General features: G+C 34.4%; 1 protein-coding gene across 1 annotated transcript; it reads right to left on the reverse strand.

Annotated features, from left to right (window-relative positions):
- Window positions 1-20774: 20774 nt before the first annotated feature.
- On the reverse strand, window positions 20775-53862 carry Fut9 (fucosyltransferase 9). Its single transcript, XM_076859912.1, has 2 exons — window positions 53708-53862; window positions 20775-21862 (listed from the first exon to the last, which is right to left on the reverse strand). The coding sequence occupies exon 2, from the start codon at window positions 21852-21854 to the stop codon at window positions 20775-20777; it is 1080 nt and encodes a 359-aa protein (XP_076716027.1). The 5' UTR covers window positions 21855-21862; window positions 53708-53862.
- Between the last annotated feature and the right edge of the window lie 18227 nt (window positions 53863-72089).

Raw genomic sequence — 72089 nt, forward strand, 5'->3', positions numbered from 1 at the left:
TAATTGAAATTAAACTGGTGCCTTAGATGGTTATTCTCTTGCTATTACTGAATACTTGAGATGAGGTAATTTAGAATAAAGGTTTTATTATCTCACAGGAGGCTAGAAAGCTCAAGCGCATGGTTCTGACATCCTGTCCACATCTTATGAAACCTTTTTGCTGTGGCATAGCATGGTAAAAGATATCATATGGCAAGCAAAGTAAGTATGGGTCAAATTAGATTTTCATTCCTCCTCTTTACAGCCAGAGTTGCTGCATAAAGACTCAACTATGATGGATTGATTTAATCCCAGTTGCCTGGCTCATGGCCTACCTACAAATACCAAAAACTTATAAATTTGGAGATTTATCTATAAATTTAAAGTATCACTACAAATTTCAGAAGGAATGTTCAAGTCATTGTAAACAGAAAATAAATATAACGTAATTTTTCTTTAGTTTCCTTATGACTCAATTGTTTCTTAACATTATTTTATTAACCCAGAATGAAAATCAAATAAGAGCAATATTTTCCAAATATATGTCCTATTACTGACTTTAGGTAGTCTACAAAAAAAAAATGATTTTATAAGTTTTAGAAACTTATATATAATGCTCTGGGAAATTTATAATTCATAATCACATATAAAAGGCAGTAAGAAATCCTATAGTAAAATCAATTAATCCATCACTGGTCCAACCTAATTTAACTCATTGTTCTCCAAACTAGAATTTAGTGGTTGAACATTGAGGTCCTCCAGCTAGAAATTTCAGCCCTGTCATTTTTTTTTTTTTTTTTTAACTGTTGGGTGACTTTCCCAATTTTTTGATTGGGAAAATGGAGATAATGGTAGAAAATTAGTGTTGTGAGGATTAAATGAAAGAATACATGTGAATAACTTAGGATACTGTGTATCTCATTGAAAATCCTGAGCATTATTTACTATTGTAATCATTTTCATTTGACTATAAAATTTATTTTGGGTCAGAACTATTGGAATCATTGTAGGATGCAAACTTTGAGAGTATTCTAACAGAGGTTTTGATGTAGTCATTAGGGGAAAGTCTGTCCAGATCAATACTTCTTACCTTTGAGTACTCACCCACTGAAAGGATAGCCGGCCTAAGTAGAAAATACATAGTTGGACCCAAGTTGTACACCCTGAATGAAGGCGCTGTCATCTCCCTCCACGTACATTGAGAAACACAATAATTCTACATATCCAGAGGAAAGAATGAAGCATGAAGTTGAGAAAAGTATCCCCCCCCCCCCTTAAAACCACAGCTTTGGACCCGTACAGAGGAACACACAAAAACGTAGGCTCAAATATTAGGAAACATGTGAAGATACTGACAGTTGTGTACTTTATATCTGTACCCTGACACTGCCCAAGAGTCCCAGCAACTTGAGTTCTCTAAGCCATGACAAATTATCTTTTCAACTTATTTTAACTCATGTTCATTTTATCTTATTATTTATTATTTTTTCCAGAAATACTTCAATCATAAATTTCATTAAACCAAATATTTTGGTAAATCCTCAAGTTTTCAAATTTCAAAAGTAGAGATCAATAAATGTATTGCCTTGGGATTTATTTTAACTCAATTGGACAAATGGTTATTAGCTTAAAAAACAAGCAAACAAACAAAACTTTTTCCTTGATCCAGATGTAGTAGCATGTATCTGTAGTCCCTTCTTCTGGGAAGGCTGAGGTAGGAACCCAGGAGTTTTAAATTAGCTTAGTGAGAATTAGCTTAGCGAGACTGTGTCTCAAAACAAACAAACAAACAAAACAAACAAACAAAAAACCCTCTTATCTCTTAGTTAGAGCCTTGGAAACATGCATCTTTAAAAGTGGAAAATATGTCTGCCGAACATGGTGGCACAGGCCTGCAATCTCAGTTAGTCAGGAAGCTGATGGAGGAGGGTCACAAATTCAAGGTCAGAATCTAGCAAGACTTTCTCAAAATCAAAAAGTACTGAGGATATAGTGTAGTGATAAATTGTCCTTGAGTTCAGCTGGAACGTGCACGCAAGTGCGCCCCCCCCCCCCCACACACACACACATGCATGTATCTTAGTTAGATCCTTAGAAGCATGACATACTTATGCTTTATATTTAAAAGCTGGAAACCAGAAAATAGATTTTTTTTTTCACCATGAATTGAATCCAGGGGCACATAAACACCCAGTCACACCCCCTGTCCCTTTTTTAATTTTTTTTTTTTTTTTTTTTTTTTTTTTTGATAGAGGGCCTTGTTAAATTGCTTAGGGACTTCCTAGTTTGCTATGGCTGGCTGGCTCTGAACTTGCATTTCTCTTGTCTCAGTCTCCTGAGCTGCTGGGGATTACAGGCATGCACCTCTGGGTTTGGAAAGATAATAGATTTAATAACAAAACTAATGTTACAGAGATTATTAATGTGCTTAATCTCTTTTAATAAAATGGTGCATTTTTATTTTATTTGAAAATTTAATTAATAAACAAGTTAATGATAAGGCTTATAAGATTTTGATTAGAAAAGTTTTGCTGATTGAAATGAATTAAATATTAGAATTTTTAGGTAAATTTTATGAGTTAAGAAAATTACATAAATTGAGGCCAAATTAGAAATAACTGTACCATCAAATTAAGTGACTATAGAGTATAATTTATGAAATTATCTAGTATTTAGAAATCCATAGATGATTAGTTACAAAAAACTGTACAGTGTTCTCTGCATAATGTGGCTGAAATATATATTGTAACATAAAGTCAGTTTCTGCTCTAACTGCTCTTACTTCTCAGATGGAATAAATATTTTAATCTGAAGGGTTTATTAAATAACTATTGATCTAGAATGACAAAATTGGAGAATTTCATATTTCAAACTTATTGAAAATCATTAGTTTGGCTTCATCCACTAGAAAATTTAAACCATAATTCTGAATTTAGTGTTTAGACTAGACATCCTTATCTGATTGAAGATATAGTTTGTTTGCTGATTGGCCATTTTAGAAAATAGACTTGAATGGCCACCTTACAAACTGTAGAAATTCTCATAACTTAAATATGGAAATGCAATTCACAAGGGCTTGATTGAGAAATTGGAACTATACTGTATTATTCCAGTTTCTAAACTGATTTATACACACATACACATAAACACAGAACAGACATAATTTGGAGTGATTTTATGTTAAAATGATAATTAAAGTTGTCTGTTTTCCTGATTTGGGTGTGTGGAAAGCTCTTATCTTCTTATTTCATTGGTCTTGTTTGGTTGGAAGTGAAAATTATTTCCAAAATATATATCCTAAAGCTTGTTTAGTACAGAGGATGAAAATCCCTGTTCAATTGTTAAATTTTGAATAAAGATACTTTGGTGAATATTGCATATTATTTTGCTTTGGATAAATACTTTTCTATATATCTATTATATGGCCACTTCTGTGAAAATATACTTCTAGCAGAGCAAATTCCTCTCCTCTAGAAAGCAGTTAAGAACATTTTATTTCTCCAGGAAAGTTTTCATCTGAAGTGAGATGATGACAATGCAGTTTTCAAAAACACTCCAACATTTGTCTATAGCTTTACTGGAATAAATTTTTGTCTTGGAAGCATCTTTACAACCAGGAAATGTAAATTACTATACTTGGCCAGATTGCCAAGCTAAGGGATGTTAGAAAATTCAGAGTTTCTGGCCTTCTTTTACTATCTAGGAATTTCTAGAGTATCATCTACAAGTTTAGAGACTTGTCAAAATATAAGCCAAGTCTATTAAGAAACTCTGCCATGCTTTGAGATGATCTCACCTTTGAACTGCATTCTAATTATTGAGCTTCTGAGTTTTTTTTTTATTCAGTCTCTCCCAGAGTCCCTGACATCTTGTAGGTCTTGGTCTTTATAGAATCCATGATGAGCTTTTCTTGGATAAATGGGATAGAAGCCACCTGACCCTCCTTCATTCTAGTTTTCCTAACATCTTCTGTTTTCTATGCCATGTTCTGCATTCCTGTTTGATACACCATTGCAAATATCTAGATGCTTTTGCTTTATTTTTTTCTGCTTTAGTCTTACCACTTCTCTTTCCCTGGAAAATTATTTCTTTGTCTGTTGCCTACCCTGTAGAATATCATAAATCTTTACTTTCTAGAATAAAGTTTCTTGTAGCTCTCTAAAACTTCAGTCTACTTTTCTAGCTGCTTCTCTGCTTCTTGGTGGCAACAATTCTAATTCTCAAATTCTTCCATTTTTTCCTTCTTTCACTACAGTGAACAAGACCATATCTGAAGGATATTTGAGGCAGGAGATTATTATGGTCAAGGAGAAAGAAACAAGATCAAAAAATTAGTTCAATAGATTCATTGTTGTTGTACACTGTTATTTTTTGCTGAACTCAGGATGAGTGTATTTTTCAACATTCACATATCCCTGACATAAAATGGACTTTTAATTTTCTTGATCATCTCATGTAATGTACTAGAGAAAGAGTTCTATTTTGTAGTCTAATAAGGAATTTGAATGGGTTCAGGTGTTTTGGCAAACAACTAATGTAATTATTACTATCATTTTGACTTCCTCTTAAATTAGTGGTTTAGACTAGACATCCTGAAGTAGATAGGATGCCCCGACTAGATAGCTTGCAGATGTTTCCTCCTGAGAGGACTGCTGATTTCCAGAAGAGGCATAGAATATGAATTTGAAATCACTCTGACTTCTTGGGTCCAGACCAGACTAGGATGCCTCACAATTCCATAGAATATGCAATTACTAAGAAGGGACAGTCAGACTCAAATATCTTATGATATCAAACCTGGGTGACTTTAGAACAAAAACACGTAGTTTTAGAGCAGAAGTTTTAATGACTTTACTTTGTACAACCAGAGGTAAGAAAAATTGTGCTTTATATGTGTAATATGAATTGTAATTCATTCTGCTGTCATACATAACAAATTAGAATAAAAAATTTTAAAAAAGAGTGTTACTTAGAATACTACTTTTCTGTAAATTGCCATTACAGAAAAATAGAATTTATGTGATAAAATATATTTAAGACATATTTAGTTATATAAAGATGAACTCTTTTATTGAAGGATATCTTGAGGACTTTAACTTATGAAAGCACATTGTGAATTTCTGAAAAAGGAATATTTGCAAAACATTTTTAAAATGTTTTTAACCACTGACCTGCTTTTTAATTTAATGAATAACACAAAGAATGAGTGTTTGGCACTAGATTAATTTGGAACATAGATTTAAAGGACACCATTTGATGCAGTGTTCAGTCTGAATGATCATTTGAAAACATGGCCATTTAGTAAAATAAATAACATATGTTGACCAGTTAAATAGATGGCCAAATGGTCATACAAATGTTTTCTTATGTTTTTAAACTCATAGACTATAAAACAGTTTTCAACTTGAATTACTTATTATTTGAGTAACTAGCATTCTGAGTTTTAGATATTCCTTTAATTTTGGGTCTTAATGTTTTACATTATGGTATAATTTAGCAATCCCAGAGGGACACTGAACCTTGAACAATAATTTATTTGTTCTATTTTACCAGATTTTGTGTTGTGGGGATTTATGTCTTCCTGGTTTCTGGAACTTGGGCTTATTTTCCTGGTAAGTTTTGGCAATATACCTATTGTTAAAGGTATTTCATTTTTAAAGTCCTTTTTACAATGTAAGATAGAGAGGATATACATACAAGGAGGGCAAAGCTCTATCTCTTATCTGGAAATGAGATTTCAGTTTTTACTAAGGCAAGTCTATTTACAGAGAACATTGTCAGACTCTTGGCAATAAGATGAATCCTGAGTTGCCACTATTACTTTAGATATGGTAATCCCAAAGCAGGGTCTGTTCTATGTGCATTTTTTTTTTCGAGTACCTGACCATAATGTAAGTTATCAAAACTTTAGTATTCTTTCATAGTGGGCTATGTCCCACTGTGTTCATGGGCTAGGTGATGAAAACCTCCTTAGCTGCCTGCCCAATAACAAAGTAGTTATTAGAGAACTAATTAGTTTTGGAATTGAAGAAAAGATGCACTGGGGAAATGTTTGCATGGCGTTTTAAATAATAGCTTAAATATTGAGTACTGTGTCTGGTACTGTTGTAAATTTTTTATGTGTAGTGATTCACCTGATTTTTTCTTCTTCCAGTTCTACTGATGAAAGTTAAGGCTTCACACATGCTACGCACGTGCTCTTCCACTGAGCTGTCTTGTCCTGTCACCAGTCCAACTCACTTAGTTTTTATAACAATACTATAACAAAGATATTGATATTATTCTTGCTTCCTATATAAAGAAATTATAAGAAGGAAAAAAAAATGTTTCCTTAGGCTGCAAAGTTGAAACTGGGAGTGTATGCCAGCTGTCCAACCTGGCTCGTAGACACTGAGCCAAACATCATACTGCTTCTCTTCAGCAAAAGGAATATACATTAATTAAAACACATTGGAACTGGCCATGAGGGTGGATAAGACATTATGATGCTAGTGTTTTAGTCAGCTTTTTCACTTCTGTAACTAAAGGACCAACCAGTTCAATTTTAGGAGGAAAAGTTCATTTAAGGGCTCACAGTTTCAGAGGTCTTAGTTCATAGAAGGTCAGCTCCATTCCTTGGAGCAGCAGGGAAGGCTGAAAATCATGGCAGAAGAGTTTGGCAGAGGGAAGCAGCTCACATGGTGAAAAAGAAGCAGAGAGAGAGAGAGAGAGAGAGAGAGAGAGAGAGAGAGAGAGAGAGAGAGAGACTTCACTCTTAAGATACAGAATACATACCGCATAGCCACATCCCAATTCTCACCTCCTTCAGTCATACCCTGCCACTTCAGTTACCACTCAGTTAATCATTATCAGGGGATTAAATCATTCTTACAACCCTATCATTTCTTCTCTGAACCTTCTATCATTTTTTAATGATTTAAATTTTTTAATGATTTGGAGTATTAAAAGGTTGTGTTTTGAGACTTTGTACCCATTACATTTTTGCTCATAAATTTCAATGACTTTACATCATACTGTAATGTAAATCAAATCAAACTGTTACAGGTTAGATAGGTGGTGTTCCCCAAAAACTCATGTGTGAAACAATGCAAGAAAGTTTAGCAGTAAAATGATTCAGTTATGATAGCCTTAACCTAAACAGTGGGTTAATCCTCTGATAGGGTTTTACTGGGTGGTAACTATAGGCAGGTAGGGTGTGCCTGGAGGAGGTGTGTCACCTAGGTGTGCCTTTGAGGTACATATTTTGCTCCTGGTGAGCAGAACTCTTTCTGCTTCCTTGTTACTGTGTTCTGAGCTGTGTTCCTCTGCCATGCTCTTCCTCCTTGATGTTCTGCCTCATGTTGGATCCTGAGGAATGAACTTGGCCATCTATGGACTGAGATCTCTGAAACTGAGCCCACAATAAACTTTTCCTCCTCTAAAATTTTTCCTCCCAGGTCTTTCAGTCACAGCAGTGAAAAAGCTGACTAAAACACAAACTAATTCAATTCAAATCAACCAAATTATTCTGCACATATCAGTTTGAACATCAACCTCCCCATATTCTGACCCTTTTCTTTTTAAACACCCTAATGCTTTATCTTTCATCAAGATCATCAAAATCAACCAAGTTTACTCGGTGTATATATCTTCATTGAAAATTTAACTAAATTCTTCCTTTAAGGACTATTTCACAAATCACTTCTTCCATGAAAATGCTAATCACCTTACCTGCTTCCTAGGCTTTTGAATACTTCCAAAATACCTTTTATATCTGGAGTATATTTTATATCATACTGGATGAGACCCTTGAGTGTAATGTTAAGGATGTTAGGACTTAAGTAGGCAGGAAGGTTGCCTGGGCTGTGAATGATGTGGAAGACATCACAAAGGAGCAAATGCAATGAGAAAACACAAGGAAGGAACAAAGAAGAGCCAAGCAAACTTGGTAGAAGTTAAATATTAAAGGACAGTCATACTCTACTGCCAAATGAGGCATTTATCTAAAAGCTATGAGAAACCAATGGAAGATTCTGATACATATGTGGCTTTTTGAATCAACACTGTATTTAAATTCTCTTTACCTTTCACCTTTACTCTGTTTTACTGGTGGTAGTGTTGGGTATAGGTATTTGAAACTTTAAGAAGTTATTGCTTTTTTTCTTTTTTCAAGTAAAAAGTGTTAAGCGCTCTGCTAACTTATTGGGACAATGAAAGTGGACTAGAAGAAATGAGACATGATTAAAAGATATTTATGGTCAATTTGATGTGAGGAAAAGGAAGAGGAAGATTCAAGAATATTCTCTAAGGTTTCATTCTTAGGCAACATAATTCATAATAGTGCTTCTAATTGAATGAAAGATGAGGGGGGAATTGGGTGATGAAATTTGCAGATTCATGGGTCTGATGTAGTTGGCAGTTGGAAGACAGAGATAGATAGATAGCTGAAGAGAGAAGTCCATCATGAGTGTATACATTTAGGATCTTCTCTTCCTGTTGATTTGTAGCCCTGAATAAGAGGAATCAGGATAATGTGCAGAATATCAGAGAATAGTGAAAACAAGATGAGACAACTTCAAAACCAGGATCAAAGCAAAATGAAGGGATTCTTCTATTCCATAAGCCCACTTACTAATGGGACTAACTGTAGCCCAGAATCCATTAAAATAATGTAAGAATATGGAAGCAAATTAGCGTAGAACAGTTAACTTGTGTACCTTTGACTGTTCTTTTTTTATTGTTTATTTTTGACTTAGCATCTATAATGAATGTATAATGTGAAAAAATGTATTTATTTACTTTTAAATTTTTAATTCATTATATCCAGGGAACCAGAGTTGCATGTGTGTGAAAATGAATCTTCTCAAGTGGATGATTTTGAATTTAAGCATTATAAATAACCAGAACTAACTATTATACATTTAAATTGAAGTCTTTTATTTTAAATATTCACATTACAGGAATTCATTAGGCCTGAATAAAACATTATTTACACATCCAAGGAATAATTCCGGTGCTAAATCAGTGAGGTACTTACAATGAATATAGGAAATACAACCGATGAAAAAGATTTTTTTTTTTTTACACACACAACAGGCTCAAATTCTTAAACAATTATTTCTGCCTTGGAATCAGCACAGATTGCAGTAGTCATTATTTAGTGCTAACCAAAATTTCACAAAATTATAGCAGTCACACCATATATTTATAAGCCCAGAAAGACATCATGAGCCAGAATATATACTGGGATGGCATTTGTAAGGGAAAGGACTTTTAAATGGCACCTCCAGTTTAATTGTGGAAAGTACCAGTTCTCCAAGTAGTAGAATATACAGATTTCCTATGGCATCTTGCCTTTCATGGCTTATTAAAACAAGTGCTTAGCTGCCATAAAGTGTTATGTTATTTACAGGATGAGTCAATGAAGGAAATGATGTGTATCAAACTAAGAGCCCAGATCAATGTTGCTGAATGTCACTCACAACAGCTTGGATCATGCAGTTGGCCTTTGCATTGCTAGGACTGACTGCTCATCTTTTGAATTAATGCTTTACTCCAAGGATACAGCAAGATTCAGTGATATCATTTTCACTTGGAATAGTAGCTACAATCAACTTTTCTTACCATTATATTAACTTCACTGAAGCTTTTAAAATTGAACTCAAAGGAACCAATCTTCTGTAAATAAATAAATAAATAAATAAATGCATAAATAGAATTCCCACTGTTTTAATAACCTAGCAATGAAATTACCTTCCAACAGTATAAATGCTTATCTTGGTATTTTAAATTACCAAAAGCTATGTTTTAGCCTTGATATATATGATCAATGACTAATTTCATCTGGGGAATGAACGTTTGGCCTACACATATTTCCTGTTTGAAATTAAGACCTTTCAAAACACAAGTATATTTTCTAAAAATAAACAGCCAAATTAACACACACACACACACACACACACACACACACAACTAAAACACCCTTCTCTTAATAGAATGATCTTTGTCATTTTCAAAGATTCCTATCAATTATCAGCATGTAAAGTCATGTATCTTAGCCAGAATTCATATTATTTATACATTTTAGAAATTTCTTAAGTCATTAAGAAAAAAAAGCTAAGTCCACCATTTTTATCCCCTGCCAATTATACTGATTGGCTCTCTGTATTGCATGATGCTTTATGTTATCGCCCTCTAGTATTGTGCAAACCAGACCTCAAGCATTTTTCCCTCTTGGCAGTAGTACTGATTTTGGCAGTATAAAATAAATAAATTTCAAAAAATACACCATTCTTGATTATAGACAAAGCTGCCAGAATATTTTGTTCATAGAATGAAACTGGTAAAGGTAAGGTTTTTTCACATGGTAAAGATAAGTTTTTTTCACATCTTCATGCTTTATAATATTTTTCTGTATTATAGATTGTATCATTTACCAATAAATGCTTTTATTTGTTGTATTTTATTGCTAACAAGTCCAGGAAGAAACTTTTTGGGAAAACTTGTACAATATGCTGCAAAGTTAAGGAAAAAAAAGTCAAAGCAGCATTATCTATTGGCTCATTAGCACTAAGAATAACATTTTCATTTTACAGAATGTTTCAAAAGGACTTGTAAGGATGTGAATCATGCACACAGATTGAAATGAAGCCTGTGTGTGAGTTGGCATTGTAAACCCTCCCCCCGAAAGATGCATGATTCACCAATTGCATGCATATTTTTTTTGCCTAATATAAACACAATCTTAATATTGTCATATAATATTTAACATCTTATTTAAAACATGCATTGGCTACTAAAATAAGATTTTAAAGAAAAGCTGATGTTTGATATAAAATAAACATGTTTTTTTTTCAAGTGTGAAAAAATACTCTACAAAAAAATAAGTACAAAAGTGATATCTGATCAATGTATGATTTTATCTATAAAAATTCAGATGACTAATTAATGTGCTTACAACAACCATATCACATCTGCATCACAATGATACACCCACAGAAAGTTAATGGCATTAAACAACTATTAGCATAATGCAATTAAATTCTTATCAGAAATAACATGAACCTATAAACTGTACATTTGGCATTAGGTTTTAGGGTATTTTTTAAGAGTTTTTAATATATATATGACAATACAATAGTGCAAAATTACGTTACATTAATGAAACATACGATTACAATCCAAATTGTTTATGGATTACTGACCCTTACAATTCACATATTGGATAGAATTGGCACATTTTGTTCCATCGTAGTCATTTTTGACCTTCATTACTTGAGTGTAAGTCCTTTAATTCAAAGTTACACTTGAACTACTGATAAACGATATCAGCATATGTTCATCTGTACGTGTGATCTTGAGGCTATGGACTCAAGAAGAAGCCTGCAAAGTCCCAATTCTTCATTTGCAAAGCTTCATTACAGCATTCTTCCTCAGCAACACTTTAATCAGAGATCTGTGAGTAATTATCTGTGAAATTCAGTCTACCCTTTCTCATCTCCTGCAGAACAGTGACATGGCCACACAGAAGGGAGCAGAGGGAAGGAAAAGTCTAGAAGAATATGTAGCAGCCCATATAACCAAACTGGAATTTCCAATTAACAAATCAAACTTTATGAAGAGTTCTCAGGTGATTCTATTGGACAATCCATTACCCTCAGTGTACTGCTGAAATATATGTTGCTCAGAAATTACACAATAGATTATGGAAATTAGAACTTGTCTCAGATCCTTAGTTTACTACACTTTTTGTTGTTTTTTTGTTGACACTTTTCTTCTTTCTGAAGCTTTGTGAACCTAATTCTAGATATAGACTTGCTGACTCAACTTTTTCTATTTTAAAACCTTTACTATATTCACATGTTGTTTCAGATTAAGAATAAATCACATTATTACAGTGAAAATGATTAATAATTTTATTCAACAATTTTGATCAGTTGCATTTCTGCAAGCAAATATTACTTTTTACCATTTAATTCCTAGGGCCTCTTTATAAATCTCGTTTTTTTATATCATCACAATTACTCCATTATTGCTAACTCCTACCAAATAACACTTAAAAGGAGAGAGAGAGAGAAGGCATATGAATGAACATATCTGTTTTGAAAGCTATCATCATGATAAAAGCTCTAAAGACTTAAATTTTTATTTAAGAATAAAAATTCATCAATATTTCCACTAGTGTTTTACTGTCTTTTTAAAAATTGCATTTAGTCTATCCTGTCTTCCACAGCACTCATTGATTTGACTGTAGATCATCTATAACCTGAAATATGGTTTCTTTCTTTCTAAGTAAACTCCTGGTCTAAAGTATAATAATTTTTGTTCTTTAATTATTTTTAAATAATGCATATTTTTTTCTAAATAATTTGTTTTCTAAAATGTAGACTGCTTCCAGTTTATACCCACAATCAGATATTCTTGATTTGCTCAGGGCTCTTGAAGAAGAAACTCTGAGTGAGTTGTAGTTTCTTTATAAGTCCCTGAAGTCCTGCATTCCACCACAGAGAAGCTCTCCTTTGGCAATCTCATGGTGGACAATGATGGCATCTTTAGTATTATCTCAACTGGGAGACTGAGGTGGCTAATGAGGCCAGTCGAAGATCGGGGATGTCCTGTTGTACGTCTGGCACATATTTCTTATATAATGAGTAGTCCTGAGTTGTTAATTGAGTCTTTGGGTACCATTTCTGCTAAGTCTGCTTTTCTATCTCTTTCACCCTCATTAATCAAAATGAAATAGAGCCATGAATAGAAAAGTTAACCAATTAATATACTTCTACAATTTCACACTGTAGATATTACTCTTAACATTTTTTCAGATAAAATTTACTCACATTTGTCTTTTCGCAATGAAATTCCAGAAAGCTCTAATTTAATATTCTTCACATTCACAATTAAGTCAAAATTATTCATTGCAGAAAATTTTTAAAAAATCAATTTTTGAACTTTTCCAATATTGTACTGAAATAATAAACATTTCTGTTGTTCTTTAAAGAAACACAAATTATTATTTTTTTCACTTATTAATTAAAATTTTTCTTAATTTAACCTTTTTGTTTTAGCCTAGTTAAACTTAAAAACTGTCCACATGTAAGGTTGAGATTTTTTACGTTGAAATTCTATTTATTATGAAGTTATCCATTAGAGTAGTCTTAATCACAATCTGGCTAAGAACTATTTTATTTCTGCCTCACTAAGCAAATACAATCCTGTTTATGGAATTTATGCCTTTAGAGTTTAAAACCTTTTGGCTCTTTTTCTCTTCTTTTTTATTTTGTACTGGGAATTGAACCCAGGTTTGTTTAAACACTGAGCCAAATCCCCAGCCCTTTTTAATATTTAATCTCGAGACAGGGTCTTACTGAGTTTCTTAGGGCCTTGCTAAATTGCTGAGGCTGGCCTTGAACTAATTATCCTCCTGCCTCTGTCTCTCCAGATGCTGGGATTGCAGGTATGCCCTAAACCCAGTGACTACTTTGTTTTTATTAGCTTTAGGAAAAGTGGATGGAGACTCAACTCACTTTTCTAACAATCATTATTTATTCTGTTTGTGGACAGCTGAAATGAAGTCAAGTTATTGGATATATCTAAGGCCTGTTTCTTTTTAAAAATATTTTATTATTTATTTTTAGTTATAAATGACAATAGGATTCATTTTGACACAATTATAAAAGTATGGGATGTAATTTGTTCTAATTCAGTCCCCAATGCTTCCCCTTTACTCTACAGATTTTTCTGCTATTTACTTATAGGTTTTTTTATTAGTGTTTTATGGATGTACTTGATGGTGAGATTCACTGTGGTATATTCATATAGGTACAAGTTAGATCAGATTAGGCCTATTTCTTTACCAGAAATGATTGCCAAGAATTTTCTTGCTATTCCATTCTGTGACTTGAGCTATACCAACAGATAATAAGCTAAATTGACTATTAATTTACTGGTTGCTAATAACAGTGAAGGGAAAAATCAGGCCTGCTTGAGTTCAATTATTTTAAGAAATGGTGTATGTGTTTTATAATGCAAATAATGCCTAGTCACCTCTGCTGCCAGTTTCACACTCTTCTATTAATTACAGAAGACGTGAATACATGCTTCCACACTCTTTTTCTTTTCTGAAGATATTCCTTTAGCTCAATTTTCAGTAATTCTTACCAGCTTCCCGCTTAACATCTTCAGGGTTTAGATCTGAAATTGAAGATAAGGTTCTGGGCTTCTCACATTATCTTTTATAAAAATAAAAGATAATATAGCTAGTGGTTTAGCTCAGTGGTAGAATGTTTGCCTAGTATGAACAAGGCGCTGAGTTCTATCCCAAGGATCAGTAATAATAATAATAATAATAATAATAATAATAATTGAACACTTATTAACTAATCATTTGAAAATAATTTTATCTGTTCTACAAAGAACATATCAAGAGTATTCTGCTTCCACTTTACAGATGCAAAATATGAGGCTAAGAGAATTTAAGTAACTTGCACATAGCTAGGGAATGGCAAAACACTGATACAATTCTAAATCTGTGCTCATCAAAAATCTTTATGCTTTAACTCGTTGTCATACCCTAATTGCAATTTATCTTTCTACCTGTCAATTGAGGACTTTGGAACCCAGGAAAGCGGTCTCTTAAATTTAAGCAATGGATAAGCAGATCACAGAATCATGAAGTTTAGTGCCTTCAAAGAATCATAGTTATTATCTAGTCCAGTCTTGTATGTTGCAAATTAAAAACATGATGTTAGAAACCTAAAAAGAGTATATATATATATACTCACACTTTTGTTTCCTTTCCTTTCTTAACAATTGCTCCAGGCTAAGGACTTCCCATGAGTAGAGTGGGGGCTCCCAGAGGTGACCTTACCATCAATATTACCTGTGGATTCATTCCTTACAACTCTTCCTGCTAGGTCCTTCCTCAAACTAATTGGATCTGATCTCTAGAGATAGTCCTTGAGCTCTAGCAATTTTAAAGACTCTCCAGATGATTTTGTTGTGCATCCAGATTTAAGAACTATTATTATCAGCCACTTGCAACTTGAAAGAATGTCTGGAGACTGTAAATAACCTGCCCCAGATCACAGAATTAGTTGATGAGTTCCGTGCTTGTGCATAAAATATTACACATAAGAATGTTCTGGATCTTGAAATGGAGAAATACTTCTCTAATGTATTTAAAAAGAATTCAGGTGAACTAAGTAAAGGCAACATCTCATCATTTAAGTATAAAATAATTTTCATTTAATAGGCAGAATGTAGTCCTTAAAAGTGCCAGCTCATCAGAACTGGAAATATTTTTAACATACACATACCATGTCCCATCTCCAATCCAGAGTATCAGAAAGTGTGTATTATAAATAATCTTTCAAATAATTCTTGTGCAGCTGATCCAGGAAGTTCTTAACACATATGTGTTTGAGGACAACTGGTTTATGATAGGTAAGATGGTTCAGCAACTATATAGAAGGCACAGGATAACTTAGGAAATGTATTTTTTTAATAATGTGGGTTTTTTTGTTTCCCTCCTACTTATTTGAAGAGAATCCAATTATGTAGACCTGTAGGGCCCAAGAATCAGTAAATCTGTATTGCTAGTAATCACCTCTGGTGACCTAGGTTAGGTGACCTAGGAGCCATGCTTTGAGTAATACTGACAGAAGGCAACAAACACTGGAGAAAGGTTCTTTTTAAATCAAAATATTTTCAAAGAAAATCAAAACATGAACATATTTTAATTGTGAGTTAGCAAAACTAAATCTAGCTTACTTAAATTATACCTAGGATGAATTTTGTGTATCAATAAATGTTTCAGATTATTAAAATAAGAATTTGAATAGTGCCATCAAATGCATATTTTAAAATAATTCCCAGTATATGTTTGATTTTCTTCAAAGAATTAAATTTTCAGTGAATAGCAAGTTACAAAAGACATGGGTAGGAAATTACAGGGAGGAAAAAGATAAAGAAGGACATTTAGTTAACTGAACACTTGCTATATTCCACACTCCAGTAAAGAACCAAGATTGTTGGTTTTTTCCACCCATTAATTTAAATAATCAGTTTCATGCTTTAACTGTTTATACAGAGAAACAATAAATAAATCTCTTAGGAATTTTTATGTCCAAAAATTATTTTGAGGTGGTCATCAAAATTTCATTTTCAAATTCATTCATGAATCAATTTAGATCTTAGATTAGAGTAGTAATGATGGACAGAAATACACAAACAAAAAGGTCCAGAGAGATTAAATGGCTTCCTCAAAATTGCAATTTGTTGAACTAATAACCCAGAGTAGCATTATTCATATTTATGATTTAGCAGACTATCTTTCATTTAAGTTCTGTTAAATGTTTTTATAAAGTTCTTATGAATATAGATGCATTTAATATGAATAACTGAGAAGGAGTACAATTTGGATAGTAGTGGAGTTTACCCACTCATAAAATGCTACAAAATCTTTGGATGTGAGAAATCTGGAGAAACATAATCATCTTAATTGATTGATATTTGTAATACAACAGAATGTAGTCAGGGAGTTAGGGAGGAAATAAACTGTATTTCTCTCCCTGTGTGGTTGAGTAATAAATATCTGCCCTTCACAGTGCTTGTACTTTATACTCTCCTTAAATACTCATTTCATTTTCCATTAGAAACAGTTGGTATGTTATTAATATTTGAGTAGAATGTTTCAAGTTCCAAATCCTATGTAATATTTCTTGCAATGTTACTTCTTTTGGAGTCTTAGAATGTGGTAAGAAAGAAAGAAATTATCATGTCTTTCATCATCATGTAGGCACAAGAATGACCAATAAAATAAATACAGAACAGAATCTCCAATCAGTACCAATAAGCTGGTACTATTACTAAATTTAAAAATTTTTATGACCATGAATGACATTTATTATTCATTCAACAAGTATTTGTTGAGATCCTCCTCTGCATTGTGCTAATCTTTTAGATTCTGTAATGTTTTATTAAACAGCTTAATTATAATTTGTCAAGAAGTTCTCCTAAATGAGATTGGAGTTAAAAGGAACTCAAGGATATGATCAAGTATGAGGTCATAATGGAAAGACCTAAAACTTGTTTGGGAAACATTAATTAATGCAAAATCACTTTCGAGGCCACTAAGAATCAAGGAATTTAGATTTAAAATAATCCAAAACAAGTTTCCTATTATTTTCCTATTTAGTTTCCAATTGGAGGGAAGAATTTAAAGGTTCAGCAAATATTTTCTAAGTATTCTATGACATTATACCTCGATAATATGAAATATTTTGAACTATCATTTCTGCACATTATAGGATTATCAGGACATTATAGTAAACATAACAATTTTAAGCTGATATTGGTTTACCACTAAGATAATTTTTCTCAGTTTCTACTTCATATTGTCAAATTTATGGCTGTTATAAAATATGTGACTACCATAGTTTTTCTTTTACAGAGTGTAGTACTGTTAGATATAAAGAATTCAGCATATATTCTTATTAGTAAAACCTATAATAAATAAATTTTATATATTTTTAATAATAAGATCTTTAATTAATAATTAAACATTCAGACCATTGATGTTATAGCTTTGTGATATTTTGAAATCAAACATTTTAAATGGTCTGTTCTGTTTTTATATCCATAATATAATAATATATCACTGGGCATAATTATTTGTTTTTATATCCAGCCACAGGCAAAATCAATACATATTTTACATGAAATATCCTTATGAAGAATTGTAATCTATAGGATTTAATAAAGGAGTGGTTGAGAATCAGGTACCTTTTGATGGATGCATTTCACTTAAATACTATGAGAGCCCATTTTAATCTACTAAACTTCAACTCCTAAAATATTTAAACCAGAAAGAAATGTTATCAAGTTTTACCCTTTATTTATTGCATACCTTCAAAGGCTGAAGTTCTTTCACAGAATGTACCATCATGTAGACACTAAGCAATGCCAATAGACATTCACATTTATAGGCACTGAGACATACTTTTATGGTAAGGTGGGAATGCAAAGAGAACAATTATGGGATTAAGAGAGAGAGGCCATTACATTTTAATCTTAACTACTCTTACTAGTTGTGTTCACATGCTCCCCCAGTGTGTGTGTGTGTGTGTGTGTGTGTGTGTGCATGCCTATCTTGAACAAATAATATCTCTGGATCACATTAGTTCACAAATAGAAAGAAGAGATAGGTTTATAAATATTGCTATAATTTGATCCTTCCCTAAATCTTACAGATCAATGGACCCAGAATGAAAGGTTCATTAACTTTGGCACTTCATATCAAGAAAACTTATTATTCTGGGACTTGGTAAGGGGTTTCAGTAAGAAGATGCACCAGTTAAACACTTATTGCCTTGGCTTAGTTCACATTATCAGCATATAATCATAGGCACAATACAAGAAAGAGCTCAAATTTGGAGTCAGCAATAGAGGAAACTTAACTCATGTGTTTCAGGTATTTGAAATAATCAACATCCACTTCAGCAATGGCAGGTTAAAGTGACCTTGAAAGCTTTTCAGCTTTCAGAGAAATCTTGGGCTTTCTAAATGTGTTAGCAATGCATTTTCTTTAGATCCTTCCTCTCTATAGATAGAAATGACAAATAAATGTAAATATATGAATCTGACTATTTATCAATAAAATAAATATAAATGGATGTATTGACTAATAAGCCATACATACAAACATGCTTTTTTTAATAAAGAGAATAAATATTACATGGGAAAAAAAAGGTAATATAAAGGGAACCAAATGCGTAGACAAAGTTTTCAGCTGAGAAACATGTCAAGTTACCAAACAACTGGGAAACTTTGCTAACGTGTCTTATTTTATTTTATTTTTCATTAAATCAATAGTGATCCACATAAACTCTGTTGAGAGTAGTATGTGTATAAACAGACTCAGGCTGGAATTGAAAGGAAGCTTTCCTTTATCTCTCTGCTTGTGAGTTCCTTTTAAGGCAATGATAGCACCCTTTTCATCTTTCTGTGCTGGCTGTGGGACTGCCTGATACCAAGTGCCTATTCACTGTGACTAAAGAAATGAACCTGGGGAAGAAACCATCCTCTGTTCAATGCAAGCAACTTCCTTTGCTCAAATCCTTTCAGTACTAGGGAGAGTTCATTCTCTCCATAAGGCAGTCTTGATTGTTGGGCATACGTCCTTCTTACTGAATGAAATTTATCTCTATTTTCTATGTGGTGTATAAAATTGTGGGGTTGAATGCTAATACCAACATGCAGAAAGATGATTAAAATAAGTCACAAATACACCAAAGTGGATACCATCAGAAGTATGTAATCCCTTTCAAAGATCTTTGGATAAAATGGAATAAAATCACTGGATATTCCTTTGCAGAATGCTTTCCTTGAAGAATCTTTAACATCTGGCTTTTCTTACCCACTATTTCTGCTTCTATCTAGCTCTTCCTTTCTCTAACACTATAGGGGAGAAATGCTGTAGGCAGATGAATGTTCAGCGATAAATTTCTCCGAAAGTTTAGTGTCATGATAGGTTTATGTTGGTTCTATAAAGCCCTGAGGACCCTAGTCATAAGTGCTAAGTATGAATAATTACTAAAATGGTATAGAAGACATCATCTCCATAAATTAGTACCACTAGGCTAGAACTGTCACTTCACTGAAACAAATATTTCCCCATGACTTTCAATGCCATTATCTCTTCATTTAACAAATATGTATCTAGATCCTACTCTGTATTGATAACAATGTGTTTCCTGTAGATCCTCATTTTATTATATTTATCCACTTATATTTCATACATTGATGATAGTTTATTTAGATTCTCTTAAGTGATGGGAGAGATCTTGCAAATGTTATGTTTATTTATTTGTCCATATAGTAAAATAAAACTATTTCAAATATTTGGGCTTCAGAAAAAAATATTTTAAATTGATAAGTAATTAAAAATTAAACATAAATAGTACCATTTATGAATATGATGTACCTATAGATATCTGTTTCATTCTTATTTGAGGAAATCATTTGCTATGTTTTAAAAGTGAGTGTTATTAGGATTGGGAAGAGCACTATCCTAGATCCTATTAAGTGTTATTAGGATTATTTTCTGGGCACTGAAAATCATAACAAATTGGATATTTAATAATTCTTGAAGATTTAAAATTAAGATCATGAGAATAGGTGGTTGCATTTGCATGTGAACTTAATGAAAATAAAACAGAGATTTAACAGCTCCCTGAATAGAATAGTTCTGCTTCTATCTTTCATATTCAATGCATAAATAATTTTCTTTGCAAATGCCCCAAACAGATAAACACTGATCAGATAGATAGATACACACTTTGTTTGACTCTGAAGTCTTAGAGGTTATAATTTGATTATAGTACATTCTTTCTTTGTTAACATTTTACCAACTTGGAACTAGAGATTATAATATTTAGCAAAATCTTTCATATTTTAAGATTGCATCTTAATTTCCCAAAATGATTAAAGAGATGATCAGTGTAAAAAGAACAATCAAATCATAAACATATTATAGAGTACTACAAAAATATGAAAAAGAATGTTTATAAATGATAGTGAAGAATAAATTATTTTTTCAGTGCACATAATTAGGTATATACAGGATAATTTAAAACCAAATGGAATGATAGCTAATGCTGAGGCTCTTAAAAATCTTCATCAAAATATACATGTTACCCAAGAGAAAGTGATAAAAATAAGTTGTGACATGAAAACACTGTTGTTTTTCTTTGTATCCTCAAAATTTGGATGATATCTCATCAAAGTATTTTACTAAATGTGCAGACGATGGAAAAACTTTAATTCCAAAACCATTTCTCTAAATTGCCAACGGACTTGTATTCTTGATGCCTTTTTACATGATCACAAGCCAAGCATGCATGTGATTCCCAAAACCGTGGAAGATTTACAGTGAAATCTTTCCTCCAGTTAAAGTAACTAAGGTATAACTTATTGTTTTTGTCGACTTCCTTCAGATACTTGGCTAGCTCACTGGGAGAGTTATAATCTTCCACATGAATGAACGAATCTGCTGGAATATAATTCTCATAGTTTTCCCTAGATGGTCCCAGAACAACAGGTACAGAGCCAGCCAAAAAAGCATTGTAGAGCTTTTCTGTGATGTAATCTTTGTGGATTGAGTTTTCAAAAGAGAGATAAAATTTACAAGTAGAGATGGTAGGAATCAAATTTTTATCATTCACATATTCTCCAAATGCTTGCCCATAGGTGTGGATTTCAATACTTTTGCTTAGCTCATTGTAATACTTGACCCTGGCATGTTCAGGGTTCCAGTTACTTACAACCCAACACACCAACTTCTCTTTGCTTGGCACTTCAAACACGAAGGGGTTTGTGCTCACCGTCAAGAAGCCATAAGGCACTTGGATATCTGAGTCACGGCGGTAGGTTAGAGTTAGGTTGAACAGATGCTCAATACCACTCTTCTGCGGAGTATGAGTTGGTGATTCCAAATTCATCCAAATCCATTTCTGGAAGGGCGGTCTGGCCTGCTGAGGTAAATTAGTCAGATCCCAACTGATGTCTCGGTGATGTATCAGGACTGCATGAGATTTGTTGTACAGTGAACGGTCTGTTGTGAGATGACATCCTTGGATATTGAACATTGCTTGGCAGGATGTAAGGTCAAAGGTTTGCCCAAAAGGCCACACCCACACCAGAATAGTAGTTTCATTAAAATAATCAGTTTTGGTGGAGAAGAAATTTTTCATTTTTAGCACTGAGCTGGCTGACTCCATTGGGCTGAAAATCCAGCTGTTGGTGGGCTTGATGTAAATAAGCAGACATGCCATGAAGCAGCCCAAGATAATGCAGACAATTAAAAATGGGCGGAGAATTCCTTTGGATGTTGATGTCATAATTTTTTCTGGGGAACAGAGAAAGGAAGGGTTAGTGTAAGGATAAAAGAGATACTTATAAAAGTGAGAAAAAAGAGAAAGAGATGGTACATTATAAAATAAACAATAACAAAATCATCTGCTTTTCCTTTTCAGTGTTATCAAACCATTCAGAAAAAAAAAAAAAAAGCTTTCACTTAAGCAAAGAAACTGATTTTAATCAAAAGTTTTCCAGAAACTCTTCTCTACAAATAATGAGTCAGAATTTGTTCTAAATTTATCTGGATATTTTCAAACCAAGTTACATTTTTCTTTAGTGTCATCCATACCAGTTCTATTTTTACTTCCTTGTAGAAAACTGGAACAATATAGACTGTCCTCACTAAAGCCCTGACAAGAATTTTTAATATGTTGATACTCCATCATATTTGTGAACATTTGTAATTTGATATAGTCACCTATTTGCTAGCATATTTAGACTATAACTTTTTAGTTCAGATGAAATTCAATAGAAAACTGAACTTTTAAAAAGAAAAAATATGATGATGATGATGGTGACTATTTTTGCCTATGCAAGTTTATCTTTGCTGTTTACAAATGTATTAGAACAGTAATGTGATTTTACCTGGCAACTCGTGACTTGACATCTTATTTTTTAACCTTGCAATACCTGCATTATTTTTATCTTAGAAAAGCTTCTTTTGTTTTTATTTATATAGTTTTCTTACAATATTATATGTATTAATAATCCTTTAGAGGATCCTGAATCTACCAGGTTGTAATAACTAAATGCTCTACTGGCTTTAGAATAGCAATTTCTTTTATGTAGTATCAAGGTATTTAAAAGGTTTTCTTTGTGTGGGAGATTCAAGATAGTGGATTAGAGGAGGGCTGCATTTCTAGTTGATCCGTGGCTTAGGATTTATACATGAAGAGTACTCCCACAGTCAGGTAGATGAAAGGGAATTCAGAAACTTTTAGAGACCCAGAAATTCAGATGCATTGAACAAAGGGCAAGAAAGTGTAAAGCTGGTGGAAGCAGTGGCAGCAGCACTGTTTCAGTGCAGAGGGGAGAGAGAAACACAATGCACAAATTTGACAGAAAAACAACTATAGAACAGAAAAGCAAACTGAACTTAACTGAACCAAATGTTGCACAATGAGCTAGTCTTGAACATCTGAAAAATGCTCTGTGTTTCTCAACTGGCCAATGAAGTGGAGGCTGGTAGCCATTTTGAATAGGCCACATTGTGGCTTTTGCTGATGCAGGAGCCCATGGCATCTTAGCAAATATTGTCATACTGTCCCAACAAATGCCCATTGGTGACCGAGGGTGTATATAGTGGATTAAAATAGACACAGAGAAAATTGTACCCCAGGAATTCAAATCAGAGATACAGAAGGGAGTGAAACTTGCTTTCCCTTTGAGTCTGGTGGCTCACACAATCAGTTGATGAGGGTCAGGAAGTCAACAGGTGAGTGTGATTACACGTAGGATTGAGCCTGGAAAGGGCCACACAGGTAGCAGGTGGAGTATGTGAGAACCCTGCAGGGTTGTCTCTCCTGCTCTACTAGTAACTTCCTGAGAGGCCCCTGAGAACCAGGTATTGAAATGCCCTATAAATGGGTATTTACTTGGCTTTAGGGATGTGGTAATCTAATCTCTTCAGAGCAGACACCACCCAATGAAACTCCTAAGGCCTGATTAGAGCTAAGCCCAGATACTAGACCTTCCCATTTAGAACTATATAGCAGTCAAATTCTGAAAGCACACAGATCTGTTCTGTCTGGACAAAATTTCAATTGACATTATTACCCATTTCCTCCTACCTTACTGTGGTTGCAGATCATTCCAACTGGCAGCTTGGTGGGCAACACAAAAAGAAGGATTCAACAACCCCTACCTTTTGCTCTCTCTAGAATATACAGCCCAAGAAGAAACAGAAAGGACAGTCTTATATAGGCAGTGAGCATCCATCCTTGTTGACAGCTTGGACCACCTCAGAAAACACAATTCTTTCATTTCTGATTAAGAATTTCTTTTCCTCCTCCTCCTCCATTTCCTGCTTCCTCTTCTTTGTATTCTTGCTGTGCTGTTGGTTCACAGCTATACATACATGAATATACTTGTTTCCTTTTTTCTTATTCATCATGTTTTAAATATGTATTGTTTTTCTTTGTTTTGTCTTTTGAAGGTTAGGTTTTTTTGTTTGTTTACTTGTTTCCCTTTCTTCCCCTTTTTTCCTCCAACAGCCAGATTCTATTGTTTGTTCTTTCTCTATTTTGTTTTTTTTTCTCACTCTATATAGCTATCACTGACTACATCTCTTCTGCTTTATTTCTGTTCACATTTTGAATATTCTAAATTTCTTTTTTCTTCTAGTCACATTTTTTTTAACAAACTGTGTTTTTTTGCCATCTTTTAAAACTATTTAATCAAACATAATTGCTGCCCCACTATTGATGTTATTGTAATTATTATTACAGTGGATGACAAAGTTGACACCTGTTATTTACTTCTATCCAGTTCATGACTATTTATTGTTGTTGCTGTTTGTAATTTTTGACCCCACCATTTTTGTTTTTGAGATAATTAGTCTTGTAGATGTTGTAGCAGGCACCAGGTGTTTACTTTAATGCTGAATGTTATTCATTACTCTTCTTGCTGTTGTTTGCTTTCCCTTTTTATGTGAAGTGCTGGGAATTAACTGAGACACTGCGAATCACCGGGTACAGATTCTGATGCTGAGTTACTCCAAAACCCAGAAAGGGACAGTCACCTTGCTCATACACAAACTAGTCATGTTCACACTTTAGTGACACTAATGATATTAAAGGGGCAGTAACCCCTAATCAATGTCCAGGCCCCAAGTAGAAATAGTTAGGGGACCCTCAAGTCCTACTCATGGGCATCCACTCCAACAACAAAAGCAGAGTTTAGAAAAGACCATGGTTACCACATCTACAAGGGACCTTAATCTAGAGTTCTCATATGACTCTTTAAAATATACTTAAGTGACAAAAAGCAATCATAAAAATTATACCAAACATACTCTGCTGTATACAACACAATTGCCAGATCAACAAGAAGTACTCCACTTTTGTGAGACCTACAGGGAAAGTTGGATCTCAATCTTTGACACAATACACACTGTCAAACTACACTGAGCATCAACAAAGAACAACGAAGGAACTATACTACAAAACTTTATAGGACACATTAAGAAAAGTACAGATCAATATCCCTGATGTACTCAGAAGCAAAAATCCTCAATAAAATATTAGAAAGTTATAAACAACAATATATTAAGAAAATTATACAATATAACCAAGTTGGTTTTTATTCCAGGGTAATAAGGATGGATAAGAAAATCAATAAATGTAATTCATCACATAAATATAATTAAGGACAAAAATAAATCACTCATCTCAATAGATATAGAGAAACCTTTTGACAAAATTCAGCACTCACTCATGATAAAAAAAAAACAAACTAAATAAAGTAGGGATACAAAGAATTTACCTAAATAATAAAGGCTTTATATAACAAACCCCAAACTAACATAATAGTGAATGAGGAAAACCTTAAAACACACATTTAAAACTCTGGAATTAGATTTGACTCAATATATAACTAGCAATTCTAGCCTGAACAATTAGGCAAGAAAAGAAATAAAAGGGACAAAAATAGGGAAGGAAGAACTAGAATCATTACTATTTGCAGATTATCTGATCCTATGCTTAGAAGATACAAAAAAGCTCCACCAGAATTTTGCTAGAGCTAATAAACAAATTCAGCAAAGTAACAGGTACAAATCAATAGCATACTTATATAATCATAATGAAGCTGCTGAGAATGAAATCAGGAAAACAATGCAATTTACACAAGCCTGTAAAAAAAATCTAGGAATAAATCTAAACACGGAGGAGAAAGACCTCTACAATGAAAGCTATAAAACACCAAAGAAAGAAACTGAATTAGACATAAGAAGATAGAAGGAACTCAATGTTCATGGAATAGGCATAATTAATATTATTAAAATGTTCACATTACCAAAAGCAGTGCAGTTCCCATGAAACTACCAATGACATTCTTCACAGAACTAGGGAAAAAAAAAGTTCTAAAATTCACTTGAAGGGGCATAAAAAATGATCCTCAGCCAAAAAGGCAATGAGGGAACCATTGTAATACCTGGCTTCACTTTTTCTATGGAGCTATAGTAATCAAATTCGCATGGTATTGGCATGCAGTCCAATGGAACAGAATAGAAGAAAACTATGTAGAAAAAAGAAAAAGCAAAACACAGAGGCAGAACCACTCAGATACAGTCATTTGATCCTTGACTGGCAAAAAGACAGCCCTTTTAACAAATGATGCTGGGAAAACTGGTTATTCACATGTAGATGAATAAGCCTAGATACTTATATCTTACACTACAAAAAATCAAGTCAAAATGGATTAACTACCAGAAAATAGACCATAAAGTTTATAGCTCCTGGAAGAAAATGTAGGGTCAATACTCCACCGTAAATAGGCAATGTCTTCCTTAATAGGACTCCCAAAGCTCAGGAAATAATGTTAAGAATTAATGAATAATATGGCATCAAATTAAAAACATTCTGAACAGCAAAGGGAATAATTGAGATTGTGAAGAGAGAAACTACAAATGGGAAAAAAATCTTTGGTATCTACTCTTATGACAGAATTAATATCTACAGTATATAAAGAACTCAAAAAACTTGCCACTAAATCCTAAATAACCCAATTAATAAATGGGCAAATGAATGAAACAAGCACTTCTCGAAAGAAAAAATCAAAATGGCCAACAAATATATGTTCAATAACTTTGGCAATTAAGAAAATGCAAATCAAAACTACATTAAGATTTCATCTCACTCCAGTTGAGAATGACAGCCATCAAGAGTGCAGACAATAATAAAATCTGGAAAGGATGTGGAGAAAAAGGAACAATTTTACATTCTTGATGCTACTGTAAATTAGTACAATTACTATAAAAATCTTTATGGTGATTCCTCAAAAGTCTAAGAATGGAACTACTGTATGATGTAGCTATGCCAGAAGTCACAACTTGATATTTATTACAAAGAAAGAAAGTCAGCATATTATAGCAGTAAATGCATGCCCATTTTTATAACAGCCCAATTCAGAATAACCAAAAGATAGAACCAGACTAGGTACCCATCAATAGAAAAATGGAGAGAGAAAATGTGGTACATATACATAATTGAGTCTTTTATTCAGCCATAAAGAAGAATGAAACTATGAAATTTTCAGGAAAATGGAAGAAACTTGAGAATATTATGTTAAGTGAAATAGCCAAACTCAAAAATTTCTGTCAAGGGTTGTGTGTTTTCTTTCATAGACAGAAGCTATGCAGAAAAATAAAAAGCAAGGTATGGGGGAATCTATGAAAATTAAAGGGAGATCAGTAAAGGATTTTAACGGATTTCTTATTGACCCTCTGAAAATCATATTATTCTCCTTAACAAAACAATATAGTCCGTCAATTTCAAATTCATTAAAGTACCTAAAAATATTGATCACAACTAGCATAGACATTTTGAAAATCATATATATATATATATATATATATTTGCCATGTCACTTTTCTTAAAGCTTTTGATATTCTCCAAGTAGTAAAACTTGGTTTTGTGAGTCCAAAGATTCTGGACATTACATTCTAGAGTACAGCTAGAACTGAAATATTGGAATGAAAAGACTAGCTTACTGTCAAAGTTAGCTTCAGTCCTGCAGTCAGTAAGAGAAAAGAAAAAAAAAAAAGATATGTTTTAAATATGTTCAGGAATTAGTACTTAACCCTTTAAATACAGAGAAAATCAGGAAAGACTTATCAAAGAAATCTTATTTAGATCAAAGTGGCATTGCAATTACTGCATGTTGAACTTCATGAAATATTGTTAAAACAGTATCTGTAATAAAATTTATAAGTTTATACAGTTTTGAGGAAATTAATTAATTGGTTAACTCAAAGAGCTAGACTAAAGAACAATGGTAAAAGCTAAAGAAATAAGAAGGAAACATTGAGATAAGGAAAGAAACCATTGAAGTTGAGGATAAAGATTTGAGGTAATTAGTGATGTCACAAACTTTGAAAATACCAATACAAACTTCAGGTACAGATAATAAAGAAAGAAAAAGGACATTCAATTTAAATATTAAAAGGCCAAATCACTAATTTAACAAACTAAAATAAGAAAAGACTATCTTGAATAATTTTATGTTAATAAGTTTGAAAGACCTGATTAAATAAATAGTTGTAATTTTGCATCAGTGGAAAAATACCAGCATTGCTACAAGAGAAAACCAAAAATTTCCATTAAAGAAATGATACCTAGGGCTGGGGATGTGGCTCAAGCGGTAGTGCGCTCCCCTGGCATGCGTGCGGCCCGGGTTCGATCCTCAGCACCACATACAGCATCACATACAAACAAAGATGTTGTGCCCGCTGATAACTAAAAAATAAATATTAAAATTCTCTCTCTCTCTCTACCTCTCTCTCTCTTAAAAAAAAAAAAAGAAATGATACCTAAAGATGTGGGATTTATAAATTACAGCAGAAAATTCTGCAGGATGACATCAATTCAATGACTTGGGAATATTACCCAACTTTTAAAACAAATGTTTTTAGAAGATAGAAAAGTAAAATAAGAAGATTAACTCATGAAGTCAATTATAATCCTGTAATCAAAATAAGATACAGAAGGCCAGTTGTGGTGGCACACACCTGTAATCATAGAGATTTAGGAGGCTGAGGTAGGAGGATCATGATTTCAAACAAAAGTGAGGTGCTAAGCAATTCAGTGAGACCCTGTATCTAAATAAAATACAAAATTGGACTTGGGATGTGGCTCAGTGGTCAAGAGTTCAATCCCTGGTGACCCCCCTCCAAAAAAAAAAAAAAAAAGATAGAGAAGGTCTTTTTAAAAAGTCAATTTTAAGCTACACGTATGGCACCTGTTTATAATCCCAGCAACTCAGTAGACTAAGGCAGAAGTATTGTAATTTGGAGGTCAGCCTGAGAGACTGTCTCAAAAAAAAAAGTATATATACATATATATAGGCTATGAATGTAGCTCAGTGGAAGGGTGTCCTTTGGTTCTATTGTAAGCACTGCAAATACATACATATATACATGAATAGTCAATTTCACTTGCAAATACAGACACACAAATACAAGAAATTTATCAATAAAAAGTATTGAAAGTGTATCAAGATGCAGTTCAATAGGAGATTTAAGGTAGTTAAATTTGATCCCTCTTCATAAATTTAAGTAGTTGAACAATTTCTCATTTCTTCGTAGACAAAGGATTTATAGAAACTTGTGAAACTAGTAGAAGGATCTTTTTATTCTCTCAATATTAACATTTAATATACATGAATTTACTTCCCATTGCAGTGTTTTTATGCTATGAGACTGACAGTCTAATGTTTTCTAGAAATGCTCTGATTGGAAGTTTCCTTAAACCCTTATTGAATTGAAATGCAAAGACAACCATCAAAGTAATAGCATGGCTTAAAATTATCATTCCATTTAAACTGTATGTATGATAAAATTAAAACAGATTTGCCAAACACTATGCTAAATTATTTTAAAATTTGATCCTTAAAAAACTATCTAAATAAATGATGTTTCAATTCAATGCAATCAGACTACAAACAGCAATAACGACCATCTAACAAATGCTTACTCTCAACCGGGCCTTGTGCCAAACATGTTGCACACATCATTTTTTTCATCCTCATACAGCTACTATGAAGAAGTTTTTTTTTTTTTTTAATCAATTCTTTACAGATGAGGAAATTGGGTGCCAGAGATATAAATGACTAGGTTAACCATTAGATTATGCTTTCTCTTGCGTTGTACAATCGTCTTTAAACAAATAATACAAACATTAATAATCCATTCACATTTGGCACCTTAAGTTTTGTTGTCTTGATTTCCCTGGTCTCTACCCTTTGCTCTATAATTAAGAACTATTAATTTATGAGCTCAATTTAGGCCATTTTTTCTTAGCCAGATTGATACATGACACTTCTGTTGGACTTTTGAGAACTTATCTCTCTCTCTCTCTCTTCCTCACCCACCCTTCCACCTCATACCCCTAGTGTATATCTATTAATTTATATTATATTCCCATTTTATAATAAAGAAACTGAAGCCCAAAAGTTTTAAGTAAACTTCACAAGATTACACAGCTAGTATGTGGTAGAGCACACTTTCAATTTCCTGTCATTTGACTCCTGAGTCTGGGCACTTGATGACTATTTTTTTTTTTATGTTGTATCTGCATGTCTTTTCTTTTTAAAAAAATTTTAGGTGTTCATAGACCTTTATTTATTTATTTATTTTAAATTAATTTACATGTGGTGCTGAGAATCAAACCCAGTGCCTCACAGCTGCCAGACAAGTGTGCTACTGCTGAGCCACAGCCACAGCCTCTGATGATTATTTTTTATGATCCCAAATTTCACAGACTTCAGCCAGAGAATGTAATTATCTCAGTAATAATAGAATTTCAGCTCCATGAGAGACTTTGCTTCCTTCACTGCTGTATCTTTACCATTAAAATATAGTAGGTGCTTAATATATGCTGTATATGTTTTAAGGATGAATGGGAAAGTTACTGTCTCAACTATGTGCAAAATACAGTATAGGTAACTATATATACCAAAAAATGAACCAAATCTGAATGAGTAAATGTGTACTTACTTATCTTCTCTGGGAATTTAACATATATTCCTCTATGGAATAACTGCCTTTGAAATTGAGATATAGGTATTCCTACCAGCAAATGAACAAAATATCCTAGTTTATCTCATTGTCATGTCTCAAAGTTGACATTTATCCTTTATGTGTTTATGTGTTAGTTTCATAACTTTTTTTTTATCATTTTAGTTAAATGAGGGAGAATTGGTCAGCAAGCAGAAAACAATTTTCTTTCTACTATGCTTTTTTTCCAGTTTTTTTTTTCTTTTTTTCCAGTTTTTTATAATTCCTGGGTCTTTTGTATTACTGGTTTACTCTTTACACCCTCCTCCCTCAATTTTTCACTGCTGTTGGGGTCAATTACTCAGCAAGAGGACAATTACTCAGTAACCTCTATTTATACAGAAATTGTCAGCAAAGTTTGTCTCCTAAAGCCAAAATGACATTCTCTTGACAGGAATCTTTCCATCTGTTCCTCATAACTAAAATCTAGTTATATACTTAGCAGATCTCCAATTGTTAATCAAACCACTCTATTTTAAAAACATCCTTAGTAGTATTTCTATAGCACTCAGTAGAGGCAGCAACAAACTTATAACATAAAGCAAATTGTAGCAGTAAACATGATAATTAAAACTTTTTCAAGTATTTTTAATAGTTTCGGGTATAATGAGACAATATAAAGGCTTTAGCATTAAAAAATAAGAGAATATTTAGTAAAAAAACTGTTGCCTGATAAGGCTTGGTATGGAAATGATTCAGTTTTTCATTAAGGAACTATTTCCATTCTTTGAAGATGCTCTAGAATATTAGAAGACTTGAACTAAAAAAAAGGTTGGAGTTTTGATTCTCAAACCATTACCCATACCAAGGTATTTGGGAGAGAAATGTGAAACTAAGGAGAATAGTAGACATCTTTGAGGAGTAGTAATTCTTTTTTAAGTGGTTATGTGTGTGTGTTTCTTTTCTTTTTTTTTTTTTCCCACAGAAGAGTTTAATCCTATTTAAATGGAAAGAAACAGAAGTATACTATATAAAAGAATTTAATACTTGCCTAAAACCAATATAGAAACAGCCTATTAGGGCTGTAACTTGCTACTTTGAGACATTATCCCTGTTGGTGCTACTATTTATGTTTCAACCCACCTCCCCTCTCATTCTAGCAGTGATGTGGAATTGTGAAAGATTTCCCCTTACATCTTGAGAAACTGTAGGTTAATGTATTTGAAAATCAATGGTAGTGTATTTACTCTCTATTTCTTTGTGTGGGTACATGATCACACCATTTCTGGTAAAATGCTTTATCCATAGTAAAAACATGTGAAAGAAATTGGTAGGGTCATCTCATACTAACTCCAAGTACTATAAATAAATCATTAATAAATTCATAGGTGGACTAAAGTAAAAAACAGTTTAAAAAATGGATGGCCAGTCAGATGCAGTGGCACACACTGTAATCCCAGTGGCGCGGAAGGCTGAGTCAGGGGGATTGTGGAGTTCAATGCCAGCTTCAGCAACAGTGGGATGCTAAGCAACTCAGTGAGACCCTCTCTCTAAATAAAATTTAAAATAAGGCTGGGGATGTGGTTCAGTATTTGTGTGCCCCTGAGTTCAATCCCCAATACCCCTCCCCCCAAAAAATAAGAATGGCCACATAATACCACACTTTGACATTTTTTTTTTTAAATAAAAACCTGTGAAGTGCTTCAGATAGTGTCTGAACAGCAGTAAGCACTGTGTGTTTGCTGTTGTGCTATTATTCCCCTTTAAAGAACCAACAGCAGAGTTCTTAGGTGATCTTCTTATGATAGTAGTTGTCTTCAGCTTTCTATGCAAACTATCATCATTTTGGGCGCTGGGGATGTGGCTCAAGTGGTAGCACGCTCGCCTGGCATGCGTGCAGCCGGGGTTCGATCCTCAGCACCAAATGCAAACAAAGATGTTGTGTCCGCCGATAACTGAAAAATAAATATTAAAAAATTCTCTCTCACTCTCTCTTTAAAAAAAAGAAAAAAAACTATCATCATTTTTATCCATACACTCATAAAACTCTCCCCTAAATTCAAAATATAAATGACTGGATAAAATATATAGGAAGAGTTCCTAATGAATATGAGCAGAGTTTTCTAATTTTTTATGACAACAGCCTTTTCTTTTTTTTTTAAAGTTACTCTATAAACGTATTGCATTAAAGCATTGTGTAGCATAAGGGTTTGTTTTTGCTGCCTGGAATCACTCCCCCTTCTTCAGCAACCTCTTCAGTTTTCTATTGAAATATTACCTCACCTCTCTTGGGTATAATCTTTGGAGCTTTCCCTTCCCTGACCAATGTTGAGCAGTAAAATCAGGCCATTCAAACTTCCTTGTGGACATTAAACTTGAAGAGGAGTATCAAGTGTGAAAAATCTTGGAGCTGATTCATCACAGCAGTGTTCCTCAGAAGATAATATGTAAATTCTGCAATGTGAGTTCATGGTGCTGCTCTGGATCTCACCTTTCTGGACTAAGTTCTCTAGGTGTTCTTTTAGTTCCAAAACCTTCTAATAACTTCATTTTTGTTTACCCTAGCTGTAATTGATCTTATTGCTTGAAATAAACCCAAGCAAAAAAAGCTCCCTCCCAAATAAGCAGAAAACCCAACTGATATTCTTCCCTCCTCATTTTTTAAAATTTTCTTCAGGATCCAAATTACATAACTGAAATCCTTCAAAATATATCTATAGTCATCCAGATTTTTTTTTAAAATATAAACACTACACAGTATATAAGTTCTCAAAACTGCAAACACATCACTTCACTTTATATAAACTGCCATATTGACTCCACTGAGCGTTTGGTAGTGTTTTCTAACCTAGAACTTTTAGTAATCTGTTCAGGCAGGCTCAGAAAATAACTTGATAACCATATTATGATTATGTATTAGTATCATCATATTTGTTTGGGGTTATGCAAAATTTTGAACACCACACTGAATATTCACAACTTAAATTACCTGGGTTATTTTTTTTCTCTCTTTTTTTTATTGCTTTATTTTGCTTTTACTCCTCCTTACAATTTTTATGCTAAGAACATATACAGAACTAAAAACAAAAGCTTTATGCTTTCACTATTATATGCTAAATTATACTCTGCATTTTACTATACAGAGTAAAATGTACTCTGTATATTATACTTTCATCACTGCATTTTCCAAGATTCCTTTGAAACTTCAAATTCTATTGAATCTTCTTGTGGGCGTTCCGGCTCTTAGTTCCCACAATCCTGCCCATTAGATTCTGAGCGAAATGGCTCCTGCCTTGGGAGAGATGCCATTTACTTTTTGGCAAGAAGACACTGGTTGATCTCTGGAACGCTATCAAATTTGTGTTTTGGAACCTTTCTCAAAGATCCTTAAATGCAATCTCTGGTATTTCTAGGGGTAAACCTTCGCTTTTCATCCTCGCACTCTGGGGAAGTTGCCATCGAGTAATACCAGTATGGGTCGCCAATGTTTTTCCTGAATATTGATCCAAATACTCTCTAGCACTACCGCCCATTCTCTTACTTATTTCTATAGTAGTTTTTTGTTTACACAATCTAATGAATGGGCCTTTTTGTTGTTGCTGTTTTGCTTTTATTTGTGTCCCAGATATTTGCTTTTATTGGTGAGAGGACTAACAACTGTTATTTTCCCTGCAATACTAACTCCTTTATTTGAGGAACTTTATACATTCACTATCCTTTATTTTTTTTTTTTCCAATTCAGGGATTAACTTCTTTTAGTTTGATTTTTCATCTGATCTCTCCCCTTTCTACTCAGTCCCTAGTTCTTAATCACTGTGTTTATTCGCTGTGGAAGCTCTGTTTTCCCGATTCATCTGTAGCCAGAGCAATCCAGAGCTGATACTGAGATCAAATATAATGTAGTTCATGCTCCTCCCACCATAGAGAATGTATAGATAGGGTCAGGGGTGCCTTTATGCCATTTTCCTAGAACATATTTTTTGGTGTCCCTTGAGGCCAGCAGTTTTTCATAACTTAGCATCAGCACCAGCATTTGCTGTGATTATTGTCAGGTTGTAGCCCATAGCAGCCAGTCAATGAAAATCAAACACACACACACACACACACACACACACACACACACACAAACTCACACACACACACCTCATTTGGAGCTGTTATATTATTATTATTCCTTTATTTTAAAGGTGAAAATTCAGTTTCTTCAAATGACAAACACACACACACACACACACACACAAACTCACACACACACACACACACCTCATTTGGAGCTGTTATATTATTATTATTCCTTTATTTTAAAGGTGAAAATTCAGTTTCTTCAAATGACAAGTTAGGGCAATTAACATAGCTATTCTCCTTAAAAATAACAACAACAACAACAAAGTGATACCCCAAAGTGAAAACCTCAGAAACAAAGGTTTTTTTCTCACCGCTTTTCTTCTTCTTCCTTGATCACCTTTCTTCCCCTTCCTGTCCCCAAGGCAAGCCATAAAATTTCTTTTCCTCAAGGCGAAATAAGATCAAGAACTTCTTTTCTTCTAAACAAGCCATAAAGCTTAAAAATATTATTCCAGTCTCTCCCTCTTTCTGTCTTGGATCTGGCCATAAAGAAGTTCTCGAAGCTATATTGTCTTATTGTAGATCACAAGTTCTGCATTTCAGGTGTCCTGCCCCATGCCAGAGAGAAGGGAACACTGCACACAGAGGCTAAGAAGAATCTGAACAGACAGGCCTTGCATTCAGTCTATTAGCATAGGATCACACCCTTTTTGTCCAATCAGATTTCTATATAGATATCCATATTTCATTTAACATAGGTATAAAAATGGATTATTTCTTTTAGATATTTGAGTATTTATTCTAAAGTTTCCTATGTCATGTAAAACTATGTCAAATAAATTTGTTTTTCTTTTTTCTTCTCTTGCTAAATTATAGGGGTGTTGTCAGGGACCCTTTATGATGGTCCAGAAAGGAATCCTTTTTTCCACCCCTATACTATCACTTGTGGTCCAGTTAGAAATGCAAATTCTCCCACCCTCACCCAGATGTATGGAAGTAAAAACTCTGGGGTAAGGCATAGTAATCTATTTTTTAAGAGTTTATGAGCAGAACTAATTCACACTAAAGTAAGGCTAAAATTAAAAAACCCCTGTAGGACTGTGATATTTCAAACCTAGATCACATGTTACCCTTTTGTTTAAGGCCCTTCAATGAATTCCAAAGGCTTTTAAGATAAATTTTATAATGGCCTTATGTGGCAGAAACAGCCCTGGGCTATAGACTCCATGCCTCTGTCTGGAGTCTGTCTTCCTTCTTTTGCATCCCCTGCATTGCCTCCTTCCTTTTGACTTCCCTGCATAGCCATGCTAGGCCCTCTCAAACCCAATCACCACACTCTTCCCTCTTCCTGCAAAGGCTTCCCTCTTCTCTCTACTGATTTACTACTTTTGTACTACAGCTCTCAACTCTGCTGGCAGTTGCTTATGGAAAGATTCCTGATGATTTCTTCCCAATACACCAAATCGAAGCTCCCTAGCATGTATCATAGTTTCATGTGTCATATTTGCACATTTGTCACAGTAGCAAGTTGAACTCTATTTGTATGAGTATTTGATTAATGTTGTCACCCCTGTTCAACTGTAACTAGGCTCATAAGGCAGAGACCTGTTTTTTTTTTTTTTTAACTCAGATTTCAGTCCCTAGTGCCTAAATCATACCTGGCATATTCTTTCTCTCAACATGTTTTGCAAGATACCAAAGAGATAATAATTATTGAGCATTTGCAATGTCCATGGCATCAGCCTATACTTTTATATACATTTTATCATTTAATCTTCAGGAAAATATATTTCCTTTTGTTCACTTAACAAATAAGTATAAATCACTCTCTATGTTCTAAGCATTTTACAAATGTGAATTCCTTTAAATCACATTGACAAGCAGATGGAATATACACTGCATTTACATCCATTTTGGCAAAGGAGGAAACCAATATGCATCTATTTGCCTAAGGTCATACAGTTAGTGTGGTCAATAAAGATTAGGACACTGGTGGCTTGATTCCTGAATGTGCTGTTTAAAAATACTTGAGAATTGAGATTGCAGCTTACAGTTGCAATGACTTACATAAATTATATGAATCAAAGTTTATTTTATGACATATATTACTCTGGAACCATTATTCTCAAGAAAAGATGATTTACCAACACTTGCCTCTGCTCTTATTCTGGAAACCAGTGTCCAGAAACTGTGAGCCCAGAGTACTAGAAAGTTTACATAATTATATTTCTGCCTGCAAGAGAATGTAGGCAGGTGAATTAGAGCAGGGTATTAGAACTTTGTTCTATTATTGGGTGTTTATAAAGCAATTTAACAAACACCACAGATTAATGACACATGCAATTGCTGATAGAGGCCTCTGTGATGGTTGTATTCCCTGTAGCTGCATTCTCTTTAAGATGAATTTTTTATGTGCTGTTTTGTTGAGTCAGCTTTGAAGATTAACTGATCTCAAAGTGCCAGGTTGCCGAAAAACAATATGCATAGAGAAAAGAAAGTGTTAAGGTAAAAAAAAAAATAAATCTGTTATATCTCAGTATTCTGTGCATGACACTATTACCAAAAGTTGTGTCCTTGTCCCTGATGTCATTCCAATAATGAGGACATGACTTTGGGAAAAAGGAAAAAGAAGTTTTATTACTTTGTTAGCAGAGGAGAAACACAGGGGACTTCTGTCCCAGAGTCTGTGATTTTTTCACTTACAGGGAACAGAGAGCTTTTAAAGAGTTGATTCAAAGGCTTCATTACAGGTGTGCCTTGTCAGGGGTCATAATTCACTTGTAGAGCTTAGAAATAGCCATTGCTTAGGTCTTCTGGTCCCATCCTTAAGTGTGAATTACTTGACTCTTGTGACATGTGTGCTCAGCACAGATTAACTCGGCCTGGGATGGAAACTTTTTCCCCCCCCAAGGTTAGAGAGGGAGAGAGGGAGAAGACAAAGGAAAAGCAAACCATGTCAGTTTTGAAGTAAGCTTCAGAGCAACAAGGGTTATAATCAAAGCATTAAGTGGCCTTATTACATTTCCTCATTGTCAATTTCTTCTTTCCATTTTTATGGAAAAATGGATGATGACATCTCAAAGCTGTTTCTGGCTGAAAAATAGATGATGAAGGGTGTCTTAGAACAGAAGGTTTTACCTGTTGTCCTTTTTTTTTTTGGACCTTTGACAGAGGTGACTCCAACCTTGACAGGGAACTGGAAGAAGGGCACTTATGTATAACAAGCAATATTCTATTGTTGTTCATACTGTTCTAATATTTTTAAGCCACATGTTCCTCTCTCGACCAGGATACCAGGAAAGGTTCTGAAAAATGCTATTTCTTTATGGGGATCAATTTAAGCTTGGTTCTGGGAGGAGAGCAGCTGTCAATACTTCATGTGATTGTAGGTGGGTTCTTTGGCATAATTTAGTCTCCATCTTTTTTCGTTTTTGGTACTGGGGGATTGAATTCATGGGTGCTTGACCAATAAGCCACATCCTCAGCTCTTTTTTAAAAAAAAAAAAAATAGTTTGAGACAGAGTCTCACTTAGTTGCTCAGGGCCTCGCTAAATTGCTTAGGTGGACTTTGAACTTGCTATCTTCCTATCTCAGACTTCTGAGCTGCTGGGATTAGAGGTGTGCACCACTACTACTGGCAGTCATCATCTTTTTTAAAGGTGTGAATAATCTTTTTCTGTTTTCTTTTGCTTGTCGATTGGGCTTTTCAGGATGTGTGTAACTTCCTTGGTCTATCTATTGTTTGTTCACTTCTGCCATGAAAGACACTCCATTGTCAGTTTGTACCAAGGAGAGGACCCTGTGTCTTGGGATCAGAAGTCCACTTGTAAGAGGACTCTAAATATTTTTAAAGCCTTTTCTGTTCTGGTAGGATAAACCTTGAATCACCTAGAAAAGGAGCCTACCAGGTCAAGCTAATATCCCAAGCTTCCCATGGCATAGGGCATTTGAGTAAAATTTACTTGTTGGTCATCAAAAGGCTCTATTTTCACACAGCCTATCTTTTTACAGTCTTTGGATTATTTGAGGTTTACCAGACACAGTTTTGAGTTACTTGCTGAATAGTCTGTTGGAGGTGTGACTTTCACAAATAGGGGCTTGCTGAATGAAGATCATCAAGGTATCCCTCCCACGGTGCATACTCTCAGGTAAATGCTTAACCAAGGCCAGACCTGTCTTTTAGGCAGCAGTATAAGTCCATAGGAATTTTGTCTGTCCTTGGCACTTCTATCATGGAGTTAAAACCCCATTTTTTGGCCCATTTGTTGTTCTCCTCAATATAAAAGTGTGTGTATTGGTATAATTTAGGCTGAGGTATTATCTCCCTGTCTTTCTTGCAGTCAGCTAGTAGTTATCATTTCACCGTATGGTGAAGATGTTGTGACAAATAGACTATTGGTCACAGTATCTCTTCTTCCAGTTTATAAGTGAAATTTAAGAGCTGTATCTTGTTTTTTCTTTTCTTTTTTTGGGGGGGTGGACTGGGGGTATGAATATAGGGGTGCCAAAACTCTGAACAACATCCCCTTCCCTTTTAAGTTTTTTAAATTTTGAGATAGGGTCTTGCTAATTTGCTTAGGGCCTCACTAAATTTTTGAGGCTGGCTTTGAATTTGTGACCCCCTGCCTAAGCTTTGTATCTTGTTTTCCATGTACACATAGTCTGAACTTCTTTTATAAGTTAGATAGGCCTAGGGCAGGGACTGTCATGAAGTTTTATTTTAACTTCTCAAAGGCAACCTGGCATTCTGAGGTACAAGTCAAGGTCGTGCCCCCCATTTAAAGCCTTATACAGCAATTTAGCTGTTAGTCCAAAATTAGGGACCCAAGTATGACAGAGTGTTGACATTCCAGGAACACAAAGAACAGTTTTTTTTTGTTGTTGTTGTTGTTGTTGTTTCTGGCTTTTTAAAGGCTCAAAATAGGCTGCTTTTGATGTGACATTCAACATCAGTTCCATTGGCTATTCTGGAATCCAAGATGTCAACTTGTTTACAAAACGGAGCCTTTTTAGTGGACACCATATATCTACATGAGGTACCATGGTTTAGTGAAGCAGTAGTGTTTGAAAGGCAGTGTTCATAGTTGGGGCTGGCTATAAGCAGATCATCCACATGTTGTAAAAGGATTCCTTGATCCAATTGCATCTCTCACAGGTCTTTTGTTAGACTTCATTAAACAGAGTAGAAGTGGTTTTAAGTCTCTGAGGTGGGTTAGTCCAGAAATACTCAGCAGTTACTTTGGTATCAGAGTAATGCCATTCAAAAGCAAATAGTCAATAGGATATATGGCTTTGGTACTAGGGCTGAATATCCTAAACAGTATTGTTTATAGCTCTTAAGTCTTGTACATATTGGTTCTTATCATTGTAAGGTTTCTTATGGGCAGAATAGGCATATGGTAGGGTATTTCATAAAGCTGATTCAATCCATGTTTTAATTTCTTTTTTTTCCAGAAAAGAATGAGTCCCATCGATGTCTCTTTCTCAAAGGAGTGTTGATTGTTTCCTCCTGGGGTGCATTACCTCTTCCTTAAACAAAGTCTTGATTGGGATTACACTCATCATCCATTCCAGGGTTCGTTTGGCCCAAACAGCCTTATTCACTTCTTTGTGGCCCTTTAGCAGAACAGACTTAGTTTCATTTTCCTGAGTGGCAAGTGAAAGCTGGAACCATGGCCTATGGTACTTTTAAATGGAAGTTGTTGCTTTTTGGGTGAGAAGGTTATCTGAGTATTTAATGTATACAACAATTTTCAATTTGGCATATACAAAACTATGTCTTAGTCTTTTTTCCTCAGATTCTATTTAAGGTGCTAGAGCTAAGGCTGCCATCATTATCATGATATTGTCAAATTTAAGTCACTTTCCCACTATCAATTGTAATCTGAAACTCTTATGGGACCTTTTTTTTTAAACTGTAGGTATATTAATATTTCATGGATGGAGGTAATTTATATTCCTTTCTTTAGGCTTACTTGAAGATTCCTTTTCGGGGATCTGAGTTGCCTTTAGTTTCTCTTTCTTCCAAGCATAACATACCTTAAGGGCAATATCAACTAGCCATGAGGGGATTATATCAGTTTTTTCTCCTCGTCCACTGAAGGCTTTTTTTTTTTTTTTTAATGTCTGCAGCTCTATGTTCATAGAAGGTCACATCAAACATACAGAAATTTTTAGGAACCACTCTCTATAGAAACCAGCAGAAAAAAAGAGGGACTCCAGGAGTCCTTCATATCTCAGCTCTCTGGGCAATAGGCAGGGATCCACCCAGATCTATTGGCTGGCAGGCAAAAGAGCTCAGCAATTGGTTCAGGATACACAAGGTCAGGGAGCAAGTAAAGGCAGGCTGCTTTGGTCTCAGGTTTACAACGAGGGCCTGAGGGACCTAGTTCCCAGTGCTGAGTCCAAACAGGTGGCTCTTTATCTCTACATGCTCCTGCTGTTTTTGGTGTATCTACAGTACAGTCAGAGCAGTTCAGGGCCTTTAGAATTTGTAGCTAGACCTTAGTACCCTGAAGTTGTTCAGCTCTATTTTTATAGCTGCTACTTTTGTCCAGAGCTCAAGAAGTTATAGTTTTTTTCTCTACTTTCATTATCAACTTCTGAGACATAGTTTGTTTTCTCTGCATGTAGTTATTTATCCTGCCAATTTCCCTGTGAATTTAGTTTGGTGGGATACTGTTATAGCAAGAATTCTTGTGCCCTAATGATTGTTGTCCCTTGGCCAAATGGGGTGTCTTGTCAGATTTTAAAGTGGAGAAGACCATTCCTGGCCTCAGGCAGTGTCAGTACCCATTGCCACATCCTTTTTTGCCAGCAGCCTCTAACCTCCCTGGGCAAAAAGGGATGGAAGATAGGGCAGAGGCCAGATCTAGTTTTCCTGGGATTCCCCCCCCCACCAGCCTAGGGGGAAATGAAAGGAATTATCTGACTGCCTAGGGCTAAGCTGAGAAGCAGTGCTGAAATTCCTAGCACTGGATTGAAAGGATTTAAATGTGTGTGTGTGTGTGTGTGTGTGTGTGTGTGTGTGTGTGTGTGTGTTAACCTTTCTTTTGGTGTCCTGCTATCTGAGCACACATCAGACAATGCCCTTTTGTACTATCAACTTAGTTTCTAGCTGTTCAGACTCCTTTTCATGTAAATGAATAAGTATACATATGGAGTTTTTTTTTTCCCACTTACTTTACCTCTGACAGACCAACTCCAATTGCAAGATTGTATAACAATTCAGAAAGCCATTTAAAGGCCAGATTGTGTTATGATAAAGCGCCATCTTGTTTTTTTAGACAGACTTATAGCCAAGCTCTTTGCCAAGAGATTACCAATAGAATCAATGCAACAAGGCACATGTCTTAAAGGGCCAGCAACAGATAGGAACAAAAACAGAGACAGATAACCAAAGGGGATCCTCGAAACCAGGGCCAACAGATGAGAATCTTTAAAATAAACAGACCATTTCCATGCAATTTCCCTTCTCTCTGGAGACCCTCATTGTTATACAAAATTACATATAAGAGGAAGCGAGGGAAAGGGGGAAAAAAAAAACAAGGAGAGAAATGAATTACAGTAGATGGGGTAGAGAGAGAAGATGGGAGGAAAGGGGAGGGGAGATAGTAGAGGATAGGAAAGGCAGCAGAATACAACAGACACTAGCATGGCAGTATGTAAACGTGGATGTGTAACCAATGTGATTCTACAATCTGTATACAGGGTAAAAATGGGAGTTCATAACCCACTTGAATCAAATGTATGAAATATGATATGTCAAGAGCTTTGTAATATTTTGAACAACTAATAATTAAAAAAATAAACAGACCAAACAGGGGGAAAAAATAACCTAATTTTTCTACTCCTAGTTAATGGTGACTCCTATACTAATGGTGTCACATATGTTGCCAGGAAGGGGAACCGGATGTGTAGAATCAAGGGTCTTGGTATGTACACCATGGAAGCTTACCAGATTGTCAAGATGTCACAAATTTACTGTGTTTAGTTTCCTTTTATTTCAAACTAGACCAGTTGGAGGAGCAACCCCTGCTGTTCAAGAGGAGAAGGCAGGAGTTCCCAGAAGCAAAAGGAGACTTCGGAGGCAGCTGTTCTTCAGTTCCCCACTTCTCTCAGCTCCTTTGGTTTGGCCAGAGGCAATTTTACCTTGTCTCCAAATTCTTCAGCAGTTAGTTCTCAACAAACTCACCAGTCACCGTGAATCCTCAGCATGGAAGGGACTACTCAGAATACCAGACTTGCCTAAAGATGGGTGGAGTGGGGGCTGCTCTTGGGCCTCACATTGGGTGCCAATTTGTTACCAAAATTTGGGTCCTTGTCCCTGATGTCAATCTAATAATGAAGACACAGTTTTGAGAAAAAAAGGAAAAAAAGTTTTATTGCTTTGTTAGTAAAGGAGAAACACGGGGGACTTCTGCACCAGAGTCTGTGATTATGACCATCAGGGGGAACAAAGGGCTTTTAAAGAGAAGTCTCAAAGGCCACAATCCAAGGGTGCCTCTTCACAGGTCATGATTTACTTGTAGACTCTAGAGATAGTCTTCTGGTGCCATCCCAAAGTCTGCATTACTATATTTCTGTGGTGTGTGTGTGTGCACAAGGATGAATAACTCAGCCTAGGACAGGAAGAAGATTTATCTTGCTCCCCCAATGTTAGGGAGAGGGAGAGACAGAAGGGAAAGGAAAAGCAAACCATATCAGTTTTAAAATGAATTGCAATGACGGAACAGCAAGAGTTAGGTTCAAAATTCAAAATGGGCTGCTGTTAGAATACCACCAAGTGAGTATTCTTAGAGGATTTACACATAGTGACTTCAATCATTGCATAAAACAGAGTAAAGGATTCCTTCTTCATAAATTTTGACAATCTGAATTTCTTGTATTTCACTAGACTACTAGATAAGTCATAAGCTTTTAGTGAACATAGTGTAATAGTTTGATCCTTCATTGGTATTGTCACAGAGACTTTCTGCTCTTCAAAGTACATTCCAGTTGTTTCAGTGAAAGATCGTGAGAGTTTCATATAAATCCCAAACCTTTTTGACAACCACAAGTACCTACTGATCCTATTAGCCCTCCATCACTGAGCTACCATGAATTTGAGAATTCACTTGACCCCGTGTCACTCCTCATGCCCACTGAAAGTTTGGGCCTAGACTTCTAAATCTAACTCTTCCATAAGCTCTCACCCTCTGTTTTCAGTGTTTTTGGGTTTATGTTGCTATTGGAAAACTGGATGTCTGAATCAAACTTTTCCACCAACAAAGCAGTTTTGAATTTGTTGAGACACTCATAGCTGCTCTCTTAGAAGATTTTATTTAATTTCTTGTCCTCTATCTGGTAACAATAAAAGTTGTAGTTGGGGGTAGTAAGATAATAAGTCCCCAGAAGACCAACTGGCTTATTCTTCTTGACTCTTTTCTACATCCTTTTTCCTAACATGAAATTCTTGCCCTTTTAAGTTAATCTCATATGTCAACTTGTTTGGGCCATGGGGTACCTGATAGATGGTTAAACTGTTATTTCTGGGTGTGTCTGTGAGGGTGCTTCTGACATAGATTAGTATTTGAATTGGTGGGTTGAGTAAAGCAGATGGCCCTCTTCAGCGTGGTGGGCACCATCAAGTATGTTGAAGGCCTGAATACAGCAATAATGTGGAGGAGGGCTTTATTTGCTCTCTGCCCAACTGATTGAGACAGGAAGTGGATCTTCTGCTCTCTATGCTCCTGGTTCTCAGGCTTTCCAATATGGAATGAAATGTTCACCATGGGTTCTCTACTTGTAGGCCCTCAAACTCTACAATCGGCTTTCCTGGTTCTCTAGTTTGCAGATGGAAAATCTTTCAACTTGTTAGCTTCTATAATCATGTGAGCCAATGCCTCCTAATAAATCTTTCTATGTACATCCCTTAAAATGAATATCTTTCTATATATAAAACTTTTTTTTTTCTGTATTTATTATATACATATCACAAATCTCTTTCTGTTTGGTTCTGTTTCTCTGGAGAACCATGAATAATATGCAGTTATAAAATAAACACCATCTTGTGTATCAAAGGATGATAACAAGATTGTAAGAAGAACACTGCGGGAGTAAAAGAGAGAACATATACCTGTAAAGGTAAACACTGTATTGGAAGGGGCATTGCCATGGCAACAGTTCCCAGATCAGACCAAATTTTGCAGGCTGATCATCTTTTGAACTCCTGTGAAACTAATTAGCAGCAGCTTTACTGGGATTAAATAAAAATATATCACTGTAGTTAATGAGTTCCTTAAACTTCAAGTTAAATTTACAATAAAAGGACAAGCCAGTACAACTGAAATAGGAAGAATGAGCTATGAATAAGTCAAAAGCATAAGAGACAATAGGACAAACACGTTGCTAAAGAGATCTTAAGAAAAAACTAAGTTCAATCAACCTGCAAGTGAAAAATGTGAAAATGAACTGATCAACATTATTAAAAAGATGATGATATTATTAGGAGAAAGGTGAAAAAGGGGAGCTCTTTAAAAAAACAAACAACAACAAAAATTTCATGGTGAGAAATGCTAGTCTTTGAGCTACAAATGCCTCACTCCTTGGTGGTGATGGCAGGGGTGTGATATGAGGACATTCCCTTGGCTCCATTGGCTTCTTTCTCAAGGGTCATCTAATTCTCTTGCTCTGATTTCATTCCTAATCAATGATTATTTGAATACTCAGTTTGCCAAGTAGTTAAAATATCCAGAAGAAGTGCCATATTTTGTGAACACTATAGAGAAAATGGAAGGCACACAAAGAATCCATCAAAAGAAAACACTCTTCTTTCTTTGCACCACAGTGGAAAAGACTACTGTCTCTGTATCTAAGGCTGATCTCCCCCATTAAGTTCTGGAATCTAAATGAATAAAATGATTTCATGCCATCAATTAGCCTTCATTTCCCCTATATGTTTAATTTCTGTATTTTTACTGGTTTGTTTCACAATTTAAATAAAGTCATAGTTGTCTTATGTTCTATTAAAGAACATATACCCACCCAAACACTGCTCCTGTTTTCTCTGTCTCCATAAACAGCCACTTGCCCACCCAGGACTTCAATTGTAAATCATTATTTCTTCAACTCCTTTAACCATATATCTAGTCAATTACTACATTTATTCAATTGAAATGTGGTCATATGTATTAAATCTTGCTCCCCTTCTCCATCCTACTTAGCCTATATCGCTTATTTCTGATTATTGCAGTGAACTGCTGACTCTTATCTGGTGTTGGTCACGTTTCTTTCCAATTTGTAGCAAGCACTATGACTATTTTATTTCTCCCCTTTCATTCTCTTTGGGAAAAAAAAAAAACTGAATTAGTAATTTGGGGGAAGAAGGAGTTAAAACAGCTATTCTAAGATTCCTCCTGTTTACCAAGCAAAAGTTCCTGGAGAGTAAGGGAGAGGAAAGTTTGTGACCTGGTGTAATGTTGTAAACCTGATAAACTTGACTTTGATTGAAGCCAACAGACAATAAATTTGCTGGAAGAATTCTTTTCTAGGAAATAACTTTAAGGAAGAAGTTGTTGTAAACTAACCTAAACTTTAGTAAAATTAAGAGGCATGATTCTTTAGAGAATGTCCCATAAGCAATCCAACATCTTAGTAAAATACAGAGCTGTTGGATAACTTGCATACTCCCCACTATGTGAGTGACACAGGGGGCTTCTACTATGTAGACCTGAGACTCTGTGTTCACTAGTACAATATTTCAGATCTCTTTCTGCCACTTCGCTAAATACAGCCTTAAACTATTAGCAAACCTTGATATTTACACACTCTGATTGAAGAAAGTCAGATTCGATAATCTGATTTTTTGTATTAACTCAATATTTATTATATACGTTTCTGAGAATACACAAATATAATTAAGTGCCAGCAGTCTATATTGCAACTCATATAAAGAATCACAATATTTTTTGTGGTTTTCTAGTCTTTGTTGTGTAGATCTGTTTTGTTATTTTAACTATCAACTATTTTCAATGGCCAGTTGTGTGTGAAATGTTTCAAAACAATAGTGAGAACCAATATATATAGATATTTTTTTCTTCTGAGTTTTTGCAATTTGTGTTTGAGCATTTTCTCAAAGTCATTTAAAAAAAAGCTTGATTTTTAATGACTGAAAAATCTTTAGCTGGATAAATATACTGAAACTAACTTAAACATTCATATATTGTTTGTTATATGGATTATTTTCAGTTCCTTAATATAAATATTGCCACATATTCAATTTGTACAAAACTATATGGCTACATTAAAAATTTTCCTCTTATGATTGATTTAGAAAAGAAATAAAACTACATGAAACATCATGAGTAATTTTAAGAAAATATGTCTTTACTGAAAGAGATAAAAACTCTTTTATCTTTTTAAAGTAGAAAAGATCTCCTTTATTAAAACCTAATATTGTCTTTTAAAATGTATGTGCCTCTTCTTTTTGCATTTGATAAAAAGTATATGATCTGTTAAATTTCGGTTTAATTCACTTTGATTTCTAATGAAATATGCTTATTTTTAGCTATTCATATTTATTTTTAATTGAATTGCTCATTTATCTATTTTACAAATGAATTTTACTGTTAAATGTGCTGTCAAAGGAACATTTTATCAGTTACATTTATAAATGACAATATTTCTTCAATTTCCTTTTGTTTCAAAGTTTTGTGCAAATTGTTTTTTATTTTTCTTTCATGTTTTTGTATACAAAGGTTATTATATCTTATATAGTCAAATGTGTCTCATTTCCCCTTTGATTCTCTTTGTATTTTTCCTCTTAAAGCATCTCAAATAAAAACCAGTCAAACTGATATATTATTCTAACTTTTGTTTATGATTATTTTATATTAGACTTTTAATTCTGGGGAAATATTTTCATACTTAATATACAATAAGGAAAAGCTCAATATATTTTTCAGTTACATAGTCAATTCTTCCCAAAGGTATTGGCAACATAACTTTCCTTCATGTGTTTTTTCTAAGGCTTTATTTCTCACTTTCATGTATGTGTCTAAAATGCCTTGAAATATATTTGTATTTTGAAGAAATATATCATTATATATATTTCAATGATTTGTATAAAATGACACTCTGAAAGTAGTTCTTAGTGAACACATATGTAAGTCAATTAAAGTCATTCATATACCTGAGTAAAGGGTGGTGGTTATCTACATAGGAAATACTTACTTTTTTCTAAATCATTTCATCCTTCATTGTCTTTTTGGCTGCTACATACTGACTGTTTTACTTCCTTTAATGTCCTGAGTATTTATGAAATAGAGCAAAATTATGGATTTTTTAATATTTTATTGAACCAAATTATAGAATTCATTAATTGTAAAAATTTTGTGCTTATTTCTTTTGTCTCCAAGTTATATAAGCATAGGCTTTGCAAATAACAATTTTATTTATAACTTTCAACAGGTAAAAAAAAATTGGCTTAGAACTTCTGGAATAAAGTTAAATAAATATGATGATTTATATATTCTTGAAAGAACTGTGTAATATTTGGCCCTTATATAAAATAGATAGTGTTCTTATGTTAAGACTATTGATTTTTCTTCCACTTTTAAATCAAGTAACAACTATATTTTTTGATTTATTAAATTAAATGTTTTTTTTAATCTATTATCCTATAATTTTATAGGATAATCAGTATCCTATAATTTTTCACATTGGGTCTTTGATACAATATTATTTCAACAGATTTTTTTTCCCTTGTATTATGGGCATAACCCTAATTTTCTGTTCAACTTAGTGCTTATATTCACCCAAGTATTTTTGCATATATGCCCAGAATTGACTATGTTTTTCTGCTCTTGGGCACTCCTAAGTGCAGTGATGCCTATAAGATGTGTTAGAAATATTATAGGCATTATAATGGTCCTAGCAAATTGTAAGTACAAAATAAATACTAATGTTGTTGTTAATATTTATTTTATGTATCAGGTAGAAATACTAAGAAGTTTTTGTAGCATGGGGATTATGAACTCAAGGCTCATTTACCTACTTGTGTATGTAAATATGACTGATTATTTCCAGGTGCTGAAATAAAATTGTTTTTCTGAGTCTGGAAAGCAGAAGCAAATCATGAATGTCTTCTTGTGATGGCTGAGACATCCACAGATCTTCAATGGCATCCCTTTGTCTTTCAAGCTATAATAGTAGGATTATATATGTAGCAGATTAAACAGATGACTGAACCTATCCCCTATGTCTTCATCTATAGCTCAAATAAAAGATTCTTTACTTTTAGTTATGTGAAATCAGACTTAGATTGTATATTTTAAAAATGTAAACAGGAAAAGAACAAGAAATTGAAGGGAGATCAGTAAAGAAACAAGGGGGAAGGAAAAAAGGGAAAAGGGGAAAAACTGGGAAATATATTGGCCCAATTATATTGTTATATTTTGTGTATGTATAAATGTGTAACAACAAATTCTACCACTATGTACAACTACAATATACCAATAAAATATGAAAAATAAATAAATTTTAAAAATGTAAACTGGAAGACCACTGGTGTCTGGACCAGGTGGGGCACAGTGATGTAAACTTCTCTCACTGACAATACTCACTCTGGACACAGCAAGACTGGTTTCAAATCCTGGATCTAATTGGTTATCTTTAAAACTTTTGGGCAATCTCTTCAACCTTTCTACATCCCAGCTGTTATCTACAAACAAGAATACCTACCTCTTATATTTGTACATGTAAAATTAATTGATACATATAAACTACCTGGGACAGTCCCTGGAACAGAGCAAGCACTTAGTAAATATGAATTCTGATGGTTGTCACACATGCATGTGTATATCTTAAATATATAGCTTTTCTTATTGAATATGAGATCACCACATGTAGCAGTAGCAATTAAAAAAAAAACCAAACTTCTTCTGAAAGAGAGAGTTGCAAGAAATTTTACATGGGACTGCTTAGTCACTTAATCATCTAGCAGTAGGTCACTTCGCACAAAAAGAAAGTGGTATTTTGCAGCATGAATGTGTCACTACTTGTCATTGGCTGCAATGCAAAAGGCAATTTGCTTCATTTTAATTTGATTTTGTTCCATTTTTTAGAGTAATTACTGGACAATTATTTTGTCATAAGCTCTATGCTCAATAGGCAAATCTGGCTCCATGAGATTAAGAAACTAATTTTCTCTGATGTAGTTTGCCCCTCTTTGACCTTCAATTTCTGAAAACATATTTTTCAGGTGTTCTCTTTGAGAGTAAGTAATTTTTCACTCATTGTCATTTATTCATCATTCAGTTCTTATGCACTGAAATTCCATTTATTTTTTTCAGCAGGCAAACTAACTTACCTAAAGCCTTGCATTGCATATAACCATTGCTCATTAAACATGCTTTTAGGTTTGTGTGTTTGTGACATAATGCTATGAATCGACACTAAACTGAATAAAAGGAACTCCCTTAACTCATAAACAACAGCACACAGAAGTAGTAAACATATAAGTCTTTTTGAGTAACAGATATCTTTAAAATATTTTACCTTGATAATATGTTCCTCCTCTATGCTCCCCAAACTGCTATTCATGTCTCTGATATGTCACTTGAATTATAATGAGAACATAATTTTACTCTTTCTTGATCAGAACATAAGCTCAAGGAAGCATAGACCAAGTACTGTGTTTTCTATTTCTTGTACATATCAGAATTTCTGCTACACGGGAGGTACGAATATCTATCAAATGAGGCAATGTCTTAGATACAAATAAATGAAAGTTCAAGAAAATATTCTAACCCTGCGTCATTTTATCTTTCTTTCTTTGAAATGGAGAAGGATACAGTTTATATGGTCATATGCAATATGTGGTAACAACACCTAAGCTGCAAATATCTAAAAATTTCTAAATACAACAACTTTCATGCATTGAAAGAGTGGGTTTTTCTCAAAACTACAACTGTTGCAAAGGTTTTCTTTTTTTGTTGTTGTTAGATGATAATTCTGTAAAATACAAATGTGCTTGAGATACTTAAAGCAAAAGAATATAATTTTTTCACCATGAAATTACATGAATTACCAGTAGTAGATGTTTATGTAAAGCAAATATAGACACGATTCAATAGTCAAATTAAGTATATATAGCAACGAGAGGGGAGGTTGACTATTTTCTATTGTATTTATTATATTAAATAGTATTATATATCAATAAGCATAAGACTCTTACATATTGTAGTTTATATACCTTCAATTTAAATAGTTAATCAAGTGAAGAGTTTAGTTTCATAAATAACTCTAAAATTATGAAATTATTAAAAGACTATTGTTATCTTTTACTTAATTAATCCTTCTCAATTAATTGACAATGAAAATATTTTCAATTCTTATATTAACTATAGATGAAGACATTCACAAGAATTTGGGTTAATAACAATAGAAAATAAGACTCAATTTTTCACTGGAAGATATCTTTGTGATTACCCACTCTTACATCCTTATACTGTAGCTTAAAGGTATTTTGAAATAGATGTTAAAGTTCAAATTATTACCAATATCATATATGTAGTGACACAACAGGAATTCTAATGCTATATTGTAGAATCTGTTCCAAGACTCTTTCTATAATAAATTCACTGCCTTCTCTCCTCATGAAATAAGAAAATACAATTGTGATATTTAAAATTCAAAATGAAAAAAAAAATCCAAATTCACTGAGTCAAGTGGATTAGGACTAATACTCAAACAAATGCAAATTTACAAAAGTAAAAACTTGCTGGATCAGAAGTTTGTTTTGGCTATCTTGGTACATATTCTTGTACATCCTTCTTCCTGCCATTGTGTCCTGGCTCCCGGACCCAGGATGGTCTGGTTAAACAGAATGGCAGAGTAGGTGGATACTGAAATTTGTTCTTAAGTCTGATAATTTTTCTAGTGTTTTCAAAAATGGAATTCCCTTACAACTATGAGTAAATAAAGGCTTAGAATAATGATGGTTACCTAGAGAGGTTTTTGCACAGGAAACACAGGTACATTTATAAAACAGAGTGATATTTTGAAATTTATTTATAAATTTCCCTTCTTGGATTTTTTTCAATTCACTGTCTTTATCCTATCAGACCTGTCTACTTCATCTACCTCAGAGGTGAGGTCTGTTAATTAGGAATCATTAGAAAATAAATAAAAGGAGAAAGGAGAGTATAATTTTCAGCATCTGAAATATAGTGCAAGATGCAAGCTTAGTTATTATTTTGAGATATTTTTCAGATGCCTTTATTCTCTTTATAACACAACTAAGTTTAATATTGAGAGAAGCTCTCTGGGCTTTGGCCTAAATGGAGAGTGATAGATGATTTAGGTTAGTATTAAAAACATACAGAAGTAGGCAAGTCTCTTCCAAACCACAGAAACAATCAAAATAAACTTGGTTAGTATATTCAAACACCTGAGATCTTGGGGGATATTTCCTCAAATTGCTCTTGGTTTACATATATGTGTGTGGGATGCACATGAAGAGGAAAGCTTGTCAGAGGTGGTTGCCATAATGAGGTGAAGTGGTTTGTGGGACTGCAGAGCTGCCCACTGGCCTGAGACAGGCGGGAACCACAATCAGACCCCTGGAAAGGCAGAATGACCAAGGAACTGAGGGGGATCCAGTGTAGCCAGGCAGCTCAACTCAGTGTCCTTTTGGGGATGTCCCAAATCTCAAATTATCCTTGCCTTAGAATTTAAACCACAAGGACAAGCCAGAAGTAGGCGGACAAGGAGCTTGCTTCTGAGGTAGGCAGATAGTAGGCAGGAAGATGCTACCTCTCATTCTCTTTTATTTAAGGGAGAAAAGCAGGTGGAAACAGACTATGTGAAAGAAATAACAATCTAAAATTAGAAAAAAAAGGACTTATTCAATCAGTAGTTAGCAAACTATATGCCAAATTCAGTCAGTGCCTGATTTTTAATAATATTTTACTGGAAAAAATCACATTTATATACAGTCTATGGCTGCTGTTTTCACTACAAAATGATAGAGCTGAATAATTGCAAGAGAAACTGTGTATTAATCAAGTGTCTCCAGAGAAACAGATCCAGTAGGAGATCTCAATCTCTCCCCCCACTCGATGAGAAGGGGTTTATTAATGGAAGTGGTTCATGTGATTGTAAAGGCTGAGACATGCTTTCTGCAAACTGGAGAGCCAGGGAAGCTAGAATCATGGCTCAGTTCAAGTCCATAGCTAAGAACAAAAGGAGCCAATGAGATAAGTCAAAGTTCAAGGCTGAAGACAGGAAAACCTGGTGGACCACTAGTGTTTAAGTCCCAGTCAGAAGGACAGATGACCTAGAGTTCTGATGCGCAATAGGAGGAGAAGATAGATGGTTCAGATCCAGAAGAGAGAAATAGCGTGTTTTCCTTTTCTCTGCTTTTTTTTTTAATCTCAGTAGATTGAACGGTGTACACCGCACTGGATGAAAGTGGATCATCCTTGTTCAGTTCACTTATTCAAATGACAATCCCTTTAGAAACACCCTCACTGACTCACTGAGGTAACCCAAAATAATGCTGTCCCAGCTTACTGGGTCTCTCTCTTAATCCCATGAATTAGCCATCAATTAGTGGTCTATATGGCCTGCAAACCTTAAATGGTCACTACCTTGCCCTTTATAAAAAAAGATTGTAATCCATGGTGTAAAACATTGGACAGGATTTATTTTAAAACATAATGTTCATTTCTTATTTATTTTTCTTGATGGTTGATAGCTTAGAAAGAAGGCCAGAGTAGTTATAAACAATAAAGTTTACATTTTATATTCACATGACAATTAGATATACATTAAACTAGGTGCACTATGATAACTGTATGCTAGCAAACATCACAGCTAAAGTCATGAAGTAGTTATAATATTTGATGACCGGATTTATATATTTAGCCTCCAGATCATTGATTTTTCTCGGTTTCTTTTAAAGAGACCATATTTCTTGAACTTTGCTTAGCGGACAATATAGTATTAGGGATGTATTTAGTTGAGAGAAAAGCAGGTGTAGGACAGGGATGAAATGAAAATATAATTTCTTACCTTTACTCAATAAAGTAAAGTAAATACAGAGCTGGATGTGCTATCTGGGAAGGAGAACCAGGTTGACGGGGTTATGGCCTTGGAGAGGCACTGTTTCTTTCTCTTTGACGAGCTCCAGGATTTATCTTCTACACTATAATGTCCAGGAATTGAGAGCCAGAGGAATGGTCTTTTAATTTTAAATAGTCCCTGAAAGAATTGAGGACATTGTCTCAGTTCAGCTTCAGAAAAGAAGTCATTAGTCTGGTCGATTCCTCATTGTTAGGGCAAAATCATGATTGGTAGAGCAACACAATTTGTCCAAGACAAAATTTAGTCTAAGACCCTGAAACACCTGGGAGTCAACTGCTCTTTTGCAAGAGTTAATGCTTTAGAATATGACCAGGAAACAATGCAAATATACAAAGTGGTTTGGATTATGGTTTAGATAAGAGTTGATCCCCAAAAACTCATGTGCAAGACAATGCAAGGATGTTCAGAGATGAAATGATTGGGTTACAAGAGCCTTAAGCTTATCAGTGTATTAATCTACTGATATAAATTAACTGGATGGTAACTGTAGGGGAGTAAGGCATGGCTAGAGGAGGTAGGTCACTGGGGGCATGCCTTAGGGGTTTATATTTTGACAATGGTGAGTGAAATTCTTTCTCTTTTTCTTTGTTGCCAAGTCTGAGGTGCTTCCCTCTACCACATCATTTCTTCATAATGTTCTTCCCCACCTTGGGTCTAACATCTGTGGACTGTGACCTCTGAAACTGTAAGAACCAAATAAACATTTTCTTCTCTAATTGTTCTTGTCAGGTCATTTGGTCACAGTGACAAAAAGCTGACTAAAAACAGTGTTCATTAATTTTCAAGGAATTTTTGTTGAATTATTTTTAGGTCATTTGTTTAGGACATCAGAACAGGTATGTATAAAAAATGTCATTGGGTTTCCTACTATTCACAGATCACTGTTGAAATGTGAATTTTTCTTACCTTTCCTAATTTATTTCCATTTCCCTCAACCTCTCTAACCTGGACACACTGTTCATGTTCACTTTTTATTTTTTTTCTTGGTACCAAATAAAGTTTAATGATGAAAAAGGAAAAGTAAGATCTTAATGTGCATTTTTTTGTTATTGTAGTACTGATTACCTACTTTTGTTTTAAGATATGTGTCTATTTCTCCCAGGGAAAAAAACCCTGATAGATACTATTTCTTTCACCCTTTGCCTCCAAGTAGTGCTATATTTAACTAATAAAAGATAACTATTTCATTTTTATGGCCTTTTTCAGTGAAGAAGTTTAGTTATAGTTTATATCTTTCTTCTGATAATTTGTATACTTTTTAAAAAAAATTATGTCCCCTTGTTGATGAAAACCATCTGGTCAACCTTTTTATATGCTTGAACACAATTATTAACAAACCTCAGATAACTTTTCTTTATCAGTAATCAAAGTTTCTTTAACATCTCTTTATAATAGTATGCTGCCCTTTAAATTCAAAGCTGCTGTTTTGGGCAAGTTAATTTTAAATTATTTTATGGAAGTGATGAAGAGTTTGCACTTAATTAATCACATCTCATTTACTTTAATCTCCACAGTGTTGCTTATAGATTTTTAAGATGGGATAGAGTGGTCTGTAACTTTTATAAAATGAGTGAGGGGATTACTGGGGTTACAGAATTTCAAATTTCCTATCTCAACCAGTGGAATTACTTCTTCATTTTGGAAGTCCCAATGAATTTTCTGTATTTTTCCTAATCTTTATTCACAGAATAAAATGTCCCATTTGTTTGAAAAACTAAACAACAGTCAGTACAAATAAATGAAGCATTTTGTTATGCAAACAATTTCTTAAAAGAATATTTTAATGACAATATGGCTATAATAGTCACTTATGGGCTTTAAAGAAACTCTTTTCCAAAGCTAAAAGAAGATTGTAGATCTCACAAAATAGTATTAGAGGAAACAATAGAAAATATGTAGAATTTTTCTTTTAATTGTCCAGAATGCATGTTAAATTATCATAATGTATACATAAAAGACCAGGTGTTCCATCTTGCCAAATTCACACTTTTATAAGATAGATGCAAGAATAATTTATCTCTTGAAATATTCAACATTTTTTTCTTTTATTTCCATTGAATAGGCTTTAAATGCAGCAAGAATATGAATTAAGGAAACTTCTAGGGAACACAAAGACTGAGAGAAGAACATGCCTGAGTCTTGGTTCCACCAAGGACATGATTGTATCTATTTATTCAACAAATATAATTGACTAGTTACCAACTACACAATCACAGTTGATTGGTTAACAACTTCATAGAACACTGATTAAGTTTCTGTTGATATAGCAGGTGGACAAACTCTCATTTCTCATGTAGCTAACCTATGGTGAGGAATGACAGGCAATATAATAAAGGCAAGTAATATACTAGAAAACACCAGTTCAGGGAAATTCTTTGAAGAAAATAAAATATAGTATAGTGCTAGAAAGTGACTGGTGCTAACATAAATAAGGTGATATGTAGGAGACCAACCTCACACGTGACTGAGTCACACTCCCCTGCTGGGTGCTGAGGTGCTCAGTCACAGAAATGTGGCAGAGATTTCCCCACCCTTCTTGGGTTCCAGGGTAGGTGTCTGGTGCATGGGTGTGTCTTGCTACAGCCCCATGGGTAAAGCTACCCTCACCTGTTCCTTTGTAATATAAGCCCTTGCCCTGTTTAGGGTAGAATGTTCCTTAAAAGTGCCTTGTGTGTGTCCCCTTCTCTTACTGTGCCCTTGGGTTGGCCTACCCAGGTGTCAGTCAATCAACCTGCTGACTGTGGACATCATGAAGATAGACTCAGCCCCCTGAAACCAGACCCCTTGCCTCATTTGAATAGCTTCTCCTCAATAAAAGGGGTCAGTGCGTGCTCTCTCTCTCTTCCTGAGGACCCTTAAGGTCAGTGGAGCCGTCACAGCAATCCCAAATAGCAAAGAAAAAGGTATTTGTGTTTCTTGTGTGGTTATTTTGCGCAGCCCAGTTAGCCCAGTTCAACTGGAGTGACCCCTGAGCCTTTTAGTCGTGAGAAGAGAAACCTGGCAGTGATACAGGTATATTTAACTTGAGAATGAAATGATAGATGGGAGTCAAATCCTTAAAACTTTGGAGGAAAAGCAGCAGAACTGAAAGAAATGGGAAGATGTCATTGTGATGGGACAATCTAATGTATGTCTGTATCTCTGTTACTTCTCCCAAAGTATATATTCCCTGCCCCTTTCCACCAAACCAAATTCAAAGCTCCCATCTTCCACAAGCTCTTCCCCAAATCCATGAAATAATTCTATTGACCTCCGTGAATTAAAATATTTTCACTTTTAATTTTTTAAAAATATTCAGTAGTATTGGGAAACTAACTTGCTTAGGGCCTTGCTAAATTTTGGCCTTGAACTTGTAATCCTCCTGCTCAGCCTTCTGAGACAATGGGATAATAGGCATGTGCCATTGCAACTGGCAGGTATCTTGAGCTCAGTATGTTCCATGTAACCCTGGAATTATGACTTATTAGATATTTTACATTTATAAAGGGTTTTATACAAAGAAAAGAAGCAGCATAGCTCTGGGGGTAATAAGTGAAGCACCTTGAAAAATAGTGAGAAAATTATGTAACTAATAGTGAGAAAAGTACATAAAAACTAAGAATGTTGCCCAACTTATTGTATAGAATCTTGGTCCTTAGTTTTGATGAAGAACTCATGGGTTAGCTGCTAGTTGTCAGTTCTCAGCCTTAAACTTCCAAAAAACTCAGTCTTTTCAACAACAGGTGTCATTTCTCCATGTCTTGGTTTTGGCAGTAATCTTAGTGATCTTATGTATCACTACTAAAGCTCTAATTTTCAAGAAAAAGGGCAAAAGATTATAAGGGTTAAGTAGCTAATAAGCTAATCATGTGTCAGTGATGTAGTATTGCTTTCCAAAAACAAAACAAAACAAAACAAAACAAAAAAACAATCACCTCAAACTGAATTTAGACCCAAAATGTCATTGGCAAGCATTTCAGCAGGAATAAGTTGGATATGAAAAATCTACAAGGAAAATGCTAAAGTAAATCTTCCATTCTTGTTAGTTTGCATTGATTATGGGGGACTCAATGTTTGTGGTCCTCCAAAATATGTATTTTGAAAGCCTAACACCCAGTGTTATGGTAATAGGAGGTGGGACCTTTACAACTTGATTAGGCCATGAAGGTTAAGCCCTCATTAATGTATTAGTGTCCTTACAAAAAGGTCTAGAGATATAAATCAGTAGTAGACCATTAACTTAACATTCATTAGGCCTTGGATTCACCCCCAGAACAAAAATAAATAAAAAATAAAGATTACAATTAGAAGGTATTTAGTATATAAAAAACAAAAACAAATAAACAAAAAAGGACTTTGTCTTTAAAAAAAAAAAAATAGAGTGACCTTGCAAAGGGATCCCAGAGAGCTGTCTTTCTGTCATATGAAGATTTAATTGAGGGGGTGTCTCTCACCAAACCCAACCATAGTAGTTGGAGCTTCCATTCTCTAAAACTGCATGAAGTAAATTATTGTTGTTTAGCCAATTTGTGGTGATTTAATTGGGCAGCCCATATAAAGACACTAATGTTTTGAAGAGAGGAAATAATTTCTAAAGTAAGAATTGTAAAGTAGTAGCCAAGGGAAAGTAGTGTCAAATATTTGAAAAATTTTCATTCTGCTAGGTGTTTTAGACAGGATCAGAATGGTGCTTTAGGGCCCTGGCCTAACAAGGGTTGAGATGAATGGAGAAAACCAAGAGTGGGTATAACTTATGTTGGTGGGAACCCTTAAATAAGATAGAAAGATTCAAAAGTTTGCTTCATGGACCCTCTTTAAAGTTGCTGTTTAGAATTTTTAAATATTTAAAATGCTAAAAAATATCTCTATTTTGTTTTTATTTGGCACCAGAAAAATAAGGTTCATATATCTAAGATTAAATCTTGGTATGGGGGGTAGAAATGTGCTCAAGTGGGAGCTTGAGTCTAGACTGCATGAAAAAGAAGATGAGTGTCTCAGATAACTGTTGTGACCCTATTGGCCACACTGAGCCACACCTCTAACACTAATCCCTGCTTCAGTAAGGTGAAGAGGGCTGCTTTATACAGCCCTCCACCAGCTATTGCAGATGTTAGCTAGCATTGCCATCCCCTGGACTACATACCTGCTGCTCTTTGCCTCAGGGCTTCTCTGACAGGTTGAGTGTGGGGCATTCTTGGGATCCTGTAAAATACTTACACATAAGCAATCCAGAAGTGCTGAGCTGTTACTATCTGATGCCCTAGTCCTGTCCCCACTGGGTGACAGGTAAATGCTCTTGTGTTTCATCCCCAGGCACAAAGCTCTACAGCATTTCACAAGACCAAGTGCATTTCACAAGGCCAGTCTCCCTGTTGGTAGTTAACCTAATCCTGGAGTCAGTTTTAATTGCTTTCCTTTTTTCACTTGTCCTGTTCTGTACTACTATTTCTTAGTATTCCATGTCCTCCAAAATTATCAGTAATTAAGTCTTTGTCTCAGTCTTTGCTTTTTGAAAGGCTGAAGCTAAAATGGTGGAATTTGGTGGGGTGAAAGGAGGAAAGTACCTATAGGAATGAACCACAATGGTCCTCAAACAGTCAGCTTTTCATTTATTTGCTAAATGAATGCTGTGTGTAACTGAGAAAGTGAGACTCTTTTTAGTTCACTAGAATTTTCTTCATGTTTTTACTTGACTCAAAGTTCAACCCCAAATGCCCCATTCTCCCATTAAATGCCTTATATGAATAGAAAACTAGAAAAATATATTTCCTTCTAATTCTCTGATAGTGCTCTTTTGTCATTATTACATATTTTATTGAATTTTATTAATTTTTAACAGATATTGTAGGAAAACCATTATCTTCAACCTGTAGGGTAATGATTCTGAATTACAGTAGCATTATTTTGTTTTTTACCCTATTCAACAGAATGCATGTATGCATGCATATGTATGCATTTATGTAAGAGGAGGGCAGGAGCCGAGGGAGGGAAAGAGAGAGAGAGAAAGAGAGAGGGAGTGCCAGATTCATTTTGCTTCAGTTTAATAGTTTTAACTGGTTCATTAGCTATTCTTTAGAAAGAAAAAATGAGCATAATGTAGTAAATGATCTTAACATAGTAATGGGTAGGTTCCCCTCCTCCCAGTTTATGGTAGGTACAAATCTCTGCTCTTAATGTTAAATCTTATTTATGACTTATTTTAAATTTCTGCCAGAGTAAATCTTGAGTTCATGTTTACCAAGTAAAATATTTTACTCTCAAAGATCACAATATCAATTTTATCTACTGTGCACATTATAATCTACTTATACCCAATTCTCTAGAAAGTTACCAACATACCCAATTCCTAAAAGATTTAGATAGAAACTCAATTTTCCTTCATAATTTTTGTGACTGACTTATGAATAAGAGAAGCTTCAAATTCAAAGCATGTTTGAACTTCTTGTTATTCTATCTATGCACATATGTTTCCTTCTCTGCAACATTTGTAATTCATTAGCCATTTCGAAACTTGTCAGAATGTAAGCATTTTTCAGTTTCTAATTTAGTTTGAATGGCAAGTGAGTCCTATTTGTTTTCAGTGTTGGTTTTATTTCATTAAGTCAGAATTACTTTTTTTATAATTACATGTGGAAATAAATAGCCTTTTCACAGGCTGATAAAAAAAATACTCATTCAAGTTTGTTCCAAATTTATTTGGTTGACAGAAAGTAATTTCTCACTCAACACTACCATATGAAATTAACTTTCCTTTCTCAACACAATAAAAAAATGATGATTTGAATTCCCCAAATTGTATAAAAGTCTCATACAATTTTAAAGAGTAAAGGAGAAAAATTAGGATACACACAACATTTAAAAAGAGATTTGACCATGAAGAAAAAAGTATTCTTTATAATGGCTATGCAATTTAGAATAGTTCTTCAAATAAAAAGTCTAAAGTGAAATGGACAATCCAAATTTAAAATAAATGTGTACATCTTCAAAAATAAAACTCCTTGCTGAAAGATAAAATTTAAAATAGAAAATAAACCCAAAAGAACAAAATACCAAAGAAAATCAATTACTCCTAACATCTAGCAATAATAAAAAAGAAACGAGGACATTCTAAGACCCATTATTTAGTTCCTTTAACTTATAATTACAGTTGATATGAATACTTACTATGTGTCCATAACTATGCTGTGTAGTTTATTTGCACAATCCTCATGTAACACTGTCCTCCATGATAATGGCACAATTTTATTGTACTTTATTTTAACTGGGGATGAATTTAAAAGTACAACTGAAACAATAAATACAGCTTAAATTTATGTTAAAATTGAAATCAGCATATTTGCTTCATACTCATCAGAATTTCCATTGGCAATATCAAACTACTCATCAGGAGATTAGTTACTCATTCCTGGTGGGTATTTACAGTGGACATTATGGTTCACCACCCAGATCCCTCCTTTAGAATTCGTTTTTCATTCATTTCCCCAGCTGCTGGGCATGTACTGTTAGGGTCTGTAAACAGTCAAGATGGAGTCTGGCTTTTTGCCAGAGGGAGTGGTTTGTGAAGTAACTGACAGCGAGCCATTAAGTGTGGAGATTCCTTATTGGTTGACTGCTGTATCTAGTTTATGTTAATTAAGATAAGCTGTGTGGAATGTATATATACCCCTCCTGTCCTACAATAAATGGCTCCTACTCCTGCTGTATCAATGTACACAAGTTGCTCGTCACCCCCTGGTTATTTTGCCCAGCCAGCTGGGCTGTGGCAATGTGGGCTGCTGATGACATATGTCAAGAAAATAAAGTAATAGGCTTCCACTGCCTTCTGTTCATACCCAGCAGAGTCCACATGAATGTAGTCTGCCTTGTTGTATGTTACCATAACTAAACTTTAGTTGTATGAAAGTCAATTCCTTAATTTGTACAGCAAATCCTACTACCTCTTGCCCAACCAAGAAGAATGAGCCCACATACATTATGACTATTTTTTTCACTTTCTATATGATAATTCCCATTATAATGCAAAGACTTCCATCTTAAGAGGAGTCATCAATAAATCTCTCTTTAATGTCCAGCCAGCTACTTACTGATTCACTTCTGTATTTCACCTTGCAGCAAAATTGTCTGAATTAGCTGTCTATGTTCAGTTTCTCACTCTTTGTTTTTTCTTCTATCCTTATCAATACAGTTCTAATAAGGCATTTCCCCGTTTTCCCTTGGTATTTCACAAAACTCTTCTCCCATTTGCTAACCTCAGTGATCCATTCTCCATCCTCATTTTTCTTACTCTTTCGTTACATAAAAGTAATAATGCAGCACACAAACTATATATTTCTCTATTATGTGATGTACAAATTTTTGGTTCTTGTGTCAGTACGCCACATTCTCTTAGTTTTCTTCCTTTACTGGTCACTCCTCCTCTGATCCTTTCTTGGCTACTTCCATCCTATCCTACTTACATACTCATCTTCAAGTGCCCCAGAGCCTAGTATTTGTTTCTTATCACCTCTTGTGTTCCATAAATATGTGCAAAATTACCAAATTTATATATATATATATATATATATATATATATATATATATATATATATATCTCCCAGGCTAGATGACTCCAAAAACCTACTCATACACAAAGATATGTACTTGGTCTTTGCACTTAGATGTCCTGTTACTATCTCAAATTTCCTTTGTGATGAATAAAATAAGATTTAATGAATGCCATCATTTTTAACTTTTCTTTCAGATGGAAAAAATGTGATATCTGGATCCTTTACTAAATCTGTTCCAACTATTGTCTTTCCATCTTACTTGATGGCAATCTCATCTTTCAGTTGCTCAAACTATAATCTTGGAATACATTGGGTATTCCACTGTTTATCTCACACAATCATTATACAATCCTGTTGGCTCTCCTTTTCAACTCTCTCTCTTCCATGTCCCCTGTTCACTCCTTTAGAACCACAGTGGTTTCCAGGAAGCAACTTGAGTAATGTAGCACTCATTTCCTCCAGCTTGTATACCCCTGCTGTTCTTTCCATCCAGAGTCTTCTCCCCTACCTACCTGGCCAGCATTCTCTCACCTCCTAGTATTTGCTTAAATGAGCTCCATTTATTTCAAATTGCAAACAGTCTTCTCTACATGGCACTCTCCAAATTCCTTACTCTAGTCTTTTTATGTCCCTTACTATTTTTGATTTGGTAATTTACTTATTTATTATCTTCTCATTTATTGTATGTAGCTTCTATTAGAATAAAAACTCCAAAAAGACAGGGAACTTTTCTGATTTGCACATTGTAGTATCCTAAGTGTCTAGAACAGTGCCTGGCCCATTGTATGCACATGTGAATATTTTTTTAATGATTAATGAGTAATTACTGTGCCTGGGACATTGTTATTGCCAATTAAACATTAGCTACATTTAAACTTTGCATACTTCCTTCCTTCTTGTGATACTTATAGTCTTATGATTTTATTTCACTTCTGTGCATTCTTTCTCATTGGCTACATTGACACTTACACATAGTTGCCATCAGGTTGATTTAAGCATTTGGTTTAATAACTTTCAAGATCTTTGATTTTTATCTTCAATATTCAAAATCTGAGGATACCTAGTTGCTTACTGGGGACTAAGGACCACATTCAACAACTTCTAGCTGGAGAAATAGACTTTAATTTCTTTGTTATATTGTTTCCCTTAAACTCAAAATGGTGATTTTGCATTTTCAGGGAGTCAGCAATGAAAGCATGGAGCCAAGGTCACAAGGCCCATGTGCAGGTTTGCACTTTCCATACATGCATTCATCAGGTTATACACATTCATCAGGTTATATACATTCATCAGGCACCTGTTCATGGCACAGATATCACATTTTAAAAAGTAAAATAAAGGATAAAGGTTTTGTAGCCAATGGCATTCCATAGTTAATCATTTTTATTTACTAATAAAGTAAAATGAAAGATAAATAAAGTAATAAACCTTTAAATTTAACCTTCAGTTTATAAAAAGTGAATGCCTGTGACTCCCACAAGGAACTCAGAATAGCCATGGAAGATTTTCAAAAAGTCAAATATAAGATTATTCAGGGAAAGACATAAGAAGATATTTTATACAGCTGCATTATGCTAGTAAGATAATTTCTGAACAATTGACAATGTATAGAATATGCCAACATTACTATTCTTCCCAGTCTAATGTTACATTATCATATTTAACTGTCTTGGTAGTGCAATTACTTTGAAGGTTTGAGCCATTAAACCTGTCACTTATGTGACATTCTTTAAAATGGAAAGTATAGACAATCTCATTTTCTTTTTGTTCAGTGTTTCAGAAGCAAGAGAATTATGTGCACGTTCCCCCTCTCTCTCTCTCTCTCTCTCTCTCTCTCTCTCTCTCTCTTTACTTTTTATTTTGGATTGTATGCTTTTGAAATTAATTTCTAAATCATTCATGGGCTGAATCATCAAATGCCCTTGAGGAATTTTTTTTTTTTTTTTACAAATTCAAAACCACAACCAAAAGTTAAAATTTCAGTAGCTAATTAAAAGTTCTAACAGGTAAAATATGCAAAACAATATAAAGACAGTTTTTTATTCCATGTGACAGTCACTTGTAGGAAGGACAAGTTTTGCTTAATGCATTCTGGAATTATTGATATGTCTGGATCAAGGTGGATATCCTTGGAGTCAATGTATGCCTGAATCTTCATTCAGACTTTTGACCTTAGTTTCATTGCTAGAATTAAATAGAGATTACTTCTTATCTTGTTTACCACAGATTATTGTTGGTCAACTCTTTAGTTAACCTCTATTCTTAATTTTTTCCTATTATCTCATAATTATTTAAGGTGAAACTGAAAGAAAAACATACAACCCTTCCTATATTACTCTTATACTGACCCATTTTATCCTTTATTCTATTTGCCTCATGAGACTTCTGTAGAGGATTTCTCTAGCCCAACTCTGGCTTTCTGGGATGATTGAGATGTTTTAACAAAAGAAAAATTCTAAGATGTCCTAAATCTAATTACAAAAGACAGATGATGGAGGGGTGGACAGGTGAAAAAAGTTAATCAGTCCACAACTATAGGCTGAAACCAAGTAAAGACTGTTCTTCATTCATGAAAATATTTTGAGATCTTGACTCAAAACCCCATGGACTGACTCTCAGATGCCACTGCACCTGTTTACAAATGAGCTTTACAGGTTATTAACATCCAATCTAGAAGTGCATAGTACTTCTCCTTATGGACTCTTTTCCTATCCTACCACTTTCTCGGTTTTGCATTATCCTTTACCTCTTAATTATAGGCAATGTAGGTTCAATGTAAACAATTTGAACTTCCTTCCTCACATTTTCACATTAAAATGTTCCTAGTTCTTGGGTTCAATGGACTGATTTCCAAATTCTAAGGAATCTTCCTGCTAATGGTTGTGCATCTTCTCCCAGGACCTAGTTCTTCCATGGTTAGTATCTGTAATGGCTCAATAATTCCCTTTATTTCAGAGAATTCACTCTCAAAAACTTTGGTTTAACAGTTCTGTATGGGTATTATCACAGTAGCAACTGTCCACATCTGTCTACTGAGCATTTGAAATATGACAACAGTGATTATGAGCAGAACTTTGAATTTTACTTAATTTACATTTAAATTGAAATAGCCACATGTGATAATTCTGGTTAAAGATCTCAGAAGTTGTTCTTATCCTTTTAAAACAAGGGAAAATCTAAACAACTTGAAATCAGTAACTTTGTTATGGTGCTGGGTATCCAATGCTGGTTCTCACTACATGTTAGGCAAATACCCTACCACTGAAGTGAATTCCTAGCCCTTAATGATTTTCTTGTTCTATTGGAGAACTGAGATCATAGGATAGACAATCACCCAACATCTACAAAGACAGCTAAATCCAAAGAATTGCAGGCAAGATCTCTTTATCTGTAAGAGAAGCTGGTGGTAGGAATATTTAAATGTTAACTTTCATGAACTGGTGAAGCTAGGTGTATGGGTGTAGACCAGCAGTGGTGAGAAACCTGTGAAAGTTGCAGTCTTCTGAGACTCTTGGTTTTACCTTCAAAAACCCTGCTACATTCTCACAGTGAAGAGTGAAGATTATTTCCCAGTTCTCTGAGGGAAAGGAGAAAAAAGCCATTGTGAAATATGCCTTTAGCAATCTCTATAGCAAAAGACTGCAAGTGGAAAAGATTTTTTTTTTTAACCAGAGCTTTATCTAGCCTCAGAGAAGGGAAGTCCCCAACTCTAACAGTGTCTATCCTTTCTACATGGCCTAAGAAGAAATAAAGGGATAAAAGAGAACTGTAAAGGTCCAGCCCAGGGACTTAGCCTATTAAGAGATGAGACTTAATCATAATATTTAAAAAAAAAACACACATTTCTGCTATGCATACCTTAGTACTACTGCAACAAGTCTCCAGTATTAAAGCACTGGATTATAGTTAGAAAGAGTTACAAATTGCAGACTCTGAGGTGGTTCTGAACCTGATATCCCATGAATGCCTACGGAATGACTGTATATTCTTCATGCTCAAACCAAAAAGTTTTATGTGTGGTAATGCCTCAGATAACATAGGGAGTGTATCTTCTAGATAATTTCATATATTCAGAATGATGCTAAAGCCAGAGGAGAGACTCAGGGAGTTGAAGAGTGAAAAAGTAGCCATTAGTTTATAAGAGATTATTCGTACAATAAAAAAAATGTTGAACTTGATGGAGCAAATAATACAACATGACATCAATTAATGGAAAATTTCCTCATAAAGAGTGACTGATTCTGATGAAACACCAAGTCCTTTTGTGGGAAGAATGATAAGTGAATGGAGTCATTAAAAAAGAGGTTTTGCAGTAGACCAAACTGTCCTGATGTCCCCAGTAAGCATCCTTACGGTATTTGCAGAATCTTGGACTCAAAGTTCTGCCACATCTAAAGGGTCCTGAAAATATTTGGTGAAATAAGAAAACTGAATTCTATTGAAATGCCTCAGAGGTCATCATCACTGCCCCCAGGAAGGGCCATGCTGAACCCAAACTGGATGTTCCATTATAATGCAGTTGCAGAAAGGGTGTACCCATGTGTCTGCCCTGCTTTGGTTCCTGGACACACAGCAGATCCAAGCCACTCTTCAGCAGTACCATAAGTTCTGAATTTTCTTCCCCAAGAAAGAGATTAAAAGGTATTCTGTTCTTTGGCATATTGTCACAGTTTTTTCCCAAAGATTTTAATATAGAATGTTGATGAAACTACGAGACTATTCTGGTAGTTCTTGATAACTTTTGAATTTTATATTGAGACTTCCGATAGATTACTGTACATACAAAGAAGTAAATGGAGGTGATTATAAGGTGGTTTCTGCTAAGAAACTATCAGCAAATCCTATTCGACTTAATTGTATTAAGGTTTCTTGGATAAAAGTCATTTCTAAATATAATACCTACAAATAGTAACACAGGGCCAAAGAATTCAATGTGGAAAAACTTCTTAAAGCAGGCTACCTTATCAAAGATTCATTAATCGATTGTATGTTTAAGCAGTATGAGAACTAGTTAACATGAAACTACTCTTTATGCCCTCAAAGAAAGCATTTCATCACCCTCAGTTTTTGGAATATTTTACCTGAGGTGTATTGGATTCAGTCAAATGCTTTGAAAAATAATGTCATCATTTCCTAACTGATATTGGCAATTATTTGTGCCCCCAATAAAAGATTCTGTAAGTAGAATTTTCTTATTCAGTTTGGTTAGGTAGAGTATGCACAGAATTTAACTCTTTTTCTGTATCCACTGACCAACACACCTCAAGGAAGTAGTACCAATGCTTTTTGATATTTCATTATCTTGCTGTAAAATTTCATTACTCAGCCTGTGGATGTGGATGCTACTGAGAACATACAGTATTAACACAAAAGAGATTTATGATAAATGTAACTCATTATGCAGAAAACATATGGACATTTAGAACATTGAATGTACGATCTTCAAAAGTTGCGGTACCTAGGATTCCCTTTGCAGTCAAGTATCAGAAATTGCCTGGAGAATCTTGTGATTCCTTAGGATGTCAAGAGAATTGTCACTTTCTTTATAATTGAAAACAATGGAAAAACAGAATGAAAAGATGCAGAATTTCAACAATTGGTATATATGGAAATGAACCAAATGAACCTCCTAAAACTGAAAATACAATACCCAAAATTAACAACTTATTTGAAGTGTTTAAGAGCAGACTTTATAGAGCAGTGTTTGAATAAGAAAGCTCAAATCCACTGGTGTGAATTCTTGGAATGGTGAATGACCCACCTTTGTATCCCATATGAAAAGTATGGTGGAGTAAGTACACTTTCTATGAGATAATCTGGCATTCATTACTAACACCAGAATAATAGGGATTGGTTTTCAAAAATTCAAAAAGAATTTTTGAATTTACAAAAAGAATGAAGAGCTATCTCCCTATGATGGTGAAATTTTAAAATCACCAGTATCTACTACTAGCTGTTCTTTACATATATTTTTTTGGGGAGTACTGGGGATGGAACCCAGGGGTACTTAACCACTGAGCACATCCTCAGCCCTTTTCTGTGTTTTTATTTAGAGATGGGATCTCACTGAGTTGCTTAGGGCTTTGCTAAATTGCTGAGGCTGGCTTTGAACCCCAGATCCAATCTCCCAGATCCTTCTGCCTCAGCCTCTGGAGCTGCTGGAATTACAGTCGCGTGCTATTGCTCCTGGCTGTGTATATATATATTATTTTGGACAGTTAGTTAATCATAAACTTCAACAAAATTTTTTAACCACTGTCTGTATAATAAATAATGCTTTGGAAGTTGATAACTTTTTAGTTTTTATAAAGCTTTCATATATAGTATTCCAAATACATTGACTAGTTATTTTATTGGATTGAACCTAATGACTATCACATAAATCACATGATGTTTTTGTTATCCAACTACAAACATGGTCAGTGATGGAAATTGAAACTATTTATTCTGCAAACCCAGACATGATAGCTGTGATATCTTTTATCAGCACAAATAACTAGTTGCTGAAAGGACTGGGCAGCTTCTTCACCCCTTCTCCCCCAATTCTTCATTAGACTCTAATACCACCACTGACACATATGTCAGAATTTCCAATTTTAATTCACTGTGCCAAATATTAAATTAGTGGTTTCCACACCATTTTAAGCTTTGAAACGTCTTTGAAGCTGGAAACACAGGACACAGCAGTATTTTTAAGAGATCAATCAGAGAGTCTTTATGGGCAAAAAAATCTAAAAGGCCTTTCATCTCTATGTTAGTAAGAAGCATTCTGATTTTATTTTTATCCTTCTCTGATTTTATCTGATGCTCAGCCTAATTAAGTTCTTGTCTTTTAAAATATTATATATGTATATATGAGTGTATAAGAGTTTAGTTTACATTGTACTGTTTTCACTGTTTCAGGATCATATATCTACACAGTGAAGATAATCTTTCTCTGTAGCCTGTTCATTGTGATACAATGATTAAAGACCATTAAGTGGTAAACCTGTTCTGAAAATATATCCCAGAAGTAGAGTCAGTAAGAGTGTGTCCATTAGTTAATGACTTCATTTATTTAGAAAAACAACACGTTCATATGAAATATTGAGTTCAGGTAAAGCGTATTGTGAAAATTACAGTAACCACTAATTATATTTTCTTTAAAACATCAGATTGCAGAAGTACTGTTTAAAAGTAATCATTGTGGAGGTCAGATCTAATTATGTTTTCTAATAGTGTGTGTTCTGTTGGTGATAATGACTGGACTTTATAATTGACACAAATGAAATCTTAAAGAGTTGGAGAAAAAAAATAATAACTATGGAAAGCATATTTGCTATAAACAGGTTTCATTCATTTCCATCATACCATGATGCAAAAATCTCTAATGAGCCTTTCTCTAAAGGAAAGATAGTACTAGATTCACAGAAAAGTGATTTTCAAATTTTCAATAAAGAAAAAAAAAGCAAGGCAGTCTTGCCCTATTTTAATATATTATTGATTCAAATTAAGATTGCAGGGCTGAGTAATTCTCACCAAGAACTGGATTCATTTCCTGCTTTGGAAAACATTTATATAAAGATAGATTACATAAGATTTGGAAATTGCTAATTTAATTAGCTTATGGTTCTCACTGGTATTTTTGAGGTTTAAATGTTTAAACTCTCCTGTAATTTTTTTCCATCAATTTAAAGTGTTATTAAAATCTGGGTTAATTTTGAAATGTCATTATTTTTTCTAGAAAGAGTTCTGCATCGGAACTTCACAACAAATATACACATTTTGGAGTATTGTTCACCAATGTGATGATGTTCACCAATGTACTTTCACCAGGAAGTTTCATTAGGCATTTCCTTCCAGAGGAAAAACAAAAGAAGTTCATCAGAATAGTTAGAAAGATTATGAGAATATACAACCAACTTTACATTTTTACCTTATTTAATTTTTTATTTAACATATTCTAAGGGGCCCAGGGTTCTCCTCTGTGATATTGTCAATGATTTTGGTAATAAATTTCTCAGATAGTTGAGATGGAAGAATTGTTATAGCCATTTAACACACACACAAAAAGAGAAAATGGAGATAACGGTATTGATCATGTTATATAGAATCAAAGAAAGTTGAATAGAAATCCAAATCCTGTTCAACCTTTTTAGTCAGCCATGATTTCATAATGGTTTTCTCTGGGACTATGCAAAGCTGACTCAGTTCCTTTGGGGACAAAATTCTAGTGTAAAGCTTTGCCTTTTATTTCTTTCTCTTTTCTCTGACAAAGAACAAAACTGACTTTAAAGGGGACAGAGGGAAAAAGGAACATTTCAAACTAACGTTTCCTGCCCATTATTTTATTTAATGGTGACATACTTTCAGTTCTTTAGATACACGCAGTCATAATTTACACATTCATGACCCAGAACTCAGCACACATTTAAAAGGAGACATTTAATTTATATTTTATGCAAACTGGGTTTATGATGGAATAAAATGAAAAGAATAGTAATGTCATCAAGGCTCCAGAAGGAAAAGGTGAGTTAATAAACAAACAAAAAAAAATTTAGAAAGAAACTACTGTGATGAGTTCACAGACTCATAGATCTGAACCTCAGAATGTCTGCAGTTTGGAAGGAAAATTATCAGTCCTAGCATAGTGTAAAAAAAAAAAATAAGACTTTCTTGAAGCATGATATAATCTATTGATATTAAAAAATACATCAATCTCATCTAGTGTGAGAAGTATCACCTGAACACAAGCAAAATAATTATTTCCTTCCATGAAATCGGTACCCTTCACTACAATTAAAAAAAAAAATCATAAGTTAAAGGGCTGGAAGACACAGCTTGTTTTGTAACCTCCAAAAGGAAATAGCCATACAAAAAAAAGTAAGCGACTACAGGGGGAAGTCCTAGACCATAAATAGTTAGAATGAACTTAGCAAAGGCATGTTAAGCAATGAAACTGAAATGAGCGGCTTCAATGATCAGAAATTTAATGATATCAAAAAGCAAAGAGTTTGCTGGGACTACCATATCAAAATATCAGAGAGTAGGTAGGTAAACCACAGAAATTAATTTTCTCACAGTTCTGGAGGCTGAAAATCAGAGATCAAGGTGGAGACCACCACTGCTTTCCTCTGAGGCCTCTCTTGGGCTTGCAGATGGGATGCCCTCTTGCTGCTTCTTCACATGGTCCTTCTTTTTTGCACTTTCACCCCTGATGCCTCTTCCTTTTCTTACAAGAACACGTGGTAATGTTAAGGGCCACATACTAAAGGCCACATTTTAACCCAATCATCTGATTGAAGACCTCCTCTCCAAACAGGGTTACAAATTGAAGGACAGAATTTAAGCATATGAATGGAGGTGGAGGGAGATACAATTCAGTCCATAACACCTTCCAAAAGATAAGAAAGGCTTCTCAGAGTAAATCATGTGATATTGAGTCTTTTCCCTCTCAACACAAATTAGTCGCTTTCTAGATTTTAAAGACTCAGAGTTTAAAATCTTTGTAGGTTGCTAAGTGTACTTTTTATGAAAGACAGGTGCCACTGGGAAGTGAACCTTGACTGCTATATAATTGAGGAATGCTTTGCTCCGCTGATTGTGGGTCATTTTTCCCTAGAATAGAGAGACTCTTTTGTGCTCCAAGAAAGAGTCTGTTGAAATTTGGGTAATTACTGGCACTGTCATTGCTTCCTCACCCTCATTGTGCACTCTGTCCCTCCCTATTGCTTAGCAGCACTTGAAGTCCTGACCCCAGTTCATGAGAGCGTTAGTCTGAGGACTAAACCAGTGCCTACTCCTGT

Source organism: Callospermophilus lateralis, chromosome 6, assembly GCF_048772815.1.
Source record: "Callospermophilus lateralis isolate mCalLat2 chromosome 6, mCalLat2.hap1, whole genome shotgun sequence".
Lineage (NCBI taxonomy): Eukaryota > Metazoa > Chordata > Mammalia > Rodentia > Sciuridae > Callospermophilus > Callospermophilus lateralis.

Excerpts from the sequence above, each read along its gene's own strand:
- Fut9 (XM_076859912.1), bottom strand. The coding sequence starts at position 21,854 with ATGACATCAACATCCAAAGGAATTCTCCGCCCATTTTTAATTGTCTGC.